The 72,089-nt window shown below is 40.3% G+C and overlaps 1 protein-coding gene and 1 long non-coding RNA gene across 3 annotated transcripts; one reads left to right on the plus strand and one right to left on the minus strand.

Annotated features, from left to right (window-relative positions):
* Positions 1 to 4,886: 4,886 nt before the first annotated feature.
* On the minus strand, positions 4,887 to 7,392 carry id4 (inhibitor of DNA binding 4). 2 transcript variants are annotated; one of them, XM_048523779.2, is made up of 3 exons: positions 6,839 to 7,392; positions 5,750 to 5,827; positions 4,887 to 5,491 (listed from the first exon to the last, which is right to left on the minus strand). In XM_048523779.2, the coding sequence occupies exons 1-2, from the start codon at positions 7,181 to 7,183 to the stop codon at positions 5,780 to 5,782; spliced, it is 393 nt and encodes a 130-aa protein (XP_048379736.1). In that variant the 5' UTR covers positions 7,184 to 7,392; the 3' UTR covers positions 4,887 to 5,491; positions 5,750 to 5,779. The 2 variants fall into 2 exon arrangements, with proteins under 2 accessions (XP_048379736.1, XP_048379728.1); XM_048523771.2 differs by having other exon boundaries at positions 5,767 to 5,827; positions 6,839 to 7,391.
* Positions 7,393 to 21,969: 14,577 nt separating this feature from the next.
* Positions 21,970 to 34,655, plus strand: LOC125448553 (uncharacterized). Its single transcript, XR_009446981.1, has 4 exons — positions 21,970 to 22,584; positions 25,368 to 25,480; positions 29,507 to 29,633; positions 32,419 to 34,655. It is a non-coding gene; the product is annotated as an uncharacterized LOC125448553 (long non-coding RNA).
* Positions 34,656 to 72,089: the final 37,434 nt, after the last annotated feature.

Below are 72,089 nucleotides of genomic sequence, written 5' to 3' on the forward strand. Positions count from 1 at the left end.
TCAACTGGTTAGAATGTGAAACTCTCGACCACAAGATAAAGTGAATTTTATAAATATATTCAAGGACAAATGAGAAAATCATATAGAAGAGAAAAGGACAGAAACAGAAACTGATTAGATTATGTTAGGTAAGACAGCAAGAGATTCATATGGTAGTATAAACACTGGCATGGACCTTTCTTTAAAATTCATTCATGACTGGCTAAGACAGCAATGACTGTCCATCTCTGAGTCAACTACATTTCTGTGGGTCTGGAGTCACATGCAGGCCAGGCCAAGTAAGGACAGCAGATTTCCTTCCCTAAAAGGCCTTAGTGAACCAGATGGGTTTTTACAACAAGCTAAACTAATTATGCAGACACCATTAGGGTATATCTTTATTGCATTCAAATTTCTCCTATTGACAGGTTGGGATTGAAATTCATCTCCCCAGAACATTTATTTGGATTCTGGATTACTAGTCCAGTGACATTACCATTACACCAGTTTCCCCTAGTTGGGCCAAATTGTCAGTATCAGTGCTGTAAGTACTTTACTTTGCACTACTTTGTAATGTCATGCTTTAGAAGGGAGGTGCTACATAAACCTTCCACAAATCTTTTAGGAATTCAATGTGTCATTGATCAATGCATTACTCCTATTTGAATAGTTGTCAGTTTCCAACATAAGAATATAGGGGAATATTGTAATTAAGATTTAAGATATGCTTTTGTGTTTATTACCTTTTGAAATCCAATACTATGATGAAGATTACAAAATGGGTCATGTTCCTGGTTATGAGGAACAGATAGACTCATTTGTTAACAGTTTTGCTGCAATGTCAGGCGGTTACAGATTCAAGGACTTGCGAGCACGTAATCTAGGCTTCATGTCTTACTGCAATAGTGAAGGAGTACTGCATTTTTTAAAAAATACTGGCTTTGAACTAAATATTAACCTGAAGCTCCATCCGCCTTTCCAGGAGTTCCCATGGTGCCATGGGCAATATTTCTTCTCAATCAACACCAGGAAACAAAACAGACTAACTGGCCATTTCTTCATCCTTTGTTACATTTCTCTGTGCAGTTACCAGGGCTATATGTTAAAAGGTAATCCATTGTATGTTTTGAGGATGTGATAAGGTGTAATATAAAAGCAAGAACTTTCATTATTTATAAAATATACAAGTATCTTATTAAATGCTCCCTTCTTTCGTACTGCTTCATTATATCAGTTCAAGGGTATTATATTAGAAAAAAGTGTGACTGCATACTTAACCTGAGTTTTGCCTGCTTCAATCATTAGGTGTTACTTTTTTTTCTTGATCTCTTTAAGTCAGATATTTTCCCATTTTAACAATTCATTAAGACAATACACAACAGGTCTGAAATGAACATTCTCAAAACAAAATACAAAAAAATAGCTTGCATTCATTTTGGGCATTTCATGATCTCAAACTGGGGCTAAGTGCTTCACAATGTAGTGCAGCCAGGAGAGAATGCAGGATACACAGCAGCCAATTTGCTCATAGCAAGATTTCACAAACAGCAGATAAATTTTCAGTTATGTTTATTATATGTTGGTAGGGTTGAATTGACATGTTTTATCTTTGAAAGGGTGCCACGACTTATTTGATGTTCATTCAAGAGGTCAGACAGGACCTGAGTTCCTCAGTCATTTTACTTTTTGTTTTCCAGAGTTTTGTCATTTTCTTTTCACTTTTTTTTAATAATGGGAAAATAACCCAACTGACTAATTAAGAACAGAAATTAATTCACATTAACAAGAGAACTGAAGGAGAAAAAGATGTTCTGAAACCTCAGAAATCTGAAGTGCAGTTCAAAAAAATGTTTTGATTTCAGGATATTTCCAAATTATTTCCATATTTCTACTATTTTCTGTTTCGTATGTCATCATTCAAAATCATTTCTGTAACGTAAACGGTTTGGATAATTATTTTCATCTGCTTGTTGCAACTTTTATTTTTATAACCACTTCTCATTGGTAATAGACTTCCGGGAACAGCAACTTAAACCAAGTTAGTTGCTGAATAAATCCTCAGGTAGCCCTTTAAAGAATAAATTAGTATTTCACGGATGTCTATTGGTCTTAAAACATACAATATTTGATTGGGACTAACAAACTGAATTCTGAATTATGATTTTTGGATTAATAGAATTTCAAATATTATTAGGATGAAACAGAGACAGTAATGTGTCGCTCTGGAAAACGATTGTTGAACGTTTACTTTGATTCATATAGATATTTATGTATTTGTAATCCTCGTACTCACGGCCAGGTGGGAGGCATAACCAGCAGGAAAGAGTTAAATATTTTTAGCCCGCTGATTGCTTTTTTTCCCCTTTGACATTACTTGTCTGTAGGGGGCGAAATTGAACGTAAAATAGTACCTAGCTCAGTTTCGCTCCTCGTTGTTTTGGCGAACCTTCAGTCGAACCTTTTCGTGGTGTTGGGATTGGGGTGATACTCGTTATTGAGGGCTCCCGGTGGCAGATTTAATACTCATAAATCACCAGCCTATCTTTGTTTGTTTCTCTGTGGGTGTCTGAAAACATATACTGCCGGATAGATCCAGATGTATGTAGACAGAAAACAAAGCTCGCTGTGGTACATCACTCAAACTGCCACGCTTTAAAAGGGAAGGGGGGAAATTGCAAGGTGACTTAAAGATACAGAGTTTAAAACTGATTTAAATGCAATTATCTTCTGTTGGTCTTCTTAATGTGAAAGGCGTTCTTGTTAGGTACGTTTTTGTTTGCTCACTACATTCATCTTGCTTCAGTGTAAATAACATAACTCTATAATTCCGAAATCAAGAGTTAAAAATCGGTACCTGCGAAGACTTGGCAGAGATGGTACTATACTGTTATTTGCAGCAATACCCAAATCTGTCAGCTATCGTACAAAAAAACTCAATATCATTAACCAACACAACTATCTTGTTACCTCCCCCGAAACCGGTTGTCAAAATATCGTCAGCTGTATAAGCCAACAACTGCTCACAATTGAATCTAAATTTAATTCAGATCTAACAAAATCTTCCAGATATACAAAACAAGCATGTGAGCCCAAATGTTATTGCTATAAATGGCCTCTAAATGTTTCAACCATGCAAACCCAATTTTAAGAACCTAATCAAATAGCTGTTCTAATCCCTTTTTCCCCTTAACTCATTATTAGATTAAATCTAAAAGACTCTCTGTGCCCATCCTTATACAGATCTGTTCGTATTCGTCCAGAAGTTTGGGTCAGGCTGCAAATCAGATCGATTGTTAGAAATTACTTTACAGTAATTCCCAGCCACAACACAAAGAATAAAATGACAAATAGTTGCTATTCCTCCATTCTCCAAATCCATTATTCAAGGGAGCAAAATACAGAACCCAAAACTGTATCAATTAATCACAATCCAAAATACAATTATTTAGGCTTTCATCCTCCTGAAGACCTGCTTTAAAATGTGTAGAAATCTCACCCCTCCTCTCCTTCCCCTATGCCCAACTCAAACTCATGGACATCTCCTGTCTCCAGTCTGAATTTGATGTTCTGAACGTGTACAGCCAGGGTCGACAGGCACATTCTGCTATCTGTTTCATGATTCCTGTCATCAGGACTAACTTATCCACCAACGAAACCAATCATTTCTACCAGTTTCTGACAGGCCTAATCAATTCAGTGTGTGATTCATTAGAACAATAAAAAAAAGTCAGGGTATTGTATTTACTCAAAAACTGCCCACCTCAAAATCCAATCAATCCTCCATGAACCGAGAAGAAAATCCAGTCAAAACATGTTTTCACTCTCTCATGTCAACAGTTACGAGTGAATCGAAACCACAGACCTCAAACCAGGAAAAAAATTGCCTCTATATCCTTGTTTTTAACTGCCTTTACTCTTACTAGGTCGTACACAGACAAAACGCTCAAAAAAATTTTCACCACTCTTCACACGTCAGGATTCAGTGAATGTCAAAAAAAACTTATTAAAATTCTGTCCTTTAATTGTGGTTTATTTTTGTGGCTTACAGTTAATACTGTTCCATTTCAGGTCTGTCTCTAGTATCTTCCAGATTTGGCATTTCCTAATTATCTGAACATAGGTTCACAATGGTGAATGTAAAGGGACTTTAAGAACCAGAGAATAAGATTAGCTAATGGAAGACAAATTTAGTGCTTGTGAATAGTACTTTACCTAATCAAACATTCTCAAGTGATATCTCTGGAGAGACACCCACCTCAATATATTGCCATCAATTCAATGATAAAGACAGCTCAATCAATTCTCAAAATGTCAGGCAATTTGAATTATTAATTTTGTCCACCATAAATTAGTACTGCGTAGCTTTCTCAAAGGGGGAAAAAAATCAGCAATTTATCCGATTGGATTGGACCGTCAAGAGCCTGGAACTACATTTTGAGAGCATAACATTTGTCACTGAATTATCTTAAAGCCCATTTACTATAAAATGGATGAAGATACTAGTGTAGCTGACAAATGTTTCCATACAGTTAAATTTCAACTTATGTTCAGGCTCAAAATAAGCCTTATCCAACCAGCTATCGAGAGAACTGGAATTTATGATTTTTCCCCTTGTTTCGGCACCACACCCACAGACATCTGAGTTTAGCTAGGATACAGAGATGAACTAAATGCAACTGCGTCAGTCACAGGTTATAATTTTAATTGCATCTTCATAAAGTTGCCAAATTGAATATGGAATTATTTCCCAATTCATTTTGGATATACTTCCTTACAGCCTTGTCAAACATTTTCCATCTACAAACTAAATGAATAAATAACCAGCAAAATTTTAGTCAGGGCACTGAAAGTGACATGCATGTGCAGAATCAATGTAGGTGGTGAGAGGAATAAAAGAAACCTTGTAAAACTGTACAAAAACTCTTTTTTAATAAAAAATATCTTATAATTACAATGATCTATTAAAGCATATACATTTCCACGTACACTCATAAAGAACATCTTGAATATGTACAGCAGGTTAAGATTCGCCGCCCACCCCACCTTCTTTCTATACATTTACATTTTTTTTTAGAAAAAATGGCGTATCGACACTCCCCTGGTCTAAGCCAGTCGTCTGTTTAAAATATGACAGAACATCTGGAAGATACTGCTTGATTAGTAAAAAGCGTCAGCAATCAGTTGTTTTTAGTCGATGAAACTTTCTACTATTGCCCGAGATGGGTTTCACTGGTTTCTTCTATCTTCCAATGAGTTGTCGATCAGCCTGAAGTCACTCAGTTTATCCCCCCCCCCCCCCAAGTGTCCCAAGGTCAGAGCTCTGCTTTTTTTTCAAGTCTGTGGCTTTAATGCTGAGTAGCAGAAAGATAAGACGTAATTTGGCAGAAACCCCTCCGAGAATGGAGTCTGTTGGATAGGTTTTTGGCGTTGATCGTTAGGATTAGATTTTTTTTCCTCTCTCTTTCCCCTCTCTGGTCTCTGTTATGTGTGCGCGCGCGTTTCTCGGGCACACCTGTATGAGAAAAATGAACAAGAGGGGGTGTGTGAAACACTCAGCTCCAGACTGACTGGCGCCACCAACACAACACAAGGCATGCTTGATCAGCAACCCAAAACAAATCAGGGTCAAACTGCAGCTCCAAACCCACCAGAACAAAACTTCAAACATGGACAGCTGCACGCTACTTACACAGTTTAAAAACTAGCAACGTTTACTTACGATGCTAGACATTCGCTATTACTTAAAACGAAAGTAAATATTAAACAATACCCCGTTTTAGCGCCCACCTCACACATCACATCAGCGGCAGAGAATGCTGTCCTCTTGTCTTCTGACTTTAGACCCAGTCTGTAACACAAAGAGAAAGCATTTCTGAGCATTCTGGCACTGTACATTGTATCTCTTGTGGAAGCTTTAAATTTGAGCAGCTCATTTGCGCCTGATTATAAATTTAACACAACTACATGTCGTTTATCCGAATTGTATTACAATGTATGTGATGTCCTAAATTTTACATTGCCCCTTGCCCTGATCAACATCTTTGGTTTCAACAAAACGGCACGGACTAATAAAACCAGAGTTCCGGTTGGATTTTAATAATATCTCGGTCCACAAAAAGGCCTAAGTGAAAGAAATTGTTTTCAGTTTACAGTCCTAACTCTCCAACCTGTACAGTTTAGACATGAATAAAACAGAGCCTGGTGCTTTCTATAGCTTCCATCGAAATCGTACCTAATACGTTGTAATATGTGCTACAGAAATGATCCCTGTTGTAATAGAGCCCGCAGTAAACCGAAACGTGTTCCAAGATACAATTAATCCGCACGTCTACGTATAAATATACATATTTTTAAATTAAACTGCATCACTTGAATATAGAATTTCTATTCCAGTTGGGTCATAACATCAGCCAGGGGCGATGCTCATATATGTTTTTATTGTGTAGGTATCGATCCCGCAAATCTTAGCAGTTGTTATCGTTAACGTTTCACTAGAAACATGCAATCAACATATACACACTGTCACATGCCCGTTAATTCTGCAGGAGTTCCCACTGGTAGTGTAGAGAATAGACAATGGGATACGATAAGCGTAAATTCCCCATCTCCCGTGCTGTAAGGATGAAAAACGCGGGGAAATACGGCGAACACCTTGTTACTTGACATTAGAAAATGTTTGCTCCTAACAATTCCAAATGGTTAAAGTTTTGTTTAAAAATAAAATTGATTCTGTTTGTAATCTACCTAAGACAGCCCTCTCTCTTTCCCGTGCTGCTGTAAGATGACTGAGGCAGGAATTTCTTTTAAAGAGGTGCAGTTTTTGAGTGAAGTTTAGTGACGGTTCTTCCTTTTATTTTACCTGCTCGGTGTTGAGGGCTGTCAGAGGATTCCGGGGCGTTGAGGCGCAGATCGCCGGCTGTGGTCTCACAAGAGCCGGGTGCGTCTCTAGAGCCAGCTGCAGATCCAGAATGTAGTCGATCACATGCTGTAAGATCTCCACTTTGCTCACCTTCTTGTTCTGGGGAATGGTGGGGACCAGCTGCTTAAGCTTGGAGTAGCAATCCTTCATGTCGTACTGCAGATCCAGCGACTCCTCTTCCATCTTGCAGCGGGCGATGCTGAGACTGTGCTCCGACAGGCAATGCAATGTCATTTCACCGCAGCCTGCCTTCTTCAGAGCAGGGACATCACTCACCGCTTTCATTGCGCCGCTGAACAACACTTCCTATTTACTGTAAATAATAGTGCAGATGACTCTGCGAGAATTATTGCCTTATAAATACAAATCAAGTAATCTTAAAAAAACTGAAATATAAACCTTGCTGCTTTGTTTTTTCAAATGATGTGTTTGTATTTTTTTCTCTTCTAGATTCCGACACTTGCCGGCAGAGGTGCAAAATTCACACTGAAGTCAGTGTTGAAATCATTGTGCTTTATAACAGTAAGGGAGATGATTGAAAGCTGGCTTGGCGAATCACAGCTCGCCGACTGCAGATATCCTAGCTCATTGAACGAATGGCAAGGCGCATTTCATGGGGCAGCTCCCTATGCCCGGGGTTGATTCAGCTGGGAGGAGCTGGGCATGCAAGTGAAGTACAAGTGTCAGCGAGGAGTTACAGAGGTTCTGGGAGGTGGTCAGAGAACGCAGAGAAATTATTTACAAATCTACTAATTAATCTCACTGCAGTTCAAAGAAACGGCAAACTCGGGTGTCTTATTGTTCAATATGTGTTGTTACAAGGTGGCGAAGCCCTGAACCAGAACCGACTGCACTTTCGGCACCTGGGGAGCGATCAGCAGCTCTACACATCGCTTAGACTCTTCCCCTCGAGCGAAACAGTGTTTAGTATCGGTCAACCAGTGAAAAATACGACTGGTATACTTCAGTCATGCATTGCTTTTTGTGTTTAAGTGAACAAGAATTGTGAGATTCTGCAGTTTAAAATATTTCTCACAATATTTGTAAATATAAGACCTGTACATTGCACGATATTTAGAAATTGTCTTCTTTAAATGATTAACGTTTTGCACCTAATACAGATCTTTTTAAAATGAAATGCATTGTGAACGACTTTTATTCGTAATTATGTCTCACTAAAGCATGACACATCAATTTACGTTTCGTGCAAATCAACAGAAGCAGGTATTATTTCACCATGTTTTGGAGTTGCAAATTAACGGTGCCATTCCAACACTACTGCTGCGCATAGCTCATATTAAATAAAAGGTGCGCTTAATTTCACGAAACAATTGTTTCATGTTTTTACGACATTGTGCGTGCAAATCGTTTTGCCCCTTTTCATCCTTCACAATATTGTGCTTAAACTGCGCTAAGAAATTGGGAATATTCGCTTTTAACTTATAGTTGAGGTAATGGCGTTTAACCTGGACCCATGATAAAAACTTCACAAATCTGTCCAAAGAAATCTTAATCTTGTATTGAGAGTGACTGTCCCGTTACAAAATTGAAAAGAACATTTGGAAACGACCACTTTTAGTCAAATTTATGGATTATTTATTATAATGGCTATGATGCCAATCATCCACTTGAAGATGCTTATTCTACAGCATTACTACTATTCGCATAAAAATCTGAGCCGGAACAATGGGTCATTTCAGTGTGCGTGTAGATTAGTTTTCCAGCTCAGATAATTTCTGGCGCAATGATGTGCCTACTTGCGTGAACGTCTGTGCACCTACTTGTTTTTGTGTGCCTGTTGGCATTGCTGTATGTGTATATGTGCAATGATGTATTTGTCGCTAATATGTTTCTGTAGCTTTCTATGAGTTAGGAGTACAAACAAACAATAGCCATAAACAACACCTAGACAAAAAAAGGTCATAATTCAGGTTATAAGAGAAGCCTGGGGTGCCGACCAGGTTATAATAAAAAAAAATTACGTTTCAGTGTATAGCAAGTCACAGAAGCAAAGCCCGACCCAGATAAAATGTGATGAGAGGTTTAGATTAGTGCCTTGAAACCACTCAAGTATGTCAGTTTGTTAAAATTTGTAGAAAGATATAGATAAAAGGATAGAGAAGAAAACAGATAAAGAGATTGCTATAGAGATGGGTAGCTAAATGAAACAAAACATCTTCCAGTTCTGATGACAGGTCATTGGCTTGAAACATTGGCAGTGCTTCTTCTGATGTAGTTTCTTTAATTTCTATTTACTAGCATTTTCTGTTTCTATTTTAGATAGATTGCAGTAGTGTGACCTATTTCTATGATTGTGACCTTTGATGCATGGGAAGGCTCTGAAGCCAAAAATGCCTTTATATTGCCCACTACAAGTTACATATCACCCCAGTCCTTGAGGTGGAGGAGGCTGGTGATTCTCCTGTTGACTCTTATGTCTCTCAGGACTTGCCTGTTACAATAGATCAACAGAAATAGAGAGTTGGAATTAAAGATATGTTGACTGAATCCGAACTTAATAAGATAATGCTTTTGTGTGTTTGGTTTCCCTCTGTTCCAACAATTCTCTATAGATATTGAATACTGTGTGCACCATCTGACATAAGTTATGTTGCTAAAGTGAAAATGTGAATAATTATGACATTTCTATTATAAATTCTATTTAAAATAACTTGTAACTGATTACTAGCAAATTCCATAGCCAGTGCATTCACTGATATCACATTGAACAAGTTTAACATTGCAATAAAGAAAATCAACACCTCTGGTCAATAAAATGTAAAATAAAGCAGTTGGTGGTTTTATTACAAATGCTCCTCAGAATCATTTCTTGCACGCACCACAATTGATTTGTTAAGTTCGCATTACTATATCTATGCTTGAAAGGGCAGTTCATGCTTTATTATTCATTGATGTATAATTGCAAGAATATTTAGTGTTCTAAATTGGATCCTCCCTTCAACATTTTTTCTGACTGCAAAAGATGGCTTCCAAATATTAACAGCACCCCCTATTAAGAGAAGCCATGTGTTTATTGAATGAGATGTAGCATATTTCACACTGATTGCTCACACTTTTACTAATGGGTTATAGTACAGGTTTCTCACTATACATTCTCCATCTTCCTTAAAAGTTGAGAACACATCAAATTCAGGCTAAAACTATCAATCTGTGTGTTTGTAAGATGTAAATTTATACAGAAAATCAGCCGATTATTGGCAATTGTTAATAATTGTTCGTAAGAACAACTAAGCAAATTGTGTCAAAATTCTTATAAAATTATTTTTATAGTTCTTCGACAACTTAAAAATCTGTAATATTATTTATAAGTTTTTTTAGCATTCTGTCTCATCAAAATGATTGAATATACAGTTCAAACCAATTATCAAAATATGAAGTATTTAGCTGTTACGCTCGGAAGATCTTCAATGACCTTGTTTTTAAACCATGAGTTTTTCTTATTGGAATATTCTCTAATGGATCAATTGTTAAGAGGTAATATTTCTGTCAACTTTTTGGAATGGATATCCTATATACATTATTTCTGAAACTGAATCATTTGAATCTCTTTTAAAAAGTAAATGCATAAGTAGTTAATGTAAAAAGGGTGGGGTGTCATTTTAAAATAGACCCAATGATCCAGAAAGGATCTGTCCAGGTGCTTTACCCTCTGTATTACCCAATGCCAAATCTCTCCACTTCAAACACAAAAGCAATAACATTATAACTACATAGATGTCAACACAAAGCAGTTAAAATTAAAAGATGAAAATATATGTATGTACCATACATACACAAGTAATTTGGAAGAAGTTGGATCATATTTAACACAAAGGCTGCCAATATACTAACCATGCCATTGTGACTTTGAGTCGTTACATAATTCTCCCTATTCAGTTCTGTTTTGAACTTGACCTATATTTCTGCATGAATTGTAGGTGAACATTTGTACTACAATGGTGGGTATAGCTCTCAGACCTTTTATTTGTGACGTTCAAGTTTCTTCCAACACTGCTAGTTTGATTCAACACACAATATGTGTTATATAATCATGCAAATGGTTATCACCTCTGTTGTTGAGAATCAGAGCTGACACAAACAAATTTTCTGGGATCTTTATGAGGGTCTCTGCACCATGTAAATAATTGGTGAAGGCAGAGAAAGTTGCATATTTGAATTTTGAGATGATAGTACATTAGGAGGCACAGTATAAGCTTAGAACATTTAAAAACAGCAGGACACAAATAGACTCAGTCAATGGAGAAAATGAACTATAGAAGAAGGATTTTGATATGAGGAAATATGCAGTCAAACATAGGTTTGAAAAGACAGATCAGAATTTTTTTAATGAAAGGAAACAAAGCAGTGGAATTTAGGAGTAGCAATGAGATTTAGGTGTCTACATATGGAAAGTTAGTCCATAGATACAAGAAAAATTACAATTAATAGAATGTTAATCCCACTTGAGTGTTGGAACTCAAATGTGAGGAACTGATAATTCTTTTGAAGGGCCTGAGTAAGACACCATTTACATCTACTAAGTCTACAGAAATATGTGTTGAATCTGGAAGGAAAACAGCACAAAATTATGATGAATATGGAGAAATGCCAATCAAATAGTGCAGAGGGACAAATGGGAATGGAAAAACAAAGTAATAGAAAAGGTGTGAGGGTCTAAATGGGTTATTTTCAAAGTAGAAAAGCCAAGCTTTCCTGCTTGTAAAATAAATGTTTCTTATGCGCAAAATTAGGAAATTTCAATATTTAGTTATATGAAATTTTAGATAGACAAGGCATTTGTATGTTTTTAAAAAATGGCATGACTAGCCAGAACTTGGAAGAGTTCCTTTGTTCCAAGGATCAGCATCAGAAATACACAAAATTAATCTAGCCCATTTTTTCAAGTCAAGAAGCTGCCTGCATAAACATAGAAAGAACTCTTGATATATGTTAGAATGAAACAACAATGTAATTAGCCCTCCCATGGAGGAAAATGAGCACTTGAACCTGGAGTGCAAATTTCTGATCTTCGGATACTATGGAGACAATTACTTGAGTCCTAAGACATTGCTGAAGGGTTGCTCAGGGCAGTACCCTAGACCAAAAAATCTTAAGGCATTTCACCAATGACCTTGGACCAGATTGTCATCTCGTGATAGAGATGTGAATCGGATTGTGAAATGCTGAACATAATTTATTTTTGCTGGAAGAACAATTTTTCTGTCTCTTCCTGACATCACACTGTTTTTGTCTATTTTATGAATCGGAAAAGCTTGGATGTGAATCACCCTGCATGTCTTCTGAGGTTCGGGGTCTCTATTGTGAAGATCACTGCATGTATGTACTTCCTGCTGCACACCAAGTTCATGTGCTGGTTGAAAAAATAAAAAATACACCTTGGAAAGTATGTGACCACTGAGGGAGGTGCTGTGGTGTCAGGAACATTTTGAAAGGTATTTGTACAATATTTTGCCACCTTCAAATGCTAGCATCAGATGTCGTATTGTGCTGTAGATGAGTTTCATAATGTAGTGATTCATTATGGGTTCTGTCCTGAAATGATCAGTTAAACATTACATTGACCATCTTGATGCAAGTGTTGACATAATTAACAGTTCTTACATATTTCACTCAAGAAAGAATGTACTTCCACTGGAGACTTTGAAGTTATCTTTGTTTCTTTCCCACAGATGTTGCGTGCTGAGCACTTTTAGCATTTTCTGTCTCCAATTCAAGTTTGACATATTTAGGTGCAGTTTCTAATTCTACTGCCCATTTGAATTTCTTCTCTCTGGAGGTATATTGTTTCATTAATATATAAACACTTGTAGAGTATTGTATAAAAGATTGCTTCCTCCAAAATTCTTGCAGATTTTTGAGCTGTGTATTACATTGTGAAGAAAATATTTAATGCTCTTGGGGTTGACTTAAACTTTATTGATTTTTGGTATCTTCCTGACTGAGTGCTTCTGCACAATTTGCCATGTGTAAACATAGTTGATTCTTAGTTTTAGCCTGAGCATAATTCTATGTGTCAACCCTTTTGGAGTTAAAAGAGATTGAGATTGGAATTCTATGTAGTCTTCAACATATAGTAGATTAAGGGCAATTGTTGCTATACCATTCTGAAAACTGACTGTACAAATTACTTTATGATCTTACTTTCTTTCCAGAAATTTTGATTGAATGCATCACCTCTAATACGTACCTTTTTAAAAGAGCCACAGTTTTACGACTTCTCACATATCTTCCTTGTTGTTAATTAACATTACCTTTAGCATTTTTTGATCTATATCATTGCACATTTTGGAATTTGTTATCCCAACCTTCATTTGGTTCACAAATTTGCACAAGCCTCTGCTGCCATCTTATCATAGCAAAGCACTAATCTGTAGTTTTGGCATGGTCTTATGTGAACCTTTATTGTGCTAAGTGCAGTACTAATATGAGCTACCATCTCAATACCAATTTTAACAGCATGCTAAATGTACAGTCTTATGCATCAGTTACACTGTGCAAGTGGATAGGTTGTTAGTAAAACACTCTAAATGATTTTGTTAAAAGAAATGGAACAATAGATCCAATTAATTAATGGTGTTGCAAATTTAATTGCATTCTATTAAAACAGGAAAATGCATTTCTTCCAAAAGATGCTTACTCATGTTGGGGCATACTTTCTTAGGTATCGACATCCCTATACTGCCATATGATCAATTAGCCTAGATACTGAGTGCTAAAAGCAGCAGCTTGCATTGATACAATGTCTCTCACATAGAAAGTGACTCAAGGTGTTTCACAGGAAACAGAAATTGAACACAGTGCTACAAAATAAGTTGCTGGGATAAGTGACCAAAAGCTTGATTAAAGATGCAGGTTTAACGGTGTAACTTAAAGGAGAAGTGGAAGGCAAGCTATTTAACTATGAGGAAATCAGAGCTGGTCTTAGTGCTGTTGTTATAGGATCACCATACAACAGCAACTTCCCAGTAGGGGTCTCTGCAGAGCCAGAAGCTTCATGCGAATTTTCACTCTTTCCCCTGCCAGGGTGCTGAGGCCAAGCGAAGTTACACAATTATTTTCTGTCTGATACCAACTAATTCAACAACAAGCCAAGTACTGTAACTAGGATCTGTCTGATAAGACTATGGAACAGTAATGCACCTTACAGTGCAATGACACATGCAGGCCTCAAAGAAAACTTTTTTGTTTTTTTTAAATAAAAACAAAATCTGCTGCCTGCTATATTCATTTGAACATAACTTGTTATAGAAAAATAATCCCAAAGCTTTCTTTCGGAGTTGTGGAAGGATTTGTTTACCCAAATACACAGTGAACTGCACACAGTGAGCAATTAACAACATTTGATTTACATAGGTACATGTATGGTACAGTTTAACAATTGCATAATTGATGCTATGTGCATCAAGCAATACGGTTACACCTTGCTAGGACTGCTTCTGTAACATGAACCAATAAAATGCTATCACCATAAAGAACAGAAATAGAAATGATACTCTTCTTTCTTGTTGAATATACTTTGTTCCCTTGTCAAAATTATTCTTCTTTAATTAGCCTTCTTGACTGCCAGCTATGAAGAATTAAGCAAAGTCACAACCTACAACGAACAGTGTCAGATTTTATGAAAGTTTTAGAAGCTCTTTATCCTACACCAATAGTTGACTGCATCTCCTATATGAACACCTAAGCCATATTTCTGCAGATCTAACTATCATTCTATGCAAGTTTTCATCCTTATGTTCCAAAACTATTAGTCCAGCTTGATAGTTGTTTGCTTTACCCCATTAATCTGTCTTTCTATGATACAATTTCTATGATTTTACAAGTATATAATTGGCTGTAAAATTCTTTAAGCATCCTTTGTTATGAAATGTGCAATATAAATGTGAGTTTTTCAAGTACATTTAGAGAAAGACTTCCTTAAAGATTTAAATGCAAGTCTTTTTTTAAATGTACTTGAAAAACTTGCCTAAAGTCTGATAAATGTGCATAAATTCCAATAAAGATTCCTAAGTTTGCTGACCAATTAACTGGCTAAGAACACAATCAATGTTTGGCTTGAATTATAATTATGCCCAACGCCAACCAATATTACATTTTAAATTATCTACCACTCCCTATCATGTAGACAATATACACCTGCAAATAATCAAGTATCTATATTAAACCTCCTACAGGAGATAATTACTGTCGGTTAGTCTCAGTCGGTTCCCTGAAGATAGAAATTTACAATGCAAAGGTACACAATATGAGATCATGTATGAATTTTAAGACTTAAACTGAGTTATTCAGAAATAAAAATACAAAATCAAATATAGACATATTAGTATTAACACATTATCCATACTAAACTAAATCTGTACCATATGGTCAAAATTTACCTCATCCTCTAATTTCACTTCACTGAAAAAATAGCTGGTCTAGAGTACCCGGCAACAACATTGTTGGAGATCAAACTGCACTGCCTTGATAATATTGACACTATATACTTTCATATCTAAATCTATATGAGAATCTGCCCATGTAAACTTTTCTTGCCGTTATAAACTCGGTGGTTGTGCTGCAGTGCCAGCACTGATCGGAGAGAATAATTACAGTGTGACAAATCTGCACAAGGAGGTTTCATTGTAAATGTGGACAGAGGAATTTGTATATAAAATGAGAAAACTATTCTTTCTAATATAGGTCTAGATCCTACATTTCAATAACAGAATACTTATCCAAATATATTAATAATACTCTTCCTCATTTTTGTTCATGATAACCCAGAGGGTAAGCTATTTGATCTGATCCGGAGTATTATACCATGTATAGTATTCTGCTCAAGCACTTGTTCCTGGAAAGTGTAATTGCTGTTAAATAAAAGTTCATACTGAGTTGCATTAAGAGACAGTTGATATTTTTGATCCGTTAATTTGTACCTTAAGAATTTCTTTGGATGGAATCCTATAAGGCCCTGAATGATAGGAGATCTAGCTAGAAAGCTAGGATAATAAAAAGACGAGCAAGTCATATCTCGAAATCAGGAACACCGAGTTGCATTTTCAAACTAATTCTGGGAGTTGAGGTGAGATGCTTGTTAGGCAAATGGACATACACTACAAGCATATATTGTACATCTGGCAGTATTCCAGGCTGTAAATTTTTATTTGTGATCTTATGAGATGCCTACTAAGAAGGATTTTTGCTTGTTAAGTCTTATTAATATGCACTTTCCTATCCTATTATCCATTGTGGGGAAACTCAACGTCAATAATTCTCAATATGAAAGTCTGTGTGGTCACCTGGCATCTCCATCTTGCCAGGCTGCCATCTTGGACACCTAGCAACAATGTCTCAGGGCACCAGCTGCATACACTTCTTGTCCATGGATACAGTTATGGTGTCATACAGCATGGAAACCTATCCTTTGGTCCATACTGTCCACGCTGACCAAGTTTCCCAAGTTAAACAAGTCCCATTTGCCTGCGTCTGGCCCATATCCCTCTAAATTATTCCTAGTCATGTACCTGTCCAAACGTCTTTTAAATGATGTAACTGTACCTGCATCTACCACTTCCTCTAGCAGTTTATTCCACACATGAATCATCCTCTGGGTGAAAAAGTTGTCTTCAGGTTCCTTTTAAATCTTTCTCTTCTCACCTTAAAATTATGCCCTCTGGTTCTGAACTCCCCTATCCTAGGAAAAAGACCTTTGTAATTCACCTTATCTATGCCCGTGATGGTTTTATAAACCTCTATAAGGTCACCCCTCAACCTCCTATGCTCCAGCGAAAAAAGTCTCGGCTTATCTAGCCTCTTCTTATAACTCAAATCCTTCAGTCCCAGTCACAACCTGATAAATCTTTTCTGCATCCTCTCTAATCTAATAATATCCTTCCTATAGCAGGGTGACCAGAATTGTACACAGTACTCCAAAAATGGCATAAATAATGTCCTGTACAACTACAACATGACATCCCAAACCCTATACTCAATGGTCTGAGAAATGAAGGCAAGTGTGCTCAATGCCTCCTTAACGACACTATCTACGTGTGATGCAACTTTCAAGGAACTATGCACCTGAACCCCTCATCTATCTGTTCCACAATACTACACGGGGACGTATCATTAACTGCTCTTGTTAATCTTATCAAAGTATTACACTCTGCATTTATCCAAATTAAGCTCCATCTGCCACTCCTCAGCTCATTGACCCAATTGATCAAGATCCTTTTGTACTCTTAGATAACCTTCTTCACTGTCTATTATACCACCAATTTTGGTGTCATCCACAAACTTATTAATCATGTTTCCTATATTATCGCTCAAATTGTTTATATAAATGACAAACGACAATGGACCCAGCACCAATGCCTGCGTAACACTGCTGTTCACAGGCCTCCACTCTGTGGAACAACTCTCCACTACGACACTCCATCTTCTACTGTCAAGTCAAATTTGTATCCAATTGGTAAGATCTCCCTGAATTCCATGTGATCTGATTTTACTAACCAGTATACCATGTGCAGACTTGTCAAAGGCCTTGCTGAAGTTCACATAGACAAAGCTTACCTCATTTATCATCATGGTCACATCCTCAAAAAACTCAAATCACCTGCCAGCCTTTCAGAGCCCTCATGGCCCCTCTCTCATCCATTATTAATGTGCTTCAGCACTTCAATACTGCACTTCGGGGTGTACTGACAACTAGCAATGCAAAGTTGCTGCATGAACACTTTGGAATGGAATGCTTGGAAAGGTATCCAGGATTGGTGTCCAATATCCAAGATCTCAGAGTCTGTATGAGTGTGTGGAACTGAAAGGAATCAGTGTCAGCAAAAACATTATATTGGAGAAATTAATGTGATTGAAAATTGTCAAATCCCCAGAACATGATGACCTTCCCCCCCATGTTGAAAGAAATGCCATGAGGTTGCGGATGCATTTCAACATTTCTGCAATGTTGATGTCAGATTAGAAGTTTGTAAATTTAAGTCCACTGCCTAAAAGTGGGGGGGGAGAAAATGCAGAACTGTACACTGACCAGCAACAGGGAAAATACAAAAACCTATTATAAATCATGTTATTACTTGATATTTAGAAAATAAGTAACTGGTGGACAGAACCAACATGGATTTATGAATGGAAGTATTGTTTGACATATCTGATAAAACTTTTTTGAGGATATTATTCGCAGAGTTGATAACGGGAAAACAGTAGATGAAGTGTTTTTGGATCTGTGGATTGTGTTTGATTAAGTTCCATGCAAGACTTTAGTAAATAAAATTAACAACTGAATTGAGCTAAACCAAACATGACTGAGGGTTTGGTCAGAAAGCAGGGAATAGAAATGAATCAACCAATTTAAGGTTGGCAGTCTGACCTGTGGGCTAATTCAAGGATCTCAGCTTGAGGCCTAGCTTTTTGCAATTTACATCATGGTTCCAAAGTGGTAGACCGAATATAATATTTCCAAGTTTGAAGATGATACAAACTTGTTGGAAATGTGAGTTGCGTGGAGAATCCAAAGAGATTTCAGGGGCACTTAAGTTCAGAGAGCAGGTAAGTGCATGACACATGGAATATAATGCAAATAAGTATGAGGTTCCCCACTTTGGTAGAAGGAACAAAAGTGCAGAGAATCTCTTGAATTGTGAAATGTGAGAAAATATTGATCCCTATATTCTTAAATTATGGACCTAACAATTTATACATTTCTGCAAGTTTTTTCATTAAAAATGAAAAAATACATTATATAACAGTTGAAATTTTGTAATACTTAAATTGGAATGCAGTCATTTCCTTGAATAAAATATGTAGCATTCTGGGGGGCCCCTCTATACTTACAACTGGTAGGCTACATTTAAAGCTTACATTTTCTGTTAAATGTTCTCTGGTTCACAAGTCCCAATGGACTTTACATGGATTCCAGACCCCCAATACAACAGGACAGAAGACTCTCCTCCATTGAGCCTCTGGGGCAGCTGCCCAAGACTTTAGTTACATCCCTCAGTATATAATTATTGATTTTGTAAAGAGCCAGTTTTCAACACCAAGTCATGGCCAGCTCTTTGCACCGGAAAGCCAACAGGTTTTGAGCTGGTCAAGCAGCATTTTGCACTGAAGTGATGATCTTTCAGCAGCAGTTGACATTCGTCTCAGCGTGCAATCCTGGGAGCAACCTTGGGAGAGAGGAGTCCACTGGTACACAGCTCGTCAGGATAAAGGTTTGCAAAAAAAATACTGCATCACCTTCCAGTCCTCTTTATCATAAGTGTATTCCAGAAGATGGGTGATGTCTGTTCTAAACTGTACTTCCATCAAAGGCAGTGTGCAGTACTGCTGAGACTCTGAGGGTGCAGGAAGTATCTGACATGACAAGCCAAGCTCTATTTAGTGCTGGATTGAAAGTTCAAGTGATGAGGCATTATATCAAATGATTTTCCCAGTTGACTCAGGAAGGCGTTCTACAGGATTCAGCACCCTCTGTTCTCACAGGGATTTAAGGATGTCACATGTGAAATGCTGTCTTTTGGAGCGGACTGCAAAAGATATCTTGTCTGCACAAACCTTTTCATGAGGGCTGGTCAATATGGCATTATCCAACTATATTTGATATTCAATGGCACTTTTATGTAATAGCCATGATTGGCCTATAGGCTATTTCATTTAAGAAGTCTCTCCTTTCTCTGATAGCTCCTCAGGATTGAGGGTAACTTGCTTCCAATCCATTTTAATAATACTTCTGGTCACCCCAGAAACTAAGTCCAATGCATGATTTGCACACTCTGCCATAGGCAGAGGCATAGGCATAGGATCATCACTGCTTGAAGGATTTGGTGGATGATTTGTTTGGAAGTTTGTGCACAGTTACCAATGCCTCAACGTCCCTCCTGTGCATTTCCAATGAAGACTCTCAATGTGTTCATCACTAATCTTAATGACTGAATCACCTTCACAGCCTTAGTGACAAACTGGGAATTTTGGAAATACTTTGAGAATGTCTCTGTTGTGATTAAGTTCAGAGCAAAGTAATTGCTTCAGGAGCTCGGTGTAAGATTTCCAACTATGTCTCACTCAATGGAGCTTGTTTTGAATGAAAAGTCTACCTACTGATTTCTACATACTGATTGAATGCAGTGATTGTCTGTTGCTTTTATTACATGTTAGAATTGCTGCAAGATGCTGAAGCTAAAATCTACTTCTTTCTTAGATTCCTTGTCACTTTTAAAACACCAACATCCAGGATGTGGTTGGCACTGCTGCCTCACAGCGCCAGGGACCTGGGTTCAATTTCAGCCTTGGGCATCTGTCTGTGTGGAGATTGCTCATTCTCCCCGTGTCTGTGTGGGGGTTTTCTTCGGGTACGCTGGTTTTCTCCCATAGTCCAAAGATGTGTAGGTTAGGTGGATTAGTCATGGAAAATACAGAGTTACAGGGATAGGGTTGGGGGGTAAGTTTGGGTGGGATGCTCTTCAGACGTCGGTGAGGACATGTTGGGTTGCATGGCCTGTTTCCAGACTGTAGGGATTCTATAGATTTAATCTCACAGCTCAAAATCTATAGTTAAAATTATACCTGAAAGAGATGGAGAGGCTGCAGTACCAATTATGGATAAGATCTGAAATCAAAACTGTTGTTTGTTGAAATCCATCGTGACACAGCTATTGAAAGAAATCTCATGGAATAGTTTTACGCAGTTTTAGCACATGCTGCACTTTCCTTTGTTCAGACAAGAGCGTACTAGTTGTTCTGACATCTTGTTGGAAAGTATTATTCATAATGAAATACAGCCACCATTTCCGACAAGCAACTCTTTGCATTCAGTCACGATTCATTCGAGTGCAACTTAAAGTATGAGAGTCATGCGTTTATATCCACAGAGATAGATCTGGGATGCATTAGTTAATAGCTCAGACAGTGCACTCAAAATGTGCAAGTGTATTCCTTTCCAATTACTGTTCTGTCTCTGCCACACATACGCCCTAATACTGCCTATGAATGCCGGTGAACAATTTAAATCAGCGTTCAATCCATAGATAGACAGTTAATAAATGCTGAGGAAGTATTGCTCTATTGAACCAGATTATATGTCAAGATCTTATCATTCACTTACCGTTGTCGCCCTTAGGCCTATACTGAAATTCGCAACAACTTTAAAAAATTCGTAAAAATGCCAACAATAGTGGAAACAAATGACATCTAAGTAAACGGTTGTTATTTCCCGCAGGGATTTTCAGCAAATATTCTGTCCTGTTATTTTTGCCTTTAAAGGCGATTTATCTATTTCCGTCCCCAAATAACCAGGTACCAATTTTTAACTCAGTTGAAGCGCCTGAACTCCTACGTTTGTTTTGACGGGCGATATGAGGAGACACAATGTTTGACAGCAAGTGAAACATTTACCACAAAGTATCTACTGTATCATCGGCAGGGCTGTCAATATTAGAGAGCCACACATACATCGCCGCGGAAAGAAGGAGCGTCATCCACTTTCTATTAAATCTCCATCAAACGTGAACGACATGCAATGTTTCATTCTGAATAAAAAGGACGTATTAAATACATCGCACTGACATTTCACTGCAAAATTCAAGAGATGACTGCCTATAAACTCCGATGTTTTGGACAGTAACCCCTCATAAATAGTGCCACTTTTCTCTGCTCCCAAGTATTATATCCCCGGGGAGGGGATGCACAGAGGCAAGAGGCAATGCCTTTATTGATCTAATTTTGGTTTCGGATATCCCGTCACTGTGGCAACTTGCAATAAGACCGTGTCAGATATGTCAGATGCGAAGGTGGAAACGGGCTGCTGGAGGAGGAACGGACTAGGGGTGAGGAAGGGAGCACACCTTTTTGCCCTTGCAGCGGAGTTGATGTTTGCACAAGTGCATTCCTGCGGCCGACTGATTGACAGCCGAGTTCATTGGCAGCGAGATCGCGCGCCCAGACTGGCCGGCGCCAGCGCCGTGACGTCACCCATTCACACAAACCCGCTCCCCCACCAGCTGGCGCCGGCCCGGCGGCTGCCATGACAACAGGCACGCCAATCACGGAGTCGGCCACAACCCAGCCAGCTGCTCCCGCACGCTGATGAATGAACTGTTGTTTAATTCTGCACCTTTTACCTGGGCAGAGAGGGGAGGATTTGTCCACCTGTATTTTGCGCTTTGTCATCTCTGCTAATGTCATTTTCTTATAAATGCAGTTTTGCTTATAGTTTTTTTTAAAATCTAGCTGCGCATGTACACGTAGTTGAAGCTTCACCCGATGCTTAATGCAACGGAATTAAATATGTGGCTTGCGCGTTCTTTTCGAAATCTTATTTTTAAAAGAGACACATCCACATTTATATATCTCTCCAAATCTGTCTGCCAAGTATAGCATTTCTACATTGGCTTGTTCTTCCCCATCCCTCACCTCGTCCCGGAGATTCAAAGATTGCCTTGAGCACCGTGCAGTTTTCTTTTAAACAGCCGCCTGATTGCAGAATGTGTCTGGAGGGTCAAGTCCTGGTGGGAGAAACTGATCGTGCCACTGGAGCTTGGAACAAAAACAGACATTGCTGGAAAAGCTCAGCAGGGTGGCAGCGTCTGTGACGAATAAATCAGAGTTTATGTTTCGGGTCCGGTGACCCTTCCTCAGAACTTGAGGCTTGGAAACCCGTTGGACCGAGGAAAGTGGTATGTATCTGCTCATTTCTTTTGTAGGAAAAAGTTTCCGTGTTTCCGCTTTTTAAAAAAAAAGTTCTCTGTACGCATGGCGGCCGCATTTATACCCTCATGGCGTTCAGCAACACTCTTATTTGCACGTGTAAAGCGAATGGATAGTTTCAGTAAGCAGTAGCAGCCGAAGTTGATCACTATTATTTTGGCTATTGCTTCTGTCCCGCAGCTTCATAGCCACATTTATACATCCCCAAACCTCGGTGCCAAACATAGCATTTCTACATTGACTTGTTGTAACAGTGTGAAACGTCTATAAACAGTTTTGAGTTCTCATATTTGGTCATAAATGAAGCATGGTGGCATGAAGTTTAAGAACTCCTCCGGTATTTTCTTACCGTTCGTCCAAGAGGTCCTAGAAATGTATAGGTTTATTGAAAATTTAATTACACATCCGTAAAATCGATTTCAAATAATTTGGTTTCAGGCCTGAATCTGTACAGTCGACGTTTACATGCTGAATGCATCTCCAAGTATAGTAATGTGGTTTATTTCTAGTCTTGAAGAGATGTGCTCTACGTGGCTGTGTCCGTTCTTGAACAGCATTTCGGTAAAACAGCCCACCCAATCGGCTGAAGTAAAGGAATCTGTCGTTATTTCTCTTTCCTGCCCTTTCCACAAGCACGAATTACATTGAAACAGAAAAATACAATGCTCAAAAGTTGAGTCTTCCATTCCAGATCACAATCTCCAGATGTGTTCACAAGTATTTCATTGATGTGGCCCATCCAGCAAGGAGGTGTTACTGTATCAAGTTCTGTGAAATGATGGATCAAATATCAGGAGAGAAACTTTTAGGTGAGCAGTGATTGATGTGTAGTAAGCTTTTAGTTAGTTATTGAAAAGGACAAATATCAAAGTAGAATAAAGATAACTTGATGGAGGGGGGGGGCAGTTATAGTGGAATGAGAACACATATAGTGCAGGCAAGTTTAGAATCAAGAAAACTGTAAAGGCTCTGATGAAGGGTCTAGGCCCGAAACGTCAGCTTTTGTGCTCCTGAGATGCTGCTGGGCCTGCTGTGTTCATCCAGCTCCACACTTTATTATCAAGGGTACAATATGATGTCTTAAGATAGAGCTGGTTCCTGTAAATTGATGCACAAAGAGGAAAGGTAGGGTAACCAATCGCACTTCTATGGATGACGAAATGGATCAAGGGTAAGGTGAAGCAGAATAAAGGTGCAGTTTACAAGCGAGGAAGACAATACATGCAAGAACTACACTCAATGTATAAAATTCATGCGAGTTGAAAAATGAAATGAGAGGCAAGGAGAAGGTACGAGAATAGACTGGTTTCTAATATAAAAGCTAACCCAATTGTCCTCTGTAAACATTTCCCTAAGAAACCAAAGCTTATAATTTTAATGGTCAGAAACTCAACTCTTGTGGATGTACAAAACAGCATACACCTCCCATTCTTTTTGGTTCTTTTCTGCGTCTGCAGATATTGGTCAACTGCAGGTGGGTCAGCTGGATTGTTGGTCCTGTGAAAATCTAACCAGGTGACCAGAGACAGCCATAAAAGGGGTGTTGCATGCTAAGATTGGTCAGATGGAAAGGACCTGAGGATTGGGTTGTAAGTAGGGCAAGTGCTGCTGAGAGGATAGCTGAGGGTCACTGGCTGTTTGTATCTGGGGTAAGGAAGCTCCAGGAGCTACTGATAGTCCAATGCAGTTGCACCTTGGGAAAGCCCCAGCAGCTGACAAAATGGTCAAAAGATGCTGGCTCAGTGTCGGAGTTAGGGCTTAGAAGAGGAACTTGTAGCCGTTGACTGTGCAGCTGAGAATGGGTGTGAATAAAGGCCAGAAGCAGTATCTGCTTTGTGCAGCTAAGAAATGTGGAGTTCTGAGAAGTCTCAGGCTTAGTGAAGTTAACTCCCTGCGAAAGAATTAGAAATGGGCATGAGTAAGTACCAGGGAATCCAATCTCAAAGAAGGTAATTAAACAACCAGGATTTGAGCAGTATATGACAGTGTAGATTTTGTGGGAGTTCCAGAGCTTGGTCTTTGAAAGTAAGAAATAGGACCCCTTTTAAAAAGGAGGTAAAATTTTAAAGAGATTTAATAATCCACAATTTCACTAATGTCCAGGAATTTTGCTGAGAGGTCCATAAAATTGTAATGACTGCCTTATTATTTGATGCTCTGTAGAGCATCTCATCACAATACTTGGAATCTCACACTTTGTCTACTTTTAATTAAAAAGTTATTTCTCCCAAGCCAGGCTGCAACAAATTTACTGGTCTCATCAGGGATGGTGAATAAGTATAAGGTGCAATAGAAAATCTGTGCCTGGTGCCAGAATGCATAGCTGAGGTACAAAGTGTATATTTGGCATCTGTCTTTTCAAGGAAGTGACTGCTAACCAAATTAGTGAAAGAGATTATGTTTTAGCCACTGGCTAAACTGGACTATCAATTGAGTAGTGATAATGGGAACTGCAGATGCTGGAGAATCCAAGATAATAAAGTATGAAGCTGGATGAACACAGCAGGCCAAGCAGCATCTCAGGAGCACAAAAGCTGACGTTTCGAGCCTAGACCCTTCATCTGATGAAGGGTCTAGGCTCGAAACGTCAGCTTTTGTGCTCCTGAGATGCTGCTTGGCCTGCTGTGTTCATCCAGCTTCACATTTTATTATCAATTGAGTAAGTGTAAGAATTAGAGAGGCTGTCTGTAGCTAAAAGTTGATGAGTCACCAGGAGCTGATGGGATACAACTTTATTTTTATTCATTCACAGGATGAGGGCATCGCTGGCTAGGCAGCATTTATTGCCAATCCCTAATTGCCCAGCGGACAGTTAAGAGCCAACCACATTGCTGTGGGTCTGGAGTCACGCATAGGCCAAACCAGGTAAGGATAGCAGTTTCCTTCTCTAAAGGACATTAGTGAATCAAATGAGTTGTTTTTCCCCCAACAATTGGCAACAGATTAATGGTCATCATTAGATTCTTAATTCCGGATATTTATTGAATTCAAATTCCACCATGTGCAGTGGCGGGATTTGAACCCTGGTCTCCAGAATATTATCTGGCTCTCTAGATTAACAGTCCAGCAATAATACCCCTAGGCCATCATGTTTCCCGCTTTTAAGGATGCTAAGAGAAATGAGCAAGGAAATTGCAAAGACACTGGCCATGATCTTTTTAATTTTTCTCAGATTGTGCCTCAGGACTGGGGAATCAGATGCTACATTGTTGTTGGAAGAAAGGTGGAAGGATAAACCCAATAATTTAGGCAGCAATTTGAACTTCACTGATGGAAACACTTATTTCAAAACTATAATCTGGAAGAAAATTAACAGACACTTTCATTAATTAAAGAAAAAGACAGCATGCATTTTTTAAAGATGAATAATGTTTAATTAACTTAAATTGAATTTTTGATTTGCTTATTATACCTGTTTACTTTCAGGATATAAAAATGTACAGCATTATACATGCATGTCTTATCACAATTCATCTGTTGCTGCTTCCTGCTTTTTTTTGCTCTTTATATTCTTTTATTTCTGACAGCAAATGTATCTAACACATGTTGATCGATTTGTTAGTTCATTGAGAGCCTTGTGAAAAGGCTGTACAGATGGAATTCCTCCTCTTGTTCGAATTTAGAAGTTGTTTGCTTTCTGACAGAAGCTATAGCTGCAAAATTCTACCTTTCTTCATAATCATATATTGTAGAGCATTCTTGAATGTCATCACCATTGTGCCACACAAATGTAATGCTGGAATCATCACAATCTTCTGCCTGGACCACGTCCAGGCTTCTATACCCCATAAGTCATTACCAATGCTTCGAGGGTTCAGGCATACCTTTTTAAACAATAAGAAACTGACAACTTGTACAACAATTGACAGTTAATGAGAATTTACCCAGGAACCGAAACTGGGATCTCTCGTCTGTTTTTCAACAAATTATTCCAAAGTGAGAATCGTACACCTAGAGATGAGAAGTGTTTGATAAAGTCCAATGTTGAAGCCCATGGAATCAAATGAACAATGAGGGCATGGAATGTATTTGCCTGAGCGACAGAGCCAGAGAGAAGTAGTGAATTCTTTTTGACTGGAGGACAATATACAATGGGTTTCTCCAGCTATTGACACCAGGCCCCTACATTTCATTTTTTGATGTATACAAGTGACTTGGTCTTGGGTGTACAGGGCGAAATAAAAACGTTGTAGATGAGGCAAACTGTATAAAAGTATTGTGAACTGTGAAAATAGTGATGAACTTCCAGAGGACATGGCAGGTTTCTTGTACAAGTGCAATTGTAGTGGATGAAATCTAATGCAGAAAAATTTGAGGTGTTCCGTCTTGGGGAGAAGGAGGGGCAGTTTAAAACAAAAGGTACAGTTTTAAAGGGAGCTGAGGAACAGGGAGACTGGGATGGGGTATATTTGCAAAAGTTGGTGAAGGTGCCAAGGCAGATTGAGAAAGTAGTTAAAGCAATTTATGAGATCCAAGGTTTAATAAGTAGTCAGAGATCCAAAACAATGAAGTTATGCTGAACATTTATACAACACTGGCTCAGCTGATTAGAATATTCAATATAATTTTTAGGAATTACATTGGAAGGCTGTGGGGACTTCAGACAGGGTGTAGAAAAGATTTACCTGCATGATCCAAGGAAAAATGAATGTGCATGGCAAGTTACATTGGAGAAGAGTGTAAGGAGATTTGATAAAGATGTTCAAAATCATAACAATCTAGTCAATAGATGGAGCAATATTGTCTCATTGATAGCCATAAACATACAACACTGTGATGCATGACAAAAGAACAAGTAACAACAAAAGGAAACACCATGTTGTGTCACGAGTTGTTAGGATCTGGAATGCACTGCTCGAACATATGGTGGAGATAGATCTGATCATGACTTTCAGCGGAGAATTGGCTCCTTTTTCTGAAGTGAAACCACTTTTGGAAAGGGCTGAGGAGTGGGATTAATTAATGTTCTTTCAAATAGAGCTGGCATGTAAACAGTGGGTAAACTGGCCTCCTTTTTTCAGTTGATAATGGGAACTGCAGATGCTGGAGAATCCAAGGTAATAAAGTGTGAGGCTGGATGAACACAGCAGGCCCAGCAACATCTCAGGAGCACAAAAGCTGACGTTTCGGGCCTAGACCCTTCATCAGATGATGAAGGGTCTAGGCCCAAAACGTCAGCTTTTGTGCTCCTGAGATGCTGCTGGGCCTGCTGTGTTCAACCAGCCTCACATTTTATTATCCTTTTTGCAGTTGCCGTTTCTAAGATGCATAATGATTGTACTTTCTTTTGTGACATTGCCTTAGAGAAGCAACTTCACTAAAATGTGACAAATTATATAACTGAAGAGGGAGAAGGTATATTTTTGTCTTTAAATAATCTGAGCAGGCAAAATACGCCCATCTACACAGCCTTGTTTTACTTAAGTGTGTAAAAATATCCTTATTTAGTGTACAAATAAATGTAGTTTATTTGGCTGACAAACTTTATTGTGAAATCTATATTTGTCCTTCGAAAACTCCCCTGCAAACATCCTACCCCACCCGTTATATTTAGCAATTACTCAGGTGTTCATAGACTATCATGTTCCTTAATATCTTAAAGTCACTTCATGTTCTTGTGACTTAGTCTCTTCCAGCTCTGTGTACCTTCCCATTTAGACTTTGCAGCTCCCCACTACCATTTTTAACTTTGAAGGTGCTATATATAAGTTATTGCACATTATCAATAACGTTGTGTTTTACATACTTTTGTTTTTGTTCATTTGTTTCCGTATCTTAATATTTTAAATTTATCTGTTTGTTTTCTTGATGCAACTTGCATGGACTGAGGCAGAGACACAGCCTCATTTTCAACTTTGGAAAACATCAGGGGCAGTGCAGAGTTTGGAGGGAACTAATTTATGCTGATAATTTGGAGTGCTCATATCATGGAAAGAATGCGCGACAGAAGAACTAAATTACGTAAGAGTTATACAGCATGGAAACAGACCCTTCAGTCCAACTTGTCTACACCGAACAGATATCCTAAACTGATACAGTCCTATTTACTAGCTTTTGGCCCAAATCCCTCTAAACCATTTCTATTCAATATCACCCATTCAGATGCCTTTTGTAGTGATTATAACAAGTATTTCAAAATCTTATGGTGAATAACATATGTGGAAACATATTGCACAAATGGCAGCTGCCATTTTGTGTTTTTCTTCCTTTTGATTTCACTTGCTACTGTTTTTGTGCGATTTGCTTCTTAATTCCAGATTTGATAACACAGTCACAGGTTGGATTAAAATTTCAGCCAAACCTTGCCGTCACAGTTGTCTCTATTTTAACATCCTAGTAGGAACAAGATGTCTGCAAATCTGGTAATGGGTTTTTTCCTCCACACCACAACCAGCTGACAGTTCTTCTGAAACTATTATGCGTTCTGAAGTGGATCAACTTCTGAACAATGGTTTTATTTTAGTTTATGATCCTTTTATGTTGTGGATGTGAGTGTAAAATGTGGCCAAATATTGTGGTTGATCTTGTGTAGAAATTGACATTTTGGTGTAACTGTTACTTGTTGTGGATATATAACAACAAAGCACTACCTTAATTCTATGTTCAGTTTTTTCCAATTCTATGTATCCTTTGTTCCTTAGCAGCCGATATAACCAATTGAAAGTTGACATGGTCTCTGCTTCAGTGTCTTTAACTCTTATAGTGCTTTCCTCAATCTCCATGATTAGGTTTCAAATGTGGGCTAAATTCTAAATGTTCAACTTGTGATTAGTCAGCATTTAGATCACCGTAATTTCTATAATACCAGTGGTCTTTGTAGATAAGTGTTGATGTGCAATCTGTTTGAATTAATGTACTGGAACTCAAAACTTGATCTTTGTTTCTCCCCAGGAAAATGGAGTACAGTTGAAGTCATAGAAGTTTTCAATTTGTGCAACATGAACCAGGAAAAGAACAGATTGCACAGGCTGCCTGGTCAGATGTTATCAGCTATCAGAATTGCACCAAATATCCTTCAGTAAGAATGCATAGCATATCTCTAGAAATGAGATCTGCAGAGTCTATTTATGTGTGCTGTTACAGGAAAAAAAACGCTACACTGTCAATGAACTAATTTATTGGAGCAAAGAGTACTATAGTTCCACTATCTGCATTGAAGAATGCATAATTTGATTCTCGCCAGTCAAGCCATTGTATGTTAGCAGTGCATTTTGTGTAGTCCAAAAAATTGATGATAATTGATACAGGTTTTCTGCTGTCATGCTTTCTCTCTTATTTCAAAACACAATTGAAAATTAAAGATAAATAAATTTAGCAAATCTAGCTAATACTCATTTTAAAAATTCAGAAGGGAACCCGGAAAAAGTAAATCTTTAGTCTTATTAAAACCTCTTTTGACAGAGAAATAATCATTTCTGATTTTTTTTTTGCCTTGGCTAATCCTGGTCAACAATTTTGACTGAGAATGCACTTATTATTTTGGCAAAAAATCTCATTTCTTTTGTTTCTTTCTAAAATTAATTTTAAATCTTATGCACTTTTTTGTTAAGTCTTCAAATAGCTGCATCTATATGTATTGTCATTCAGCATTTGAAGGCATGGAATCTAACCTGTTGACCATGTTATTCCAGCTGTCTGTGCAATATTGGCTACATTGTGATCAGATGAAGGCCATTGTTGTTAAAAGTTGTGCTAATTTTAGCCTCTTTCATTTAATATGGACAGTTTGAGTTGGCAATGGGATTTTCATGTGGGTTTTCTAGCTTGGACTTATGCTGCCATCCCAGGCCTGAATGGCCAGAATGAATAATGTTTTCTATATTTTCCTTCTAAATCTAAGTGGAATGGAAGATTAGTAGACTGTTAGATTATACTATGAGAGAAGAAGGAAAGTATCCACCTCACTGAATCCCCAGAATGAAGATATGGTAGGCAGGTTCCTCCTTTTAATGGAAGCAGGTTTGTGGAGTTTGGAAGGTGCCCAAATCCTACTTCTCATCATCTTTGTGAAAATTCACCCTATATTTGTGATTATTAATTTGGATCAGTGTCATTTAAGGAGCTTTCTCCATATGTAGTTTGATGTATCAAACTCTCGCTGATCACATAGCTGTCAGGATGTAAATAGAGGCACTGAGCCAAATGAAGCAGCTGTCTGCTGAGAATTAGAGACAAGGGGCAGATAGGCTAATATTATCCTTGGGCCACGTTACGAGTGAAATTTTGGCCGTGATGGAGAAAGTAGAAATTTGGTGGAACAATTGTCCAACAGTCAGATGTACAAATGTGTTCATCTTTTGTTCATGCCTCAATTAGATGACCGTTGAAATTTCTATAATTTTAAGACATTTTTACATTTGTGTTCTAATCCTGCACTGTAGTTTTCAGAGTGGTATTATTTCTGTAATTGTCAGTTTTAAATGCTGATACTTCAATTTAATATTACAGAGAATCATTGGGATTTGAAGAATTATTATTGAAATGTAAAATAATCACTATCAACAGGTGCAGAATCTAGTGTATTGATTTGACGCTTTTCATTTCTGCCTGTCTCTGACTGTTGAACAATCTGAATCTAAATGCGCTCCATTGCTATTAAGTATTATTTGATTGTACCCATTTAGCTGCTCAGAATAGACTTTTGCCTGAATTAAGTATTATCTGTCTTGGTCGGTGACAGTTGCAATAACAGAGATCTGACGAGAATCATCAGACAATTTGAAGTTTCATGATTCAAGTGAAGTGTATTGAGAATAGTATGTGTAGATAAAATGTCTCCTCGGCTCATTCTGATTATATAGGTCGGCAGTCCAGTTAGCCGTAGTGATTTCTGCTGCCCTTATTGTTTTCTGAAAATTCCTGAGAAGGAAAGTCCATGTTTGGATTTGGAAAGGTGAAGGTATAGTCACAGTTTAAGATAGGATTACATGGGGCAACAGAAGTATCTAATGAAACTGATGACAGTGCTCATGAGTTGAATCCTGCTGGAAAAATAACTGTATTAACAAATAACTGTAATGGTCATTGAAATGACATAGCAAATTCAAGGAATTAAAAGATGCACCATGAGTTGTGAATCTTCAGAGCTTGCTGGTCTATTTAAGTGTCATTGGAATAGTTCTCAACCACCTGGCTATTTTTTTAGTTGCTTAGGAAAGTTTGTGCTGCTACCTAGCAATACAAGTATTGGCAATCAACCATTTGAGTCTGAACTCACATTCTTTCTGTTGATGGATTCTTTTGGTAATTTCTTTCCACGATCATTTTCTGTTTCTTCCTTCATCTAGTTTCCTCCCTTTTTTAAATTTATTTTATATACATACCTGTCTTTGTACCTTGTGACTCCATGTCAGATCCAGAGTCAAGTTTCACTGCAGGGCTTCAACATAAAAGCCAAGACTAACAATTCAATGAAGTGTAACTACAATGTTGAAGGTTCTGTAGTTTGGATAGATGACACAGTAACCCCTGATTGCTTGAGTGAATGTAAAATATTCCAGATCAGTCTCAAAGAAGAGCAGGGATTTATTCCTGGTATGCTGGTGAATATTTCTGTCTCAATCAACTTCACCAAAAAAAAACAAATTTTCTGGTTATTATCACATTGCTCTTTTGAGAGAGTCTACTGTTTGAAAATTAGCTCATACATTTCATATTATTATGTGTCAAATGTACCTAATTGAACGTAAAGAACTAGATGTTTGGTCATGAAAAGTGCTAGTTAAACTTTTTTTTTCTTTTTTTAACTGTTCAAATTCATCCTCATTCTTCTCATTTTGTTTCATTCTCAATACTTGCCTTAGGATAAAGCAAGACACCGCTGAACCCACTGTTCACTGAGGTCATCCTGTTGCCATCGCTATTCGCTCGTTGTACCATTATCGACTCTCACTCCTACACAGTAATGATGCAAAAACTACAGCTGACATGTGTAGACAAACATCAAATGGGGCATGTTGCGAGATGACCCACTTCAGCAAGAACTAACCCATTTAACAAGTGGACTTTACATATTATGCTTAAACTGAAAAGTTTGAGTTCTCTTTGCACTGTTCCCACAGCTCATGTTATGGGACTGATGAATATTGACGAGTGTATGTTGGTTGTACATTACTGCGTGGGCACAATATGAAGATTGGTTACTGTGGTTAAACTTAATAATTTTATCTTTCATATCTGCCAGTGCCCAGAAAGACAAAGGGGAGCTTAAGATTTAAGTTACATGCAGATATTCAGAAGATGAAAGTCTATACACGACACCAAAGTGCTACAGGCAGTATCTGAGAGTTCTGTCTTGTGATTTTTATTTTACCATAGATTGAGAGGTAGTGGCTTTGTCTCGATGTTTTCTGAATATTGCTGATTACTGGTATATTATACATCTGAACTATCTGCATTGTGTAAATATCCAAGATGGTCAGATAAGACATTGATAGTTTGACTGTTTTGTCTTATGTCTAATGTTTGTTATTTTAGAACCAAACTGTCATACCAATATTTATGAACTTCTCCATTTTCTCACCCGAAACTGCAAGGAGCTGTTGAAAGTTGAAATTGAGAAAAACTTATGCTTGTATAAGAGCCTTTCATAATCATTGTATTTCTCAACACAGCCAATAAATCACAAGAAATATGGCAACCCACTGCACACAACAAAATCCCATAAAGAAGAATGTGATGAAGATATATATCACTTCAAATAAACAGTTTGATAGATACATATTGTGTAGAATGCTTGGAAAAATCCTGTTCCAACAAAGTGGGTCCCATGAAAAGTTTACATCCGTGAAAAAATGGCAGAATGGCTTAGGTTTAATGACTCATCTAAAAGACTACACTTCTGATGGTGCAGCTCTCTTTCTAGTGCTCCTGAGCCATCACTCGAATTCCTGCATCATTGTGTAGGTTCACGCAAGAGATTTGACCACATCACCATTAAGTACAAGAAAGAGGAGTAGTAAGATTTCTAAAGGTTTGATTCCAGCAATGGGTGCTGTTTTCATTTGTTTCCCTGAGAGCTGCTAATATTTCATCTTCCAGAGTACTTGTTTCAGTTTTTCTAGGGTTCCTGTTGGTAATCACTTTACTGGGTTGTGTATTTGGGTGGAAGCGCCTGTTTTGGCTGTAGCGCCTGTTCTGTAAGATTACCAGTAAGAAGAAGCTAGACAAGGCAGTCTTTTCATTTTTCATCTGCAGTGCTGAATGCCAGGGATTAACTGTCATGCAGTAGGGTGAAGATTCGTGTGTGGTTCTCAATAAAGTATTAGAAACTTAGAGAGAGGATGCATTGCATGTAGCTCAGCCAGATCTTGTCCTTATCAAAAGGTAGGGGGTTGTTGGTCAGCAGCCAGGGGTAGGTCTTCTGACTGACAATAATACCCCTCCTTAATCCGGGGACTAGAAAGTCAATGGTCTTGACTGGAATCTACTGACACCAATTCGGTGCAAAAAATTAGCTTGATTTTAGATTTTCACACACCTTCCTACCTCAGTACTGCATCTAATATTGTGTTTATCCACTTAACTATTTAGTGGAAATAATTAAGAATCCAGCGATTAATGCTAACCAGTTAAGTTGTTCATATTTTGATTTTTGCATAGTAAAATTGACATTGTAAAATTAAAATTTGTAATTGAAATAAATCGTTGAAACTTGATAGACCTCATTTCAAGTGAAGTAAACATGCACAAACCGATGAACAGTTTTGTGCACTTAGTTTCTGTTTCGCTCAGTCTTATAAAAGTTGATTTACCGTACTATAGAGCTGTATGATAAGCTGGTTTTTGCTTCTAAGCAGGACAACACACCATCTCTTTCCATTCATCACAAGCTCAGCACCTGTGCTCACTTTATGAATGTCAACTAAGGGTGTTTATACAATCATAAATGTTCCTGTAAAATTAATATTATTCCATTGTCCTTCATTAAGTGAGAAGTTTGCATTGGTTGTGAAAGGCAAAATAAAAGAAGCATTCACCAAGTGTGTGTAAATGTTGATTTATAAGCATCCTTGTCTCAATGTGAAGTGATAATGGGAACTGCAGATGCTGGAGAATCCAAGATAACAAAGTGTGGAACTGGATGAACACAGCAGGCCAAGCAGCATCTCAGGAGCACAAAAGCTGACGTTTCGGGCCTAGACCCTTCATCAGAGAGGGGGATGGGGCGAGGGTTCTGGAATAAATAGGGAGAGAGGGGGAGGCGGACCGAAGATGGAGAGAAAAGAAGATAGGTGGAGAGGAGAGTATAGGTGGGGAGGTAGGGAGGGGATAGGTCAGTCCAGGGAAGATGGACAGGTCAAGGAGGCGGGATGAGGTGGTAGGTAGGAAATGGAGGTGCACCTTTAGGTGGCATCACATACCACCCCACCAACCTCCAGATACAATGTATCATCCTCCAACACTTCCGCCATCTACAATCCGACCCCACCACCCAAGCTATTTTTCCATCCCCACCCTTGTCTGCTTTCCGGAGAGACCACACTCTCCGTGAGTCCCTTGTCCGCTCCACACTCCCCTCCAACCCCACCACACCCGGCACCTTGCCCTGCAACCGCAGGAAATGCTACACTTGCCCCCACACCTCCTCCCTCACCCCTATCCCAGGCCCCAAGATGACCTTCCATATCAAGCAGATGTTCACCTGCACATCTGCTAATGTGGTATATTGTATCCATTGCACCCGGTGTGGCTCCCTCTACATTGGGGAAACCAAACAGAGGCTTGGGGACTGCTTTGCAGAACACCTCCGCTTGGTTGGCAACAAACAACTGCACCTCCCAGTCGCAAACCATTTCCACTCCCCCTCCCATTCTCTAGATGACATGTCCATCATGGGCCTCCTGCAGTGCCACAATGATGCCACCCGAAGGTTGCAGGAACAGCAACTCATATTCCGCTTGGGAATCCTGCAGCCCAATGGTATCAATGTGGACTTCACCAGCTTCAAAATCTCCCCTTGCCCCACTCCATTCCAAAACCAGCCCAGTTCGTCCCCTCCCCCCACTGCATCACAAAACCAGCCCAGTTCGTCCCCTCCCCCCACTGCACCCCAAAACCAGCCCAGCCTGTCTCTGCTCCCCTAACCTGTTCTTCCTCTCACCCATCCCTTCCTCCCACCTCAAGCCGCACCTCCACTTCCTACCTTCCACCTCATCCCGCCTCCTTGACCTATCCATCTTCCCTGGACTGACCTATCCCCTCCCTACCTCCTCACCTATAGTCTCCTCTCTACCTATCTTGTTTTCTCTCCATCTTCGGTCTGCCTCCCCCTCTCTCCCTATTTATTTCAGAACCCTCTCCCCATCCCCCTCTCTGATGAAGGGTCTAGGCCCGAAACGTCAGCTTTTGCGCTCCTGAGATGCTGCTTGGCCTGCTGTGTTCATCCAGCTCCACACTTTGTTATCTTGTCTCAATGTTAAGTTGGGGCATATTTAGTTTCTAGAAGAGCTATTCCAAATGGTAGACTTGTGGTGAAGATTTGTACTAGTCTTCCATAAGCTGAACTCCTACGATAAATAACAACTTCCCTCTGAAACTTTAGACATTTATTGAGCGAACATAATTTAAGATGTGATTGAATAAATTACTTCAAAAGCTGACATTTGCACTGAAATGGTCTGTTGTGTTACCTGATGAACGTTCTGTGGTATTAACTGTTCAGCTTTAGCAGGGAATTGCTTCCTGCACCTTGGTAAAATCACCTGAGTGAGATTACATACACCCACCTATTTGAGTGCAGTTTGTGTACCTGCATTTCTGGTTGTTTAACACTGCAAATTGGGCCTAATGTCAAGTAACCCAAAAGTAGTAAAATTAATATCATGAAAGAAAGAGGAATGTCAAATGAGTTTCAAAGCTTATTTGATGCTTAACTGAAAGATGTATTCCAATACTGTTTTGGTCAACCTATTGCTTTTATGATTTGTGAACCTCAGTATGTTATCTCCATCTCAACAATGACCAGATCCAGCTAACTCATTCCCCTAGTGCTTGTTGGCCTTTTATGGATTCTGGCATAATGGTTTGAATTGGAAACTCATCTGCATGTTCAAATCCCTGAAGAGCATTTTTCTGTAACATCATCAAATTTGTGTTCCTCCCATTCTAGCTGCTTCTGTACTCTCGTTTTCCTTTGTTCCACTATTGATGTCTGTCCAGGCCCTAGGCTTTTTAATTCCACCGCTCCACTCACAAACCTCACCATCTTGCTCTTTCTGCTCCTGTTCAGTATCTGTTAATGTGGCTCAGTCTGACGCTGAAGTGCTGATAAAGTCAGTATATGCATACAAGTCATAATCCACTGAGTAAATGCAACTTTAACATGTGAAACAGAACTCATGAGCATCAAAGACAACAAAGTGTGGGGCTGGATGAACACAGCAGGCCAAGCAGCATTTTAGGAGCACAAAAGCTGATGTTTCGGACCTAGACCCTTCATCAGAAAAGCTTTTCCCAAATAATAACTTCATTGCCCATTAAACCACCAATTTTGGTGTCACCCACAAACTTACTCACCATTGTCTCCTATCTGCTCATGCAAATCATTTATAGAAATGACAAACAACAGTGGACCTAACACCGGTCCTTACAACACACTGCTGGTCACAGGCCTCCAGTTTGAACAACAACCCGGTACCACCACCCTCTGTCTTCTACCATCAAGCCAATTTTGAATCCAATTGGCTAACTGTCCCTGGCTCCCATGTGATCTAACCTTTCTAACTTGTTTACTATGTGGAACCTGCTTGAAGGCCTTGCTAAAATCCATGGAGGCAACTTTTATGCTCTGCCTTCATCCATCTTCTTGACCACCTCTTCAAAAAGCTCAATCATATTTGTGAGACACAATCTCAAAGTTTAGAACACTGAACAGTTAAACGATGTACACATATTGCTATGTCACATCAGCCTACATGAAGGTCACATCTGCAGGATGTGTCAGTGTCTCATGCAGCGAGCACACTGTGTATTTCAACAAATTGGCCATGTCTGAAAGTCAAAAGGGAGCAGTCCTTAGTGGCTGAAGGGGAACTATAATTTGTCAGTGGGGAACACCACAGTCAAGAGTCTCACCTAATTCCTGTCCAGCGGTTTAGCTATGGCAAGTCAGGCACTTCATCCTTCCAGAGTCAGGGACTGGGTATCAGTCTGGGAACTGCGGGTATGTCAGTCAGGGTGCTATAGCAACATAGTCTGTGGGCTGGGCCGTTCTCAGTAAGGGCTTTTCTGCCAAGTCAGTATGTGGGGTACGCCATGGTCAATCCTGGTATTTGGGTATTAATAATCAGGGGTTTATCGGGGAAAACCTCTGAAGTCCTGGGGCTAGGTCAAGTCTCGAGATAGACTTCAATTTAGAGTAATAGAGTCAGAAAAAGACCCTTCGGCCCAACCAGTCCATGATGAACGTAATCCTAAACTAAACTAGTCCCATCTGCATGCTCCTGGCTCATATCCCTCCAAACCATTCCTATTCATGTATCCATCTAAATGCCTTTTAAATGTTATAATTGTACGCACATCCACCACTTCATCAGGAAGTTCACTCCACAAGTAAACCATCTTCTTGTGTAAAAAATATTGCCACTTTTGACCTTTAAAAAAAATCTCTCCTCACCTTAAATATGTGCCCCCTTGCCTTGAAATTCCCCATCTTAGAGAAAAGACAACTACCATCAACTCTATCTGTACCTCTCATTATTTTATAACCTTCTATCAGGTCACCTCTCAATCTCCTACACTCCAGTGAAAACATCCCAGCCTATCCAGCCTTTCTTTATAACTCAAACCTTTCTTATCTGCCAACATCCTGGAAAATCTCTTCTGAACCCACTTCAACTTGATAATGTCCTTCCTATAACTAGGTGACCAGAACAGGCCTCATCAATATCCTGTACAACCTCAACATAATGTCCCAACTTATGCACTCAAAGGACTGAGCAATGAAGGTAAGCATGCCAAATGCCATTTTAGCCATCCTGTCTATACCTTCCGCCTGGGCACCCTACAGCACAGAGGACTCAACCTTGAGGCCTCTAATTTCAAATATCCTTTCCACCCATTCCCCAGCTCCCTTTTCAGCTCTACTTCCTCCCTCCCTTCCATTCCATTCCATCTTCTGACCCTCCCTTCCAGCCACCAAACAGATTCATCCCTCCCATTGACCAAACAGGTCATACTACTACCAGTGTCCTATCACCACCATTCTGCTACCCACCCCCTCTTTATCTGCAGCTTCCCCTACCCTCACATGCAGTCCTAAAGAAAAGTAACACCTGAACCATTGTCTGCTCCTTTCCTCCAGATGGTGCTTGGCTTGCTGTGTTCTTCCAGCTTCCTGTTTGTCTGAGGAAGTGTCACCAGACTTAAAACGTTAACTGTTATCTCCTTCACAAATGCTGCCAGATCTGCTGAGCTTTTCCAGCAACTTTGCTTTTATTCCTGATTTACAGCATTCTCAGTTCTTTGTTTTTTTTCCCCCTCCTGTTTGTCTACCTTGGATTCCAGCATCTGCAATTTTTTGTCTCTTTAAAGAATTATGTACCTGCACCCTTAGGTCCGTCTGTTTCACAACACTGCCCAAGGCCCAACCATCAATTGTATACAATTGTCCTACCCTTGTTTGTTGTACCAAAATGCAATACCTCACATTTATCCAGATTGAACTCCATCTGCCATTTTTCAGTCTGTTGACCCATTTGATCAAGATCCATTTGTAATCTTAGAAAACCTTCTTCACTGTCTACTATGTTACCAATGCTGGTGTCATCCACAAAATTATGAATCATGCCTTCTGTATTCCCATATATATAAGTGATAAACAAAAGAGGACCCAGAACTGATCCCTGTGGAACACCATTGGTCACACACCTCCAGTCTGGAAGGCAACCGTCCGTCACTACTCTCTGTCTCCTGCCATTAAACCAATTATGTATCAAATTGGCGAGCTCACCCTGAATCCCATGTGACCTAACTTTACTAATTAGTCTAACATGAGGAACCTTGTCAAAGACTTTACTAAAATCCAAATAAACAAAATCTGCCATCATCAATTTTTTTGATAACTTGCTCAAAAAACTCAACCAAGTTTTGTGAGACACGATTTTCCTCACTCAAGGTCATGCTGACTATCCCTGATCATTTTTTGCCTCTCTAAATGTCCATAAATCCTATCGTTTATAATTACCTCCAACAATTTACCCAAAACCAAAGTTAGACTCACAGGCCTATAGTTTCCCAGTTCCTGCTTTATTTTACATGCCGGCCCTATGTGGTTTAACCATTCTCTCCTCGCTGTTGTACAACAAATGGCAAAGTTTCATGTATTTATCAGATTTCAAAAATCACAGAACAGGAAGGGATAATAACAGTTAAATAAAAGATTCAAGAAGGCAGCCCAACAGCAATGTTTTGGGGCAATTTAGGCCAGAGAATTTACCAGCGACACCCCCCTTCCCCCCCCCTCCCCCATAGTTGAGAAATGAATGGGAAAGAAATGTTGCTGAGGTATTGAACTGGTTTCATAGAATAGACACCCTAGAGTGCAGAATGAGGCCCATCATGTCTGCACTGAATGCCCTCCCGAAGAACAACTATCCCCCAATCCCACATTTACAGTGTCCAATTCACCTAACCTGCACATCTTTGGACTGTGGGAGGAAACTGGAGCACCCTGGTGAATATCTACACAGACATGGGGAGAATGCCTGCATGGAGTTTGTGCACACACTTGAGGCTGGGATTAAACCCGGGTCCCTGGCACTGTGCCAACAGTTAGCAGTGCTAACTAGGGAGTCACCGAGCTGCCCTTTCAATCTTTGAAATGTACTTTGAAGGATTACTGTGAAGCCATTGACTTTTAATGCCAATTTCTAATCAGAGCAACAAGTAGTAGGGTAAATGTCCATGTAGGTACCGGGGAACTCTGTTTGAGCGGGTGAGATCTGTTGTGTCCACTTGAACAGACGTTGCAGTGAATTAATGCCTTATCAGTGAAGACAGCAGTTAAAGGAAAAGAGAATTGGCCAGTGTACAACAGCATTGGCCTACTGACTGTTCCCCTTTTAAGCAAATTCACAAACTAATTTTCTAATCAACAGCATTTGATAGTCAGAATACTGAATGGATTAATTCAGTCCCTAAACAGTTGATACTAATTGAATCTCTCCAATCTACAGCAACCACAGACACTGATCTAAACTATAAATTGATGATCGTTGATTTAATGAATTTTTGCTGATGGTGATAGTGAGTTGACGGTCTCTTACTCGATATGCTTTGTTCTGTTTATTAATTGTGTGTTATTAATGTCACTGGGTGATCCCGGGTGTCTGTTGTTGCTGTCTCCCATGGTCCCCAGTGGAGGGGGATGAGGTGAGTGAGTGAGTGAGTGTAAGTGTGTGTGTCTGTAAGTACAGTTTACATTTCCAAACAGAGGGGGGTCATACTGGGAATGATATTCCCAGAGTCCCGACGAGGGAGATTCTGTTGGTGGCATGTATGCTGTACAATATAGAACTGTACAGGACACAAATGGGCCCTTTGGCCCCCGATGTGCCGAACATGATGACACATTAAACTAATCCTTTCACCTCCCCTTGGGTCTGTATCCCTCCATTCCTTGCATATTCTTGTGCTTATATGAAAGTCCCTTAAGTGGCCCTATCGTATCTGCTTCCATCACCACCTATGGCAGGGCATTCCAGACTCCTATCACACTCCTTGTAAAAGAAAAAAAACATGCCCCTCACATCTCCTTTGAACTTTCCCCTTCTCACCTTAAAAGCATGCCCCCTTGTAGTAGACATTACAACTCTGGGGAAAAGATTCCAACTATCAACCTTATCTGTGCATCTTATAATTTTATAGATTTCTATCAAGTCTCCCTTCAGCCTCCACCACCCCAGAGAAAACAATCTGAGTTTTTCCAATCTCTCCTTATAGTTCATACACTCTAATCCAGGCAAAATCCTGGTAAACCTCTTCTGCACCCTCTCCAAAACCTCCACATCCTTCCTGAATTGAACACAGTACTCTAAGTATGACCAAAGTCTTATAAAGCTGCAACATGACTTCCTGATTCTTGTATTTACCAGTAAAGGAAAGCATGCCATATGCTTCCTTCACCATCCTATCTACTTGTATGACCACTTTCAGGGAGCTATGGACTTGAGACCCAAGATCCCAATGTACATCAATGCTCTTCAGTGTCCTGTCATTAACATTTCCTTAACCCCCAAAGTGCAGCACCTCACACTTACATGGATTAAACTCCATCTGTCATTTCTCTGTCCATATCTGCAACTGATCTATATCCCACTGTATCCTTTGATAACCTTCTACACTACACACTGATCTTTGTATCGTCTGCAAATTCAGAAAACCACCCATCAACATTTTCATCCAAGTCATTTATATATATCACAAACAGCAAAAGTCCCGGTAAGGATCACTGCAGAACACCACTGGTCGTGGACCTCCAGCCAGGAAAACACCCTTCCACCATTACCCTCTGTCTTCTATGGGTAAACCAATTTTGAATCCAAGTGGCCAAGTCACCTTAGGACCCATGCATCTTAAGCTTCTAGGCGAGCCTACCATGAGGAACCTTGTCGAAAGCCTTATTAACAACATCCACTGGTGTACCCTCAATGATCACCTTCGTCACTTCTCAAAAAATTCAAACAAGTAATTGACACTGTCCTGATTGCAAACATCTTTAACACAATGTGTGTCAAGCAGCTATTTCCCAGCATTGACGAATGAACTATTGATGAATGAGTGGAACAGCCTTGCAATATCTCTTGACATATCCTTAGGAATTAAGTGCAGTTATTTCATCATATTATGTTCAACTCCATCATGCACTTCTTTTCAATTTTGTAAAAAAAAACTTATGCCCATTTGTATAATAGTCATTTTGTTTAATTATAAATACGATGTGCTCAATTGTATAAAGGATTTATCAGCATTTGTATAAATCTCAAACTCATCAAGATTGAAAGGTTAGCTTTTGTGCTCTTCTGGTGCTGACTGGCCTGTTATGTTCCTCCAGCTCCACACTCTGTTATCTCTTAAGCTTTCTGACTTGTTTGTCTTAGTTTCATTAGATTTCTGCAAAACATCTTGTGCTCAATAATGCAAAAAATCCTGTGTTCATTTGTGTACGAAACCTATGTTTGAAACTGAATTTTTGTGTCCGTGTGTATTCTAAGCCTGGGTCCAGTGGAGATGGGTGACAGATAGGGACAGACCTGGGTTAAACCAATGACCCTGCTGCTTTCTCCCACGCCGCTCTCTAATCCCACAAAGATGATTTTTGTGTTCCATACTGGGGGAGATGTGTTCCAGGTAAAGGGCACTGGGAACTGACTGGATGAACTGGGATTTGGGAGGAGATGAGCTTTGAGCGACAGACTCGATCAGACATTATCCTCTAGCCATGTGGACAAACCAGGAGTGAATATCTGTGTGATACTCTGTGGTCTTTCTACTGGAGTTGTAAGGGGGTCATGCAGTTATCAGACCTCCCCACCATGCCGCAAATGTGTGTCAATATAATGGTTGCTGAGGAAATGTTTTACAGTGAAATGGGACAATTCAAGATGGAGGAGTGGGACCTCATAGAGCTCAGAAGAGAACAGAAAGTTCCAGGATAGGAGGTGGGGTGTTAGGTTTCACGAGTGACAATCACTCTGGCTAGGATGACTCCCCAAAGCCTGTCCACCACCTACAAGGCACGAGTCAGGAGTGTGATGGAATACTTCCCACCTGCCTGGATGAGTGCAGCCCCAACAACACTCAAGAAGCTTGACACCATCCAGGACAAAGTAGGCCACATGATTGGCACTACATCTACAAACATTCACTCCCTCCACCACCGGTGCTCGTTAACAGCAGCATGTGCTGTTTACAAGACACACTGCAGAAATTTATTAAAGGTCTTTAGATGACACTTTCCAAACCCACAACCACTTCCATCTAGAAGGACAAGGGCAGCAGGTATGTGGGAACACCACCACCAAGTTCCCCTCCAAGTCACTTACCATCCTGACTTGGAAATATAATCGCTGTTCCCTCACTGTTGCTGGGTCAAAAACCTGGAATTCCCTCCCTAGTAGCATGGTGGGTTGACCCACAGCTGGGCGACTACGGCAGTTCGAAAAGGCAGCTAACCACCACCTTCTCAAGGACAACAAGGAATAGATAAGAAATGCTGGCCAGCCAGCGATGCCCACATCCTACAAATGAATAAAAAAATAAGTGCACAGCCTGTAAGGACACATAATTTACAAAGCCGTGGACTCGTGAGATGAATTAGGGTATTAAGGGTCATTTGGAGGATGAATGGAAATTGGGGAGGTGGTGGCACTGAAAGAATGCTGGTGACTTAGGTACAGTAGCTCCAAAGGGGACATGAATGGCGGGGCTTTCATCATGCACCTTGGGTAGAGCCTGCAAAGCAATCGCAAGGACATGAAGATGGATCCTTGCAACCACGCAAAATGGCTACCACCAGAGAAAGCAGAGTAGGCTACTGTTTTTCTCTTTATGGATAGAGTATAATTTTTTAAACGTGCGACCCTGCAAGGAATATTTTGTATTCACTAATTCAGAAACACCACTCACTGACATCAAATTACATTTCGTTAGCAGGAAATTCTTTTCACAAAAATTGCCTCCTTGTCTTGTTAGGTAAGCGAATCTATTCAGAAGCTAACTTAAATGTCTTGCGGGTGTTTGCCAATTCTGCAATACCCGATGTTGGAAGACAGTTGTTGAATTTGCTGAACTGAAATTCGGTGACAACATGTTCTGTGATTTGCAGGATTTTTTTTTGGTACGGGGTACTATGATGGTGGATTAATGCCAGAATTTCAGTTCTCTACTGCATTCTTAGCACTTTGGTTCTGCAACATGCATCTAGATTAGGTCATCCATATTGAGGCATGAAATTGACCTCTTTACAAAGCTTCTATGCCACACGTCTCTTCAGAGTGATTGATGTCAGAGTTCAAGAGTACACTTATTGATATATTGATCTATTTATGATATTTCCATAGATTACTGACTCAAGGAACTGAGATGGACATCGTGGTTGGTGTGTTCCATGTCGGCCTGGTTTACAAGTAAAGACAGAGATACGGGAGTGAGCAAGTCCAATGTTGTCGGCAAGAACAGCAACCTCTACAGTATGAAGCATCAGAGGAAGAGTTCCCAAGGAGGCAGAGGAGAATAAACAGACCCCACATGTACTGACTTCCCTGTCATTTTCTACACCTCTTGCACAGGCACACACTAAGGATGCTCTGGGCCTACATCACCGAACAATCTCATCTACTGAAGCCAAGCTTGTGCTTGGTTTGGCCATCTCAGCCCAATGGTTGTCTGGGTCACAGCTGCCCTGAATGTTTGTGGCAGTGGGTTCTTTCAAGCAACAGCTGTGTCCCTGAGTGGCATCTCTCAATTATACACCCACTGAAATATCTGGGATTTAACTGATACCATTTTCCCCAGATTACACTATTTTTGTAACATCCCCATGTTGAGAAGAGTCAATGAACTTGGGCAGTGGGATCCTCTAACATTATTGGCCAGAATATAATACCTGGGTGCAATGAAGTCTCTCATGAGAGGCAGCAGAGTTGAGCGCAATCATGACGCACTTCCTTTTCATCCATCCACCACCACTTATACTGCAATATTTCAGATTTGCTGCTATGATCCACTTAGGGAAAGTACACTGATTTCTGACCTCTATTATTCCTGGGGTCACCACAAAAGTTATTGATTTAATCAAAGTATGCGAAGTACCCAAGCTACCTGTCTGATGGATTCAGATTAACAAAAAAACTCTGACCAGGTTTCTATACTTAACAAGAACTACAGTTCCATACATATAAAAAGATTCTAGCCGAACAAAACAATGAATTATCAACATATACTTTGCTCATTGAAACTCTTATTCACCCCTCTCCATTTAAAAAAGAACACTATACACACCTCCAGGCAGACAGACAAACAAAAATATTGCAGTTCTGATTAGTAGGAAAAAAGTAGTGGGAAGCACAGTTCAATAACACCAGTTCACAAGATTTGATGAGACATTCCTTTTGCTTCCCCAGACTTTCTGTTCCCTGAAATCATTCTCTAGGTTTGACAACTTCTTCTTAAGTGGTCATTGGCTCACTAGCTATGAAATCATTGAGGTGTTAATTAAAAGCAACAACTTATAGCAACTGGTGGGAGAAAGCTGGTTTTCTTCAGGGTTCAGTTATTTTTACAGAAGAGAAATGATAGGCACAGAATCTGCTCCTTTAGTAGTCCAAGCTTTTCCGACTGTATCATAAAGATTCAAGCTGTTTACCTGCTGAGGAAACAACCAGAGTTGTCGTCAAACTGATGATTTTCAGCATCTGCAACTGTCACAATTGCACAAACCAATCAGCAATCTGCTGCTGAATCTCATTTTGCACACATACCCAGTGCTCTGGCATCTTACCTCTCTTTCCCATTTCTTGCAAAACAACTGTGTAAATGCAACGTGCAATGAATTCTAGTGACTTGTTTTTCAAGTTCCTTCCCCAACGCTCGATTTTAAAATAGGTCTTTCCCCAGTTTAGTCCATGGCCAGAAACTAAAAAGATACAGCCATTGCATTGCGTGCTCTACTAAATTGCCTAGAAATGCTTGATCAATTTAACCAGAGACAGGCAGCACTTTATACAGCTTCTCTCAGCAAGCCAATATATTATAAGGGTGTGTTAAGATATGAACTTTCCACTGTACACCTCCCAGCCTTGGGGGCTGTTCCTGGTGGTGCCTGCTGTCACCCTCTTGCCTTCTCATTGATGCAAAGCAACGAAGTCTATAGTCCAGGTGCATATCATAGAGAAACTGAGGGTGCTAGTTCTGGGTCTCTATGGCAATAACCTCCTATGTCTCATGTCATTATCATGGATTATGCTCCCAAGTCTAATCTGGATAGAGAAACCATGAAGGTGAAACTCTCTGAGTTGGTGGAGAGTGCAAGTGAAAGCCTTGCAGCTGCATTCTCTGAGAGTTCAGCGTATTCCTCCTCAGAAGTGGAGGAGGAGATGAGAATCTCTGGCGCTGGCTGTCTTTTGTGGCTGAGGCTCACTGCCTGCTGTTGGCGCCTATATAAGCGAAATGGGGGAATCGCTTGTCAAAGAGGGATAAAAACGTGTGCGGATTCGGAATGAGTTAACGCTAGCATTAATGGGACATGCAGCATGGCACAGTGAGACTCACTGGATCAGTTGTGTATACCGTGGCCCCAGATGCTTCTCTAGCCAAATCAAGCATTTTGTCCTGATATGGGGTGAAGAGAGCTTAAGGTTGGCCCCTGCTCTGCTGCTGCTCTCAGTGCTCTTGGCCCACTTGTGAGACAACTTTTTCTTTAATAAGCCAAAAGTAGGGCTGAATGTGCTTGGTGTGGGTGGGACAGCCATTAACGGTGATACAGGGGCAGGTGAGGTGCGCAGGAAGCATTTGTAGATAGGAGGAACTGCCAATGCTGGAGAATCTGAGATAACAAGGTGTAGAAGAAGGGTCCAGACCCAAAACATCAGCTTTCCTGCTCCTCTGATGCTGCTAGGCCTGCTGTGTTCATCCAGCGCTACACCTTGTTATCTCAGGAAGTATTTGTAGTTTGGCCCAATGAGGTGGATGAGAACCATTGTGCGGACATGTGGCATTGCATTGGTGAGAGTCAAGATGAATGATTTATTTATGGTCAATTGCATTTTACAGTGAATAATACAGTAAAATACAGTGCAAAGCTTCAACAATTGCCATAACCTGGCACCATTTTGTATCGTTTAAGCATAAAAAGATTAAACGGTATAACTGAAGGAGAATAGCTTAGGAATAAAAAGGAAAAAAGATACAACTGAAAGTGAGACAACAAAATGTGAGGCTGGATGAACACAGCAGGCCAAGCAGCATCTCAGGAGCACAAAAGCTGACATTTCGGGCAGTTCCCATTATCTCTCTCTACAACTGAAAGTGAGTCCTGAGCTGGCTCGCCAACATCTGCGTTGACACCCCTCCTCCACTACCTTTCAGTCACCTGCGTGGACTCAACAATGTAGGAGTTACTGCTCTTTAAGTGCCATCTCTTCACCACTGGGCTCAACTCGCCACCACTGCCAATTCCAATGTAGGGCCCCATGCTGAACCCACACTCGCCCTGCAACTGAGAGTTCCTGGCTTCTGCTGTTGCCTTGATGTCGCCAGGAATCCCAGCTCTGGGCATACCATGCTCTAGCCACCACCTCGCCAATGCCAGGAGTCCCCACTCTGGACCTACTGCAACTAGGAATCCCTGGATCCGCTGTCAGACCAAGCTGCCTCTGCCGTCCCACCAAAGAGTCCTGCTCTGGTTTCCCTCCTCCTCGATGTCACCTTGCCAGCGCTGCCATCTTGAAAAGCCCACTAAAGCCACCGCCTCCAACCGCAGGAAGAACTTTGACATTGCTGCCTCCTCCAGCCCCGAACACCAGGAGGACGTCCCTGCTGCCTCTGCCGCCACCATTATAGTGCACGAGCCTTGAGGGAAGGTGTTTGCCATGGCAGAGTTCAAGGGAGAAGTGGCCCTGTGAGTGTGAGGTAGTTGAGAGGAAAATGGTGATGTTTACTTTTTCTGAGCATTCCATTCTACCCTGGGCACTGCACTGACTCGGATCATTATGTCAGTCCAAACTGGCTGTTTCTGATTGCATGGCCTTCTTTGGTGACCAATGGGAAAAAGGATAACCCTCATTGCCGCCACTCTGCCCACAAGCAGGCTCAAGGTCCCTGTCCACAAGTTGAGGAACTAACTTTCATTCTGGGCTGTTTCTTTCGAGATTACACTGGAACACCAAAGTAAGAGGGGTAGTTCCTGACTGGCAGTTTTTGAGTGCAGAGCAGTTTGGGCATAAATAAAGCACCAGTAGCATGAACGTCACAAAGTACTGGCAGCGACAAGCACCTTCACCTTTTCTGTGCCCCAATTCCACAAGATTTGTTTTGAAGCGAACTGTTGTATGATTCATGAACTGAAAAGCCAAAGATTGTGTGAGGTAAGTCAACAATTCCATTGTGTGCCAGCTGCCATGAATCTCTTTTGATAATACCTTTGGCAAAAAAATGTGAAATCAGCTCCTTAAGTACCTTTTTTCTGTTTTTTGTTTTCACTTTAAAAGCATCCTGGGATTAAAATTTTCATAAAATGTTTGCATGATTTTATTGTCAACTTTCTTGCTCATTGTTCTCTTTGCACAGAACTAAGGGCTGGGCGGGTGAGTGTGAGGAAGTGAGGGAAGTTACTGTTAATAAGTCTGCCTGCTTACAGTAGTTCTGATTTGTAAAATAAATGGCCTCATTTGAAATAATTTTTTTTGTCACATAGGTAAAGAGTTGCAAAACAATCAGCCTCCAATATTCTGTTTTAGATTTCTATCTGTGGTCTGTGATTCAGCAATACCCAATCTGTATCTTGTTCACATATTTTCAGGCTGAGTAGCTACTACAGGGTCCACAGCTGTTCTGACGCAGAAACAGCATTGTTGTGAAAATGATAATGGTGAAGTAGCACCAGATTGCTTACAGATGTCATTCTGATCTGGGCCATGTTAGCACCACATAGAAAGAACTTTAAAAAGTGCTTCTTGCCAAAACCTGTAACTGAGAAAAATGATCTGCATATCCACTTTTAAAATCATTTTTAACAGTTTTAAAATTGCCCCACAGTAATCCCCTAATTGCCTTTTTTTATGAAAGGGCAAAGATTACTTTCGAATTTACGTGTAATGTATATATCAATTCAATTATGCAGTAAAAGTCAGTGGACCTTTCCTTTCATTAAACTGAGTTAGCAGCTAAGGTGTACAATCACGGATTGACTTCACATTTTATGTTGTAGCAGAAAAAAACTTCAGTTGGTTTCTATAGCTTTAGCATAAGAAATGGTAATTTCAGACCATTGCCCATTGAGCATTCCCTCCTGGATGTTTACTTATCCAGATTATTTGCCCATGGGCTTGCTCAGCTGCCCATATGAGTCAAAAGGAAGTCTGTGATACAAACTAGGGGATATCTTTTTAAAAAATATTATTCTGAGTTAGTAACTGGTGGGTCTTCTGTGTGTCTAAAGTTAATAATTATGAGTAATTCCATAGCCATGTTGATTTCCTGTAGACATTTATGAGGCTTGGCCTTAGTGTGAAAGGGTTTTTTGCACCACTAATGTTCTTTTGTTTATTTTAGATTATTTTGCAACCCGGCATGATGTAAATAGTGGAGCTTCAATGTTTGTCAAAATCTTAAAATCATAGGATATAATCTCCACATTGCAATTCTTATAGTACACTTCTGAACTTGTTTTTGTTTTAAGATTAAGGGAAACACACATAGCTCAGAGATGGAGAATTTTAGATTTCAGTTTTCACTGGAGTAGTCCTGTGTAGTCCTTGAAGTAGAATGGCTGAAAGACCCATACTCCTGAGAAAAGAATGCATTGCAGTGAACTAAGTTATCTTTCTGTGAAAAATTTGTGTTAGTTCCACACCAGAAATGTTAGGCTAAAACTCTGAAGAGGGTACATAACTCTGATACATTGAAGATCAGAAGTCTGATAGCTCCAGGAGGAGTTTATCTGCAGTTTCAAGTTAAAAGTTGAAATTACAAAGTCAAGGATGCTTATGTATGTATTCAACAAGTAGTGAGTTAATGGCGTGAATTGACACTTGGAAGTATGATATAGTTTCCATCACGGAAACACTGTTAAGGGAAGGGATGGACTGCCAACTCAGCAGAGCTGGGTGTAAAAAACATGGTGGTCTAGCACTATTAATTATGGAGTCAATTACTGCAGTAAGGAGAGCTGATATCTTGGAAGGGTTCTCAACAGAGGCTTTGTAGGTAGAACTTGGGAATTTATAGGAGGAAGCTACTTTGCTGGGAGTGTATTATAGGCCCCTAGCAGGAAATAAAGGAGCAACTATGTAACAGTTCAAAGATGTGTGTAAGAGTAGTAATCAAGTAATTATACTAGAGGATTTCAACTTTCACAGCATAAATTGTGATAGTCATAGTGTTGAGGGTTTAGAGGGAGTGGTTTTCTTGAAATGTATCTGGGGAGTTTTTTTGTATCACTACACAGAAAAGAATGGTGCATTGCTGGATCTGTTTCTGGGGAAAGAAGACAAACATGTATTCAATGTAGCAGTGGAGCAACATTTAGGTGATAATGAACTCAACACGGGATGGTTCAAATTAGTTCTGTACAGGGAAAAAAAATGGACTGCAAAAGATAACTTTGCATTGGGGAAAGGCAGACTTTATTAAAACAAAGCAGGATCTGGCCACAGTAGATTTTACCTGGGAATAGCTCCTTGTGGGTAAGTCTACAACAAAGCAATGAAGAGCATTCAAAAAGGAGCTGGGGAAAGGATGGGCCCAACATGTGCCCTTTAGAGGAAAATATAGGAGCAATAGATTCAGAGAAACCTGGATGTCTAGGAAAATACACATCTTGATAGAGATGAAGAGTAGGGCTTTTAGGAAATCCAAAGGGAACAATTGAACTATGGCCTTAGGAGAATAAAGAAAGTGCAGGAGGGAACTTACAAAAGCAATTAGAAGAGCAAAAAGGGAGCACGGGAAGGACTTGTGAACAGGATTAGGGAGAATCCTGAGATATTTTACAAATACGTTAAAGAAAAGATGTTATTCAGGGAAAGAGTAGACCCAATTAGGGCCCAAGGGGGTAACCTCTGTGTGAAGCCACAGGATATTAGAAGTGTGTTGGTTGGTTGAATACTGCTCTTTGGTCTTCGATCTGGAAAAGGAGAATGTTGGTATGGGATTCAGGAAAAGAGTCCATGTGGAAGTTGCACAGTTTGACAAAAGAAATGGGGAGGTATTGGAGGCTCTGTTGGGCTTCAAATCAAACAAATCCCCTTGCCCTATGAATTACATCCCAGGCTGCTGTGGGAGGTGAGGCAGGAAATTGCAGGGGAAGTGACACAAATTTTAATTTCTTCGTGGACACAAGGAAAGTGCCAGAGGACAGGAAGATAGCCAATGTGGGTCCACTTTTTAAGAGGGGTGAGACGAACCACGAAATTACAGACCGGTGTGTCTCATGTCAGTGGTAGGGAAACTATTGGAGAAAATTCTGAAAGAATGAATTAATACCCTCTCGGAAAGGGATGGGTTAGTTAGGGATAGTCAGCATGGCTTTGTCAGAGGGAGGTCATGCCTAACAAATCTGTTACAATTTTTTTGAAAATGTGACCAAGTGTGTGGATAAGGGGAGTTCAGTTCATGTATTTCACATGGATTCCAGCAAAGCTTTTGACAAAGTTCCACATAAGAGACTGAATGAAAAAGTTAAAGCAATTGGAATTGAGAGAAATTTGTGAGTTGAATCTGAAACTGGTTTAGTAATAGAACACAAAAGGAAGTGGTAGAAGGCTGTTTGAGTGACTGGAGGCCAGTATCCAGCAGTGTAACACAAGGAATCAGTACTGGGTATTCAGTATTGTTTGTTATATACAGAAATGATATAGTTGAAATGTGGGGGAAATGTTAAGGCAAATTTACAGATGACACCAAGATTGGTAATGTGGTTAATCCTGAAGAAGATGGTTGCAGGTTACAAGAAGGTATAGATATATTGGTTGGATGGGCAGGCTAGTAGCAGGAAGTATTTAACCCTTATATGCGTGAGGTGTGATGTGCTTTGGAAGTAGAAATAAGATAAGGGAGTATTTAATGAACGGCAGGACACTGGATAGCTTACAGGAGGAGAGGGATCTTGGAATAATAATTCACAGATCTTGAAATCGACAGAGCACCTGAAGAAGATAGTTAAGAGGGCATATGGGGCATTTGCTTTCATCAGTCCTGGCATAGAGTATAAGACCAAGGAGGTAATGCTGGAGTTGTACAGAGTGTTGTTCAGGCCATAACTATGTGCAGTTCTGGTCACCCCAATACAGCAAGGATGTGATAACACTAGAAGGGGTAGAGAGGGCGTTCACCAGGACTTTGTCTGGGATGGAGAAATTGAGCTATATGGAGAGACTAGGCAGGCTTGGATTTTTTTACAGCAGAAAAGACTGAGGGGGAGAAGATAGAGGAGTATAAGATTAAGGGGTATAGATAGGATGAATAGAGAGCGCCTGTTTCTCTTTTTTGAGGGTGCAATCACACAAGAACACAGCTTTAGGCTAAGAGGCATGAGATTCAGAGGGGATTTAGGAAAGAAACGTTTTCACGCAGCGTGTGGTGGGAATCTGAAATGCACTGCCTGGGAAGGTAGTGGAGGCTTGGAACCTTAGAAACTTAAAAAAAAATTGGATGAGTAGTTAAACTTTCATTATATTCAAGGATGTGGACAAGTGCAGATAATTAGAATTAGTGCACTTTTATTGGTAGTTGTGGTGGTGCAGATTCGATGGGCAAAGGGCCTTTTTTGTCCTGTGTGAATCTATGGTGTTTTGGATGCTGTACTAAAGCTGTGTTTTGGTGCTACACAAAAGCTGTTTTGTTGTTTTCTATTTGTAGAAGAGTGTTTTTGGGATTATTAGAATTATACTTTACCGAGTTTAAAAATGTTTGTAATTGTATTTAGACAGACAAAGAGAAATTAAAAGACTTGATGTTGAAGAGTAAGAAAAATAGTAAATGGAGAGAGAAGAGGAAAAGCAGATGGAAATCCAAGGCAAGATGAAATTATATCAGTGATAATGGGAACTGCAGATGCTGGAGAATCCAAGATAATAAAGTGTGAAGCTGGATGAACACAGCAGGCCCAGCAGCATCTCAGGAGCACAAAAGGTGATGATGAAGGGTCTAGGCCTGAAACGTCAGCTTTTGTGCTCCTGAGATACTGCTTGGCCTGCTGTGTTCATCCAGCTTCACACTTTATTATCCAAGATGAAATTAAGAAAACTCAAACTCAAGGAGGCAAGGAGCTTAGACAGCACGAGATATCCAAAGATAGCTTAAAATAAAGAAGGGGAAACAGAGATAGTAGTTTAGAGGGTGAGAATGATCCCTGGAAAAGATTTGATTTACCTAAGAATCTGAGGGTATTGCTGAAATTTAATGAGATTGGAGCTGAAAGGTATTTTATTGCATTTGAGAAGGTAGCTTGATAGATGAAGTGGCCAAAAGAGGTTTCAACTTTTATGAAATAGTGTTGTGACAAGTACAGCTACGACTGCGTGCACCAGTTTGTAAGAAGAACAATCTGCAGTGTACGAAACTGACAAAGAGGAAATACTCAACGTTTATGAGTTTTTTTGCCTGAAGCAGTGGTCTATCAGTTTTATCTGAGTATCATGATGAACTCTTGCAAGTGGGTCACAAAATTCCAATGGCAGGCCACATAGGTATTGGGAAAAGGCCAGCTAAAATATTAAATCATTTTATTGGCCAAGGTTACATAAAGATGCAGTCAAAGGTTGCCAGACATAGCATACACATCAGTTGGTGGGTGAACACTAACTCTTCATTAAACCTGTCCCTTAATTCCAATACCAACTTTTGAAGAATCATTTAACAGGACATTAACAAGTTGTGTAGGACCCCTACCCAAAACCAGGAATGGGAACCAACATTTTGGAATAATAACGGATGTTTCCATAAGTTTTCTTGAATCAGACTCTTTAGAGAAAATTATTGCAAATGTTATAATTCCCTCATTCGTTCAAGTTTATACAAAATAAGAATTATTCAATGAAGTACTCAAAGAAATCAGGGCTCAAATTTTATGTTGCGGATATTTTGTTGAGATAGACAGGAAATTAGTTGGTAGAGAAGAAAGAAAGAGTAGGAATTAATGGGTCCTTTTTAAATTGGCAGGCTGTAACTAGGGGGTTTCCAGAGGGTTCAGTGCTGGGACCCCAGCTATTCTTAATATATAATAATGATTTGGATGAGGGAACAAAATGTAACATCTCCAAGTTTGCAGATGATACCAATTTGGGTGTAACGGTGGACTGTGATAAGGACGCAGAAATCCTGCAGCATAATCTCAACATGTTGGATGAGCAGGCAAATCAATGGCAAATGCAGTATAATATGGATAAATGTGAGGTTACTCACGTCAGAAACAAAAACAAGGCAGATTACTACCTGAATAGCTGTAAATTAGGAGAGGGGAGTGGGCAGTGGGACCTGGATGTCCTTGTGCACCAAGGTAAGCATGCAGGAGCAGCAGGTGGTAAAGAAAGCAAATGGTATGTTGGCCTTCACTGGGAGAGGTTTCGTCTACTGGAGCAGGTATGTGTTGTTACAGTTGCACAGGGCCTTGGTGAGATCACACCTAGAATATTGTGCGCAGTTTTGGTCTCCTTTTCTGAGGAAGAATGTTCTTGCTCTCGAGGGAGTGCAGTGAAGGTTCACCAGGCTAATTCTAGGAATGGCGGGTCTGATGTATGAGGAGAGATTGACTAGGTTGGGATTGTTTTCACTAGAGTTCAGATGAATGAGAAAGAATCTCATAGAGACTTATAAAATTCTAACAGGACTGGACAGGATGGATGCAGGGAGGATGTTTCCAATGGTGGGTGTGTCCAGAACTAGGGGTTACAGTATGGGGATTCAGTGTGGATGATTAGGGTGGAAATGAGGAAACATTTCTTCATCTATGAGTGCTGAGCCTGTGCAATTCATTACCACAGGAAGTAGTTGATGCCAAAACATTGCATATATTCAAGAGGTGACTAGATATAGTTGATGGGATCAAAGGTTGTGGGGAGAAGTCAGGATTAGGCTATTGTGTTGGACCATCAGCCATGATCATGAAGAATGGTGAAGTCGGCTCAAAGAGTCAAATGGCCTCCTCTTGCTCCTATCTTCTATGTCTCAATCTTTTCATATGACGAGTTGATGACTAGATTAAATATTTCTCATTGTCTCTGCATTGCCCATAATCTCAAGGCATACTGAAAAGGGGGCATCAAACTTTGAAGACTAACTGTCTTAGGGCTTAAGGCTTACTGCCAGGAGTATCCTAATGATTGGGAGAAGAGAATTCCTTTGTTACCATTTGCCATTAGGGACACTCCTGGTAAATCCATAGGATTTAGTCTTTTTGAATCAATAAATGGACATGAGGTAAGAAGACCACATAAATTAATTAAAGAAGCTTGGATAAACCTAAGCTCAGAAACAGTGCCTCCAGTCTATGTCTCAAATTTCAGACAGAAGGTGACGAATGCAAATGAGTTGTCTAAAAAGTTTGAAGGAAGTTAAACAAACAATGTAAACTAGAACAGACGAAGATCATTGTTCAAAATGTTGGTTATTAGTAGACAAAAGGTTAGTGTTGATGACTGAATCTGGTGAATCATTAAAAGCAAAGTTCACCAGGCACTATGAAACTTCAAAGAATTATGTAGTGAATTATATGGTAACTAATCCAGGTGGAAAAAAGGATCAGCTGATGTTCCTTGTTAATGTGTTGAAAGAATATAATATGGATGATAGTCAGGATAAAAGTGAAGTTAGTATGGAGTGAAATAGATACATCAGAGCAACAGAAGTTTGAATCTGGAATAGAAAATTCAAAAGTTAACTTTCTAACAATAGGCTGCAAAATATATAGCAACTTAAAAGATTAAATAGCATTATGTCCTAACTTCCAGAAAATTATTGAGGTGATCTGTAAAGGCTATTATAAAATTATAGATCAATTTGTGCGAATAGGCCAGGAGAAATGGTTTTGGCTGTTCCTTTCATTCTTGTGGAGAATGTTATCTAAAATTAGCTGTAAAACAACACTTATATTGGATCAATCCAGACAGATCAGCTCAGGCAAGGGGAGAGATTAAGTTTATGATGGGCAATGACATTATTGAAAAGTCAAAGTAGATGAACTTGTCTATTGTGAAGGTGCCAAATCCAAAGGAATCACAAAAATTATGCATTGATTATCATAAAGTCAACTTAGTAACTAAAGAGGACTCATATTCTAGAGATGATGGGAACTGCAGATGCTGGAGAATCCAAGATAACCAAGTATGAAGCTGGATTCTTTGTGAAACTGGATGGACATAATCAGTGCAAAGCTACACTGTTCATAATGAAAAATGAACAAGGAACATTTCAACAGTTAACAAATAAAATCACCAAAAGGGTGGCATGGTGGCTCAGTGATTGGCATTGCTGCCTCACAGTGCTGAGGACCCAAGTTCAATTTCCAGCCTCAGGTGGTTGCCTGTGTGCAGTTTGCACGGGTAGGTGGATTGGTCATGCTAAATTGCCTACAGTGCCCAAAGATGTTTAGGTTAGGTGGGTTAGACGTGGGAAATGTAAGTCTGGGTGGGATAGTCTTCAGAGAGGCAGTGTGAAATGTTGGGCCGAATGGCCTGTTTCCATACTGTAAGGATTCTATGAAAAGGCTTGATAATTGTATTGCTTACATTGATGATGTAGTATTTTTTCGTCAACCAGAAGAACAGCATTTCCATTCAATTACACAACTGTGCAGACACTCAGATGTTTCATGCACCCCAATTGGCATTTTGACCAATTGACTTCCAATTCTGGAAATCACTCAGAGATAGTAGGAATTGCTGATGCTGGAGTCTGAGATAACAAGGTGTGGAGCTGGAAGAACACAGCAGGCCAGGCAGCGTCAGAGGAGCAGGAAAGCTGACGCTTCGGGTCTGGACCCTTCAATAGACATGGGGGAGGGGAAGAGGTCTCTGAAATAAGTTGGGGGGCGTGGTGATAGAAGGTGGATAGTGGAGCAGATAGGTGGAGAGAAGATGGACAGTTCAAGGAGGCAGGGATAAAGCTAGTAAAGGTGAGTATAGGTTGGAAGTTGGGATGGAGGGCTGGTCAGTGAGGAGGGAAGGGCAGATAGGTGAGAGGGAAGATGGACAAGTTAAGGAGGTGGAGATAAGGGGCGGGCCGGTCTTGGGATGAGGTCGAGGGTGGGGAGATTTTAAAGCTAGTGCAGTCCACATTGAGACCATTGGGTTGTAAGGTCCCAAGGCGGAAAATGACATACTGTTCCTCCAGTTTGCGGGTGGCATTGCTGTGACACTGGAGGAAGACCAGGATGGACATGTCATTCAAGGAGTGGGAGGGGGAGTTCAAGTGCTTCGTGACTGGGAGGTGTTGTTGCTTGTTGTGAACCGAGTGTTGGTGATCCACAAAGCGGTCTCCAAGCCTCTGCTTGGTCTCTCCGATGTAGAAGAGGCCACATCGGGAACAGCAGACACAATGTACCGCATTAGCAGATGTGCAGGTGAACATCTGTTTAATATGGAAGTTTTTCTGGGGCCTGGGATGAAGGTAAGGGGGTAGGTGTAGGGGCAGGTGTAGCACTTCCTGCAGTTACAGGGAAAGAAGCTGAGTGTGGTGGGGCTCGTGGGGAGTGTGGAGCTAACAAGGGATATTGTTGGGAGGGGGCGTGAGGGCTGAGGTGCGGGAAACGCAAGAGATGCGGTTGAGGGCATTTTCGATCACTTGGCGGGGAGGAGGGTGGAAATTGTGGCCCCTGAAAAACGAAGACATCTGGGATGTCCAGGAGTGGAACGTCTCATCTTGGGAACAGATGCATTGGAGGCGAAGGAATTGGGAATAAGGGATTGCATTCTTAGGGGAAGGTGGGTGAGAGGAGGTGTCAGAGTCGGTGGGCTTGAAAAAGATGTCAGTTACCAGATGGTGGTTACCAGAGATGGAGACAGAGAGATACAGGAAGGAGAGAGAGGTATCAGAGATGGCCCAGGTGAACTTGAGGTTCGGGTAGAAGGCATTAGTAAAATTGATGAGCTGTTCGATCTCCTCATGACATCGATATAATGGAGCAAGAGGTGGGTGATAGTGCCAGTGTAGCTGCAGAAGAGGGACTGTTCCATGTGTCCTACAAAGAGGCAGGCATAGCTTGGGCCCATGCGGTACTCATGGCCGCCTCTTTTGTCCATGCAATTCAATGGGATTTGCAACCCAAAATGTCAGTTTTCTTGCTCCTGTGATGCTGCCTGGTGTGCTGTGTTCATCCAGCACCACATCTTGTTACCTCTGGAAATCACAGCTGTGCATGAACCTCAGAGCTCTGTGCAACAGAAAAATAAATTGGGAAATATAGCCTAGAAAGAAAACTTACACCATTTGACTGAACTAATTTATTAGTTGCAAAACGCCAATTTGGCCATCAATTTGGCCAAAAATGAGTTTGCGAAGACCAAGGTGGCTTATTTGGGCCATACTGTAAGGCAAGGTTGCACCTAGAAAAGTGAAAGTACTACCATTTTTGTATTTACCCATGCTTAAGACAAAATGTGAAATCTGCTGTTATGATTGCACGAGTGGTTTCTTTCACAAGTTTGTTCCAAACTTCAGTGATATTGTTGCACCCTTAACAAACTTGGTTAAAACAAGCAGAAAATTTGAATGGACAGAAAGCATCAAATTGCTTTTGAAAGTTTGAATGCTAGACCAACAACAGCAGTAGTTTTAGCCACATCAAATTATGTAAAGCCATTTAAACTGATTGTTGATGCCAGTGATATGAGTAAGGAGCCAGACTTTATTACAACAGGGCAAGATATGGTTTAGATGGCCTATTTGTTATTTTTCAAAGAAACTTCCTGCATATCAAGAAAAATATTCAAACAGTAAAAAAAAGCAACACTGAATCTTGCGCTGGATCTTCATCATTTGGCAAAATATTGCCATTCATGATGAACAAAACTGTTGTTTATTTCAACTCTAATGTTTTTCCTGTTGACCATTTGGGACGAGAATTTACAATTATTTCAATGGAGTTTAATTCTTCAACCATATCATTTGAAAAACATTCAAATGCATGTAAAAGAAAATGCAATTGTGACCACTTTATCGAGAGCGTACATGCCAGAGACACTGTGTGATGTGTTAAAATGATTGCTCTAGATTGTTAAGATAGCCTTTTCGTAAAATGATATGCTCTTCCTTTTGGATGTGGGAGATTAGGGGGAGTTTCCATGTTGCTGATGATTATGTCTGCAGGAATTGTGTTTGGTTGCAAATCCTATTGAATCGCATTGATTGGTTGGAGCTGCAGTTAGAAGCAATGAAGAATTTACAGAAGTTAGGGGGTGTGATAGATGGCAATTGCAGGAAGGGAGATAAACCAAAGATACAATCAGGTAGATGGGTGCCAGGAAAGGGAGGGAGAGGGAAGCAGTTTGTGCAGGAGTCTCCTGTGGCTATCCCTATATCAAATAAAAATGCTGTATTGGAAAATGTAGAGGGTGATGGACTGTCAGAGCAATGTAGTGCTGACAGCTAGGTTTCTGCTATAAATTCTGGCTTTAATGTAATGAGGTGTATGCCAGGTTCAAAGTGGTTGATTGTGATCGGGGACTCTCTAGCCAGAGGCACAGACAAACGTTTCTGAGGCTAACAGTGACACATTCTTCTGCCTGGTGGCACAATAAAGGATATCTCAGAAAGGGTGCAGAATATTCTCAAAGGGGTGAGGGACCAGCAGGAGGTTGTTGTACGCAAAGGAGCTAACGACATAGTAAAAGATAAAGACAAGATTCTGTGGAGAGAATATAGGAAGTTAGGTGGGACATCCTTGAGGGCAGTAATATCTGGATTACTTCCCAGTGCCACAAACTAGTGAGAGTAGGAATAGGAGGATAGAGAAGATGAATTGCATAGCTGAGCAGCTGGTGCAGGGGAGAAGGATTCACATTTTTTGATCATTGGAATCTCTTCTGTGGTCGAAGTGACCTGTATCAGAAGGAAAAATTCGACATGAACTGGAAGGATACTAATATACTCGTGGGGAGATTTGCTAGAGCTGCTTGGGAGGATTTAAACTAGTAAGGAGGAGAGGGGGGAATGGAGAGGGGTGTGGTGGTTGTGAGTGGGAACATGAGAGATAGTGAGGAAAGAGATCAGTCTGACAGATATGGCTCAGGGATGAACAGCACTAGCAGCTTAATGTTCCAGGGTACAGATGCAATAAGGATAGAATGTGGGGCAAGAGAGAAAGGGGAGTGGTGTGTTTGATTTGGGATAACATTACAGCTGTACATAGGGAGGATATTCACATGAATACGTCCAGGGAAGCTATTTGAGTGGAACTGAGAAATAAGAAAGGGTTGTACCTAGATCACTCATCAGTCAGTGGTAAATTGAGAAACAAATTTGTAAAGTGATTTCAGTTATCTGTAAGAAAACTAGGGTGGTTGTGGTAGGGGATTTTAACTTTCCACACAAAGCCTTGGACTTTAATAATGTTAAGGAGTTGGTTGGAGAGGAACTTGTTAAGTGTGTACAAGAAAATTTTCTGATTCAGTACATGGAAGTACGTAATACAGAAGGAGCAAAACTTGAAGTACTCATGGGGAATAAGGCAGGGCACGTGACTGAGGTGTCAGTGGGGCCAGTGACCATGATTTTATTAGTTTTAAAATAGTGATGGAAAAGGATTGGCCAGATCTAAAAGTTAAAGTTCCAAATTAGTGGAAGGCCAATTTTGACAGAATTAGGCAAGAACTTTCAGAAGTTGATTGGGAGCAGATGTTTGCAGGTAAAGGGATGGCTGAAAAATGGTAAGCATTTAAAGCTGAAATAATGAGAGTCTAGAGATGGTATGTTCCTGTTAGGGTGAAGGGCAAGGCTGGTAGGTGTAGGGAATGCTGGATGACTAGAGAAATTGAGGTTTTATTCAAGAAAAAGAAGGAAGCATACGTCATATATAGATAACAGAGATCAAGTTAAATCCCTAGAACAGTATTAAGGAAGTTGAAGTATACTTAACAGGGAGATTAGGAGAGTAAAAGGGTGATATGAGACAACTTTGACAGATGTGGTTCAAGGAGAATCCAAAGGGATTCCACAAATACATTGAGGGCAAAAGGGTAGCTTGGGAGAGAATACAGCCCCTGAGAGACCAGGAAGGCCACCTAAGTGTGGAGCCCAAGGAGATGGGAGAGATACTGAACAAGTATTTTGTATCATTCTTTACAATGGAGAAGGATATGGAAGATATAGAACCTTAGGACATAAATATTGACATCTTGAAAAATGTCCATATTACAGAGGAGGGGGCTACTGGATGGCTTAAAGCACATAAAGGTGGATAAATCCCTCTGACCTGATCAGCTGTATCCTCGAACTCTGTGGGGAGCTAGGGAAGTGATTGCTTGGCCCATTGCTGAGGTATTTGTATCATCGATAGCCAAAGGCGAGGTGCCAGAAGACTGGAGGTTGGCTAACATGGTGCCACTATTTAAGAAAGGTGGTAAGGAAAAGCCAGGGAACTATAGACTGGTCAGCCCTACATCAATGGTGGGCAAGTTGTTGAAGGGAATCCTGAAGGACAGGATTTACATGTATTTGGAAAGGCAAGGACTGATTAGGGATAGTCAACATGGCTTAGTGCATGGGAAATCGTATCTCGCTAACTTGAGTTTTTTGAAGAAGTGATGAATAGGATTGATGAGGGCAGAGCGGTGGACGTGATCTACATGGCCTTCAGTACAGCATTCGACAAGTTTCCTTATGATAGGCTGGTTAGCAAGGTTAGATCACATGGATTGCAGGAAGAACTAGCTATTCAATACAGAACCAGCTCAAAAGCAGAAGACAGTGTTCTAGTGGAGGGTTGCTTTTCAGTCTGGAGGCCTGTGTGCAGCCATGTTCCACACAGAGTGGTGCTGGGCCCACTGCTTTTTGTCATTTATGTGAATGATTTGGTTGTGAACATAGGAGATATGGTTAGTAAGTTTGTAGATAACACTAAAATTGGAGGTGTAGTGAAAAACAAAGAAATTTACCTCAGAGTACAACTAAATTTTGATCAGATGGGCCAGTGGGCCATGGAGTGGCAGATGGAGTTTAATTTAGATAAATGTGGAAAGGCAAATCAGGGCAGGACTTGTACACTTAATGGTAAGGTTCTGGGTAGTATTGCTGAACAGAGAGACCTTGGAATGCGGTTCATAGCTCCTTGAAAATGGAGTTGCAGGTGGATAGGATAGTGAAGAAGGCGTTTAGTATGTTTGCCTTCATTGCTCAATACATTGGGTTTAGGTGTTGGGAGGTCATGTTGCGGCTGTACAGGACATTGGTTCGGCCACTTTTGGAATACTGCATGCACTTCTGATCTCCTTGCGAGAGGAAAGATGCTGTGATGCTTGAAAGGGCTCAGAAAAGAATTACAAGAATGTTGCTAAGGTTGTAAGATTTGAGCTATGGGGAAAATGAATAGACTGGAGCTATTTTCTTTGTAGCCTCGGAGGCTGAGGGGTGACTTATTGGAGTTTATAGAATCATGACAGGCATGGATAGTGTAAATAGACAAGATCTTTTCCCTGGGATGGGGGAGTCCAAAACTAGAGGGCATAGGTTTAAGGTGAGAAGGGAAAGATTATAGGGAGCTAAGGAGCAACTTTTTCTTGCAGAAGGAGATGGTTGTATGGAATGAGTTGCCAGAGGAAGTGGTGGACGCTGGTAAAATTAAAACATTTTGAAGATATCTGGATGGACGTTTGAATAGTAAGGATTTAGAGGGATGTGGGCCAAATGCTGGCAAACAAGACCAGAATTATTTAGGATATCTGATCAGTATGGGCGAGTTGGCTCTAACGGTTTGTTTCCATGCTGTACATCTCTATGCCTCTATGGCTCTATAACTTTGTGACACAGTGTATAATCAATGTTAACATGTAATTAGTATTGATATGTCATAGGTATAATGGTAAGATTGTTATTTATGAATTATGTCTTTCAATGCATTGGGGCGGGGGTAGCGGAGTGTCATGGAAACTGTGGGATTATGTTAATGGAAAATTTGGGTTTTTGGGTTTAGAATTAGTAATAGTGGGTTTTCCATGTGCCTGAAGTTAAATATTAATTTGTAAATATTTAATTAACCATGGCCATTTCTTTTAAAATGCTTTTGATGCTTGGCCTGAGAGTGAATTGGTTTTGTGCACCACACTGTTGGCACAAAACCCTGAAAACTGATACCTTGAAGCTCAGGCCTATAACAGCTCTAGCAAGAAGTCAGCTGCTGTTTAGTCTAAAAGTTGAAGTCTCAAGTTGTTTTAACCCACTGAGATGTTAGATACAGGGTTTCTGGTGTGAGTATTGTACAAGTGTTTTTTTTGGATTCTGTGCCAGGGTTGTACATAGAACATAGAACCTTACAACACAGTACAGGCCCTTCGGCCCTCGATGTTGTGCCGACCTGTCATACCGATCTGAAGCCCATCTAACCTACACTATTCCATGTACGTCCATATGCTTGTTCAATGGTGACTTAAATGTACCTAAAGTTGGCAAATCTACTACCATTGCAGGCAAAGCGTTCCATTCCCTTACTACTCTCTGAGTAAAGAAACTACCTCTGACATCTGTCCTATATCCTTCACCCCTCAATTTAAAGCTATGCCCCCTCGTGCTCGCTGTCACCATCCTAGGAAAAAGGCTCTCCCTATCCACCCTATCTAACCCTCTGATTATTTTATATGTCTCAATTAAGTCACCTCTCAACCTTCTTCCCTCTAAGGAAAACAGCCTCAAGTCCCTCAGCCTTTCCTTGCAAGACCTTCCCTCCATACCAGGCAACATCCTGGTAAATCTCCTCTGCACCCTTTCCAAAGCTTCCACATCCTTCTTATAATGCGGTGACCAGAACTGTACGTAATACTCCAAGTGCGGCCGCACCAGAGTTTTGTACAGCTGCAGCATAACCTCTTGGTTCCGGAACTCGATCCCTCTATTAATAAAAGGTAAAACACTGTATGCCTTAACAGCCCTGTCAACCTGGGTGGCAATGTTCAAGGATCTGTGTACATGGACACCGAGAACTCTTTGCTCATCTACACTACATTGTGTTTTGGGTGTTGTACAAAATTGTTTTGTTTCTTTTCAGTTGATGAAGGAGTATTTTGGGGTTGAGAGGATAATATTTTATTATGATTAAAAATTCTTGAAGTTATATTATAAGTAGATAGTTTAGTTTATATAATTTTATCCTAATTTATTTTGGTAATATACTTCTGTATGATGTTTAAGCAAAATCGCCATAACTATGTTTCAGTGGGAGACTTTTTGTTAAAAGCAAAACAAATCAAGATGTGAGTAAATGAGTTTCCTATCTGGATAAGATCAACTGGGATCATAGTTCCCAGAGATCGTATGAAATTTGAAAGGTGAAATGTCACACATAATAATGTTCCAGTTCAAGGCTGCAATTCAAGAGATTTGCTGACGAGTTTTGAGAAGATTTGTAGCTCAGGTTGAGGTTCTGGTTGTGAGTTTGCTCGCTGACCTGGAAGGTTAGTTTTCAGACGTTTCGTCACCATTCTAGGTAACATCATCAGTGAGCCATCAGTGATTGGGACAACACATCCATCCTAGGACAAGCCAAACAGAGACATGCACGAGAATTCCTAGAAGCATGGCATTCCAACTGGAACTCCATCAACAAACACATTGATTTGGAGCCAATCTACCATCCCCTGAGAAAAAGAACAGGAAATGACATCACCAACCCAAGGAAACCTAACCAGATAAATAGAAAGCGAGACATAACACCAGCGCTTCGTCGGAGGCTCACTGATGATGTTACCTAGAATGGTGACGAAACGTCTGAAAACTAACCTTCCAGCTCAGCGAGCAAACTCACATCCAGATTTGCTGAATTAAGTGTAAAGTTTAAAGTGTGCTTTTTTTGAGATAATGGATTTATGTCTTCTGATTATATTGTGTCAGTTTTTTTGATAAGATAATCACAAGGGCAAAGAGGATGAAATGATGATAGCAAGGACAGTGTAACATCAGGCATGGACAAAACCCAAATTGCAGCTATCCACTCCAAATACTCTTTCTCACCTTGCTTTTGCTTTTAAGAGGTTTTAGCTACAGCAGAGCCTTCTTATAATTTTTGTTATGACATTACATTTCAGAATCCACCTTGGTGCTTCTCGATTTTTAATCCTGTGGGGACTCTCATTTTAATACCTAAATTTGTGAGGCCAGGGAATGGATAATGGGCCAGAGGTGGCTTCAGCTGCCGACTTATAGCCAAGGCAGAGGAAAAGTTCAGCATGGTGGGAATCATTTAATATGCAGGCATCAAAAAAAGTATACTTTTTCATGGGTGTATTTTTGCAGCAGTAGTCAGGTGACAAAGATTAAATCTGCCCACCAATGAACAAAAAAGCATTTAAAACAACTTAGTAACTGTTAGCACTTAACTTTGGAGCCCATGAGCTTACGATCTCATTCTTTGGGGAGGACTGATGTATCTCCATTTCTATCTCTACCACTCTCCTTTCCCTCACTCCTCACTTGCCTCCTCTTTATCCATCTGCTCTTTTGGTCTTTAAAGCCCGTTGTCTATTACCATTGGGTCAATTTTTCACCCTAACAGAGATGGACAACTAGTCAGGAGCAACATTCCTCCTCTCATACTCTCCTGATTTTTAAAATGAGGCTCCCCCATCTTCCCCAAGAGAAATGCAATCAGGTGCTATCAGAATTTCCTAGGTCTGTCGAAATCATGCCAGCCATATTTTCTCACAAAATTTCCATTCTCAGTTTTATTCACTGATAATGATAATTTGAATGAGGCACGGGGATCCATTGAATGGTGGCTCAGTGGTTAGCACTGCTACCTCACAGTGCCGGGCACCTGGGTTCAATTCCACCCTTGGACAACTGTCTGTGTGGAGTTTGCATATTCTCCCTGTGTCTGCGTGGGTTTCCCCTGGGTGCTCCAGTTCCTCCCACAGTCCAAAGGAGAGCAGGTTAGGTGGATTGGCCATGCTGAATTGCCCACAGTGTCCAGACATGTGCAGACTAGGTGGGTTAGCCGTAGGAAATGTAGAGCTACAAGGTAGAGGAGGATGAGTCTGGGTGTGATGTTCTTCAGTGTTGGTATTGTTTTGATGGGGACAGTGGTCCATTTCCACACACTAGGGATTTTATGACGACAGTCCAAAGACGTGCAGGTTAGGTGGATTGGCTATGCTAAATTGCCCTATAGTGTCCTGGGATGTGTAGGTTAGGTGGATTAGTCATGGAAAATGTAGGGTGATACAGTAAAGGGTGGGTCTGCATGGGATGCTCTTTGGTGTGAAAGGGTTGGTGTAAACTCGATGGGCTGAATGGTCTGTTTCCACACTCTAAGGACTCTATGAGGATGATGGCAGGAAGCAATGTTGGTGAGGCAAAATAAAATGTGCCTGTTTTAGAAGATGTCTTTATGCATGTACATGCAATATTCTTCTTAAAACTAACTCTGCAATAGTGAGATTTTCAACTTTTTCTCTCTGTTATGTCATGTACAGTTCAGCTGCATGGAATGAGATGCAACTGCAACTCTGTCTAGGGAGTATCTAAATTTGAATTAGAGGATTTTACATCCAGGCTGAATTACTAACTTTGATCAAAAATGAATATTGTTTTGTGTTAGTCAAAACATGTGGGGATATGGGCAAAGAAAATTACTTTTAAGGCAGAAGGAGGAACTTAGGTAAAATAAAGTAAGACAATGCTATTAAACTAAATTTAATTTAGAAAGGATTTAATCCTACCAACAATACTGTTCAGAATGCAAATTAGATCAGAAGAAATCTTCTGTCGTGAATGGCGACCTCACATCATTTTGACACAAAGGAGATTCTTTAAAAGAAACATACTTATAAACTTTCAGGTAATTGTTTTGAGGTGGGCCAATTCAAGTGAGTTTAGCCAACAGGACTGCCTGGAGTGCAGACAAAGGAGGATAATAACAGATTTACTTGCCAATGCAAATGATCAAACCTTAGACATTGAGAGGTGCGGAAGGTCAGGAATTATGCTTCCAGTTTTCATTCAAACTGCTAAATGTATCATAAGATTGCAGAAGCTTGGGATCAAAGTCAGATTCCGAAAATGAGAACTCCTTACTTAAGCTTAGTGCCAGCCAGTTTCAGAGAACTTGCATTAGACAGGAAAATGCATTTAGATACTGACAGAGATAGTGTGACCTAAGTTTTATTTTCTGTACTATTTTTGAGTGAAATGAAAATTTCAGAAGCTGCATGGCAGGCTGGACTGCTGTACCACTTAGAGTCGCACAGTCATATAGAAATTTACAGCATGGAAACAGACCCTACTGTCCATGCCAACCAGATATTCTACATAAATCTAGCCCCATTTGCCAGCACTTGGCCCATATCCCTCTAAACCCTTCCTATTCCTATACCCAAACGGATGCCTTTTAAATGTTGCAATCATACCAGCCTTCATCACTTCCTCTGGCAGCTCATTCCATATATACACTAGCCTCTAAGTGAAAAATTTGTCCCCTTGGTCCCTTTTATATCTTACCCCTCTCATTTAAACCTATGGTATCTAGTTTTGGACACCCCCAACTCAGGGAAAAAGACCTTGCCTATTTACCCTATCTATGCCCCACATGATTTTACAGACGTCTATAAGGTCACCCTTGGCCTCCGACGCTCCAGTGAAAATAGCCCAAACCTATTCAGCCTCTCCCTATAGATCAAATACTCCAACCCTGGTAAAATCCTTGTAAATATTTTCTAAACCCTTCCTAGTTACGCAACATCCTCCCTAGAGCAGGGAGACCAGAATTGCTTATGTTACTCCAAAAGTGGTCTATTCAATGCTCTGTTCAGTCGCAGCATAACTTCCCAACTCTTACTCTGAATGCACTTACCAATAAACGCAAGCATACCAAATGCTGCATTTACTACTCTGTCTACTTGTGGCACCTTTTTCAAGGAACCATGAATCTGCACTTCAAGATCTCCTTGTTCAGCAACACTCCCTATGACCCCACCATTAAAAGTATAAGTACTATGCTGGTTTGCCTTTTCAAGATTCAGCATCTCACATTTATCTCAATTAAACTCTATCTACCACTACTCAGCCCATTGGCCCATCTGATCGAGATCCCGTTGTACTCACAGGTAACCTTCTTCACTGTCCACTACACCTCCAATTTTAGTGTCATCTGAAAATTTACTAACCATGCCTCATATGTTCACATCCAAATCATTTATAAAAAATGACAAAAAGCAGGGGACCCAGCACTGATCATGTGGAACACGGCCGCGCACAGGCCTAACATCTGAAAAGCAGCTCTCTACCAGCACACTCTGTCTTCTACTTTCGAGCCAGTTCTGTATCCGAATAACTAGTCCTTTCTGTAATCCATTTGATCTAACCTTGCTAACCAGTCTATCATAAGGTACCTTGTCAAATGCGAAACTGAAGTCCGCCCAAATAACTTCCCTGGAGAACAGCAGTACATGTTATTCTTAATAAAAAATGCCAGTCCCCTCCTCGCTTGCTCCTCCCATCCCCCACTTTCTATCCTTATAGCATCTATACCCTGGAACACTAAGCCTCCAGTCCCTTCTATGAGCCATGTCTGTGTAATTGCTATGAGACCGCAGTCTCATGTTCCCAAACATTTCATCTGCGTTACCTGTTCGGCCTTCTGCATTGAAATAAATGCTGTTTAATTCATCAGTTTTACCTTTGTCTCTGCTTTGTTCCCACCTGCCCTGACTGTTTGACTTACTCCTTTTCCCAACTGTACCAGCCTCAGACTGTTCTTTTCCCTCACTATCTCATGGAATCCACACCCCTCCCTCCCATACTAGTTTAAATCGTCCCGAGCAGCTCTAGCCAATCTTCCCACCGGTATATTAGTTCGCTTCCAGTTCAGATCGCTTCTATCACAGAAGAGATTCCAATGATCCAAAAATGTGAATCTTTCTCCCCTGCACCAGCTCCTTAGCCATGCATTCATTTGCTCCATCCTCCTATTCCTACCCTCACTAGCTTGCAGCACCTGGAGTAATCCAGATATTACTACCCTCAAGGACCACCTTTTTAAACTCCTGCCTAACTTTCTATATTCTGTCCTCAGAATCTCTTCCTATGTCATTAGTCCCAATGTGTACAACAACCTCCTGCTGGTCCCTTTCCCCTCTGAGAATATTCTGCACCCTTTTCGAGAAAATCCTTGATCGTGGTACCAGGGAGGCAACATACTGTTCTGATGGGTCACTGTCAGCCGCGGAAACATCTGTCTGTTCCTTTGACTAGAGAATCCCCTTTCACAATCGACTGCTTAGAACCTGATATACACCTTGTTACATTAAAGCCAATCTTGGTAGCAGAAACCTGGCTGTCAGTTCTACATTCCCCTGACAGCCCATCACCCACTACGTTTTCCAAAACAGCACACTTGTTTGAGGTGGGGCTAGCCACAGGACACCCCTGCATGACCTGCCTCCCTCTCCTACTTTTCCTGGAAGTCACCCATCTACCTTACAGTATCTTTGGTATATCTCTCTTCCTCAACTGCCATTCATCTCACACCCTGGCTCCTGTAAATTCCTCATTGCCTCTAACCGCAGCTCCAACCGATCCATGAGAACTGATAGGATGCGGAACCAAATGCAATTCCTGCAGATATAATCATCAACAACATGGAAGCTCTCCCTAATGTCCCCATCTGACAGGTACAGTACAGGTCACTCTACTAAAGGCCATCCTTGGCACCTTAACAATCTACAGACCCAGTAGATAGCACACTCCAGACTAACGTAGTACCTATGTTTTATATTTTCAAAGTTTAATCAAGAGACTGATCTCAATAAAAGCATGTAATCAAAAGAGAACCCACTCTATTCGTCATTGCAGACTTACTTAAAAAACCTCTAGCCACAAAGCTGCTCAACTGCTGTGATTGCCCCATATAGGCTTCTCCAGCGTCAGCTGTGAATTTCGCTGTTTTTTTTAATTTTTCTTAGACGCAGTCCAATGTCCAGGTGTTTTTAAAATCAAACAGCAGAGGCAGTAGCTATGAATGCTCACTGCTGGATCAGACAGCAGTGTAGGTTTCTTTCTCTGTTGATTCACCTCGCACCATGTGGCCTTTGTCTCCCTTCCTCCTTTCTTAAAGAGCCATTGTTTTGATCATTTTATTCCCAAAGTTCAAAAAAATGCAACAGCAAATCAAACAGTAATTATTTCTCCTAGAATTCGAGGAAATCGGCTCCAACACTGACAATACCTCAAAAAAGGACCAGGTCTTACAGCCAAAATTTTCCCACCTCTGTCTTGGCTTATCCAGAAGCTTTCTTTTGCCCTGGTGAAGAATATGAATATATAACTTCATTATCTATAAAATAAATCCGCTTCTTGTTTTACAGCTGACCTTGTTTCATCTATCCATCTTCCAGAATATAGGAGAAGTGCATGGCAAGAATATAATATCTCATTTAAGTGCTTAGTTATTCCATTATTATCATCCCCAGTGTTGTAAGGCTATGTGTTACAAAAGTCACACTTGAACCGATTCAATTCGTTTAAAGGAAGTATCAACAAACTGCTTAGCTCCTGAGATATAGCATTAGGCCCCAATAAGATCTCCACTGTTTAGTTGAGGATTTCTGCTCCAAAACTATCTGCAACCCAAGCCAAGCTGTTATTGAACAGATATAACTTTGATACCCACCTGACAGGGTGACGAAATGCTAAGATATGTCCTGTTCACAGAACTCTAGACAGGCCCAACCTGGCTAATTTCTGCCCCATCAGCCAATTCTCAACCAGCAGAGAAGTTACAGGTGAGACTATTGCCATGCACCACTTAATCAGTAACAACCCTTTTATCAATGATCAGTTTGTGTTCATGCAGAACCATTCGCGTTAGACCTCTTTATGGTCTTGACATAGAAAAACGAGCTGATTTCCTGAGGTGTGTGAGGATAGTAAATGCCTTTGGTGTCAGGTAGCATGTAATAATTGTGTTACACAAGTGACAGGCAATGACCTACTCTAATGAAACTCCAGACATCTGTCTTAATATTCAATGACATTACTATCACTGAAAACATCCTCTAACATCCAGGGTATTGCCACTGACTATAAACTTAACTAGACCAGCCACATATATGCTGCCGTTATAAGAAGAGTGTGGCGCTACACATGCTGTGGTGGGTAATCCACCACCAGATTCCACCAAAGCCTGCCCACCAAACACATAGCACAAGTCAGGAGGGTGAGGGAATATTTGTCTGAATGTGTGTAGCTCTAACAGCAGCCATCTGGACAAAATAAATTGCAGATTGGTACCCCAACCACCACCCTTAAACCGTCACTGCCTCCATTATCAATTTCAGTACCAGCACCAATTCACCAAGGCTAATTCGGTTTCAAATTCCAAAATCTGTGGCCTTTACTGACTGTAAAAAGAAGGGTGACTGGCACATGAGAACAGTAGCACTTATAAATTCCTGTCCAAGCCAAATTTGGAAATATGTTGCTGTTTCTTTATCTTTGCTGGGCGAGGATTCTGGAATTCCTTCCTAATGCACTGTGGGTGCATCTACCCCGATAGACTGCAGTGAGTCAAGAATATGACTCACCACGGCCCTTTCAAAAGCAATTAAGAGTGAGCAATAAA

The sequence above is a fragment of the Stegostoma tigrinum genome, chromosome 2, assembly GCF_030684315.1.
Source record: "Stegostoma tigrinum isolate sSteTig4 chromosome 2, sSteTig4.hap1, whole genome shotgun sequence".
Lineage (NCBI taxonomy): Eukaryota > Metazoa > Chordata > Chondrichthyes > Orectolobiformes > Stegostomatidae > Stegostoma > Stegostoma tigrinum.

Bases quoted from the DNA above. Each gene is read 5' to 3' on its own strand.
- id4 (XM_048523779.2), bottom strand. From the start codon at position 7,183: ATGAAAGCGGTGAGTGATGTCCCTGCTCTGAAGAAGGCAGGCTGCGGT. The intron at 5,828-6,838 runs GTAAAATAAAAG...TTTGTGTTACAG, and splicing joins CAGCCCTCAACACCGAGCAG to ACTGGGTCTAAAGTCAGAAG.